We start from the raw sequence: 60967 nt of genomic DNA on the forward strand, positions 1-60967 counted from the left end.
TCCAATTAATTAAATGAGCCAAATCCTGTGGACTCTGCCCCAGCTTCCAATTAAATATTGAACAGAATGCAAACACACCTTTTTATATAGCACAGCAGGGCCTATTCTAGGCATATACATCAAAGGATATGAAGCCCTCTTGCACAAGCCTTTATGTGCTCTGAGATCCCATATAATGAATTCATTTCCCATTTCAAGATGAAGATGAACACTAATGCTGAACTTTTCAACACGGCAAACCCTTTTTTGTAAAACAATCTTAACAGTTCTCCATGCAACCTTTTCACACATTTCTTCAGTGTATTGTGCAACATCTGTGGCCACAGTTTGTAAATGTTCTATTAAGACATTTGAGACATCTTGGATTTGCTGAGCTGAAATGGAACCAGTAGCTTCCATAGCATACTGACACAAAACAAACTCCCCCATTGATTCCTGTGGAGTTAGTCATGTGACACAACACCCGTCAGCGGTTACGTGAAATAATGATGATTCGTGAATGAATTACTGCGAACCTTGAACTGCTGTTTGGTGGGAAGCAGTGTGAGTGATTTACAGACGGTGGCAGAATCCTGCTGTTTTTTATTGTGGGCATAATTAGAGACCACTTCACACATCTATGCCCAGTGAATGTAATTAATTGGCAGAACTCTGTTCCACGGTAGACGTCCGTGTTGTCAATTTGGAGAAGAGCTGTGTTGCTGTCATTTGCAAGCATAGTTGAGCTGTTTCCGCATAGAAATAGGTTAGAATAACACTGTTTTTCTCCTAAATCACCTCACTCTGCGTACTGGAATATCGGCCGGATTGAATAAGCTTCAGTTATATATTAACTGGAACACTGTGAGCAACATGAAGGCGGAGTCCCGGGTTTCAATCGGCAGCTGGACCCTTTGCTGCACTTCCTCTCCCTCTCTGTCCCTGTCTGTCACTGTCTCAGTCCACGCCACTGAGAGGCGAGTGTGATGCAAAAAGACATCCATCATTGAAAGAAAAACAACTTGAAATGCTAGAGATGTCAGCAGCAACATGATTAAAGCATCTGTGCAGCGGTTTGCTTTGAGGCACGAGTACATGGTGAGACCTTCCCCCTCCCCCGCGGCCCCCCGCAAGCTCATTCTCCCAACATGTGTCACTTGTGTCTCATGCCAAAACAGAGTGAGATAATATCTCTGCCTAAAGCTACCACAGGCACAGAGAGGGCAGACAGTTAATGCAGGCAATCTACATTGAAATGCACGGTGGACATTTACATGTCGTCATGCTGCATGTCACCATAACTGTTGCGTGGTGATTTTTGAGCACTGTGCGCATTTTTGGACATTATTAGTGCATTTTCTACATATTTGGATGACTGTGCAGCTGAGTTTAATATAATAAGACATCTTCAATTTACTTATACAGTATTTTTAAACCAGTCTAGTAAAGAAAAGCTAATCACACACATTCTATATTATGATAAACAACAGTGGGAGTAAAAACAGCAAGGTACATTTTTAAATGAAATCTGTTACTTTTCCATCTGAATTCTCCACAGATGCAATTTGGCAACAAAGTGGGTCCGGAGGATCTGCCAGTGCTTCTGTTGAAGTGGCATCCTCTTGAATGTCCCATTATAAAAATAGTCAATAATGGGCTGCGTTGTGTGCGCCTCTCTGCTTTGAGCTACTTATTAGTATTTTTCACAGTGGCGTTCATCTGAAAACCCGGTCCATTGATATCTCGGATGAAACATTTAGCAAAGCGGAGAGACGTCTCTTCTCTGACGGGCCTGGTCCAAACTTGTGAGCCTCCACAGCAGCTATTATTTAGCTGCCCCTGCTGGGCCATTCAAGTAGAAAAACATTACTGAGTTTGTGACTGCAGTGGATGCCTCTTTCTTTCACGTAACTACGTTCATTCATAATAAGCCTCCATGACGCTGAGCTAATCCAACTGTTTAGAATCTTGACAGACACATAAGGCATAAAACCGTCGAGACTATTTTTCTAAATAACAATAGCAGAGCAAAGTATCGCATAGAGATATGAGATTTTTGCCCATCTTGTAAGTTAACGGTTCCATCATTGAACTACCTAAGCAGACTTTCTTAATTACAAAGTTAATGAACCAGAACATGTTTTATCATGCGTCATTGTAGAGTTTTTTTCTAAAAAATAAAAAATTCAAAAAAAATTCAAAATTCATATACGAATTCAATTTATTATTTACGCAATTATACATTTTGCCCTATACCTTTTATCAATGGTGCATGGGCCTTTTTAGCATTAGGTCAAGGCTTATACCAATTAACCATACTCCTGAAAATAAACAGTGCAAATCTATAATTATATCTGTTATCTGCAGCTCCATTACAGTCCGCTTGTGCAAACACGTGACACGCGGATACATTTTGACGTCAATTACTTCGTATATGACTAAAAGGCCTCAACTGTCCACCGTATACCCTTCATTATGTTTCATCAGTCTATTGACTGCTGCGAGTCATTTACACAGCATTCCCATCAATCTAGTATCAAATGGCTTAGCAGTAGCACGGCCTACACCCCCATTATTCCATCAACAAACTGTCACTGCAGCGGAGAGGGAAAAAAAACTGAGGCAGCGAGACATTGTGAAGGAAAAGCACAAGCAGGTCCAAATGAACACAGTGATGTTTTTCCCCTGAGCTCCTGCATGCCCCCGGAGAACGGGACAGCATTTAGATCTTAAATAGGGGAGGGAAAGGAAATTTGGGGTTGTCAACGGCACTGCTTCCAGGAAAACATACTTCAAACGTAAGCGTGTGACTGCGTGACAATGTACCTCCCGAAGGGGGAATTGTGGGACTTTTAAGAAATAACACCCCCCCCCCCCCCCCCTCCCCCTGTTTGAAACGGTGTGAAGAATGTTCTTGATCATGTTCAAGGTTGAAATTTGGATGGATTATTTATTGAGCAAAAATAATTATTTTTTCCTCTCTGTATATCAGCTGCGGTGTTTCCTCCGTCACAGAAATGTCTTCCCGCTCTCCGGGTGGATGAAAAGAATCACATCTAGCCGTCTGCCTTTGACAAGAATTTGAATTCAGTTTGTTGAAGCCTCCTCTGAATTAATGGCCTAGATACACGCCGCGTTTTCATGGTAGTTGAGTTCGCAATCTACATGGGTCTGCACACAGCGGCCAAGAGCACAGACATACAAAAAGTACTCACTGTCCCTGTGCACAATTTCACTCTCAAATCAACCGCCTGTGCCATGCCGAGCCCCTTTGGGGCATTTGTCAGATTATGACGGGCAGATTATTTGAAGGAGCCGTTTTCCCCAGGTGCTCTGAGCATTCCAAGCTTATTTTTTCACCCCCCCCCACCCCCACGGCGCTCCACTATGGAGATCAGGCTCAGAGTACAAGCTTTTCCTTCAATGCAAGAAAGGGGGGAATAGAAGACCAAACAGGCACAAACACACTAAGCAAGTGTAGCCAATCAGCTTTGGGCTTTGCCTGAGCATGCCGGGCCTGTGGGCACCTTGATCCAGGCAAATGAAAGTCCTCTTTTTTTTCTTTCCGGCGAGACCCTGTAATACCTGTGTGACGCCAAATGCAACAGCGCCCCCCTTCCTCTATGCACCCCCCACAGAGGAGACACGAGTCGGAGAGCAGCCGGTGCAGAACACACTGAAGCTCTTTGCAGCCACCTGCTGTGCTCGATAGATTACAGCATTTTGGCAAAGATGGAAACGCTGTGTTACACGAATGTACCATCAACCTCTCTGTGAGATGTGTAATGTCATTGAATTAGTTTATTTTACCAGTTTGCTTTTTCTTACAAATATCCAGTACATTTTCCTGAAAATGTTATGAGGCGTTTATAAGAAATTTACTAATTCCATCATTTAAATCTTCAACACAAATAAGTATGCGTTCCATTATTGATTCATAATTTAACACGTAAATGTCAAATTAAAAACGTACCCACCATCTCTCTCTCTCGGTTCTATAGCGATTCATTGTAAACTGTTTATCGGAAGACCACCGGTCAAACCAATGACTCGTACGAAATATTCACAGTGAATTACAGATCCATAACTGGGAGATTATGAGAATCTGGGACTGGTACAACCGTGTGTTTGAAAATCTAAAAATGTGGTCCAGAGAAACGTTACTTATCGGACCAAATCTTCCAGGCTGGCTCATTGCATCGTGCTGGGAAAAACAAGACCAAAGCTCGGCTGTCAAAGGTCATAAATTGCTTGTGAAGAGGGTTCATAGTGCGGTCTGCACTTACGTATGCATGACAGGTCAAATGTCTTCCTACACAGTAAATCTGATTTTATACTTTAGTTTTTGCAGTGACTTAATGAGGTATACAAAGGTCAGAGGTGAGGACATTGCAGTTTGAACACAGACTTCTACGCTGCCTTGGCAGTGATGTTTAAATTATAGCCGCTTCGTTAATGGATGAGTGCTTGTCATGGATGATTTGCATTCTGCATATCAAATGTCCCGGAGAAAACAGCATCACGGTGGTTCAGCAGACGATCAGGGATCCAATGTTCGTGGTTCCCCATTAATAGTGGGACGGTTGTCTTTTGTGATTATTACGTAATGCACACAACAATTAACAGCGTGGTCTCCCTCCTGTTTAATTATTACAAAATGCTGTCCACATACGGCACCAGATGACTCCACCGCAGAGGCACACTTTGCAATTAATCTTTGAATAAGTCCAAGATAATGTGCAAATGAAAGTCTGTCAAGCATGAAATGCATTCTACTTTCTGTTGCTATGGGGATTCTGTCCTTTATTTTGACATTCAAACACGCAACTGTTTTTTTCTGACGTTTTAGAGATCTATGATAGTTGTGCCCCATTTACACTGTCTGAGTTTGCTTTGTGTACATTTATTTGTTTCAGACAGTAATTGGCAGTCGATATATTCCTAGTTAATCAGCTTTCTTAGTTTCCACTTTACCTTGTACTGAACTCATGTTCTGTATCTTGACCTTTGACCTCGGTGCCTTCATGTTTTTGGTTTAGGACTGATTCCTTTTTGCAAGGCTTTTCATAGCTAGTAGTTTTTTTAACAGCACATAATCTCCCGCATCACTTTTTACTAATTAGGATTCATCAGTGCTAATTCATTATGGTAGTTTTGTCATTGAACGCAGTGAATGGATTAGTGTGTTGACAACCTGTCCCTTTAGCATAGGCACAGCAGCAGGAGTCTTTATCATACTTAAAAAAATAAAAAGATATTCCAACCCTCTGGATCATAAAAAAAGACTAAATTAAGAATTAGAAAACACAAGAGTCAGATTTTGAGCAACATGAGGTGAATGAATGTTTGAGCCTCATCTGTATTCTGATGATACCGCTGCTTTACCTGCTGCTGACAAGTTCATGAAGGCCGCATTGATCTTTTACTTCAAGACTAATGAAGGCCGCTGGCACTTTGCTGCATACGTCATGGCAGGAACCCCAGATGGCTACATAATGTAAGCTGAGACAAAGCAGCTGTGGAACGATGTAAAATCAAAGGGGAAAAGTGAATCGTGAACTGCTAGTTGTGCAACATGGAGCGCTGCATCTTCCTCCGCATTTAAACCACAACACTGAAAACTAATGCCGGCATTATCACACCGTTGATGTGTGACAAACATCCAGAGCAATCCTTCCACTTTTTAACAATAGGTTCCCGTTTGCACCTTCTTCCCAACACTTGTAATCAGCCCTAGGCTCAATGTGGGAAACTATGAGTCATGTGTCAGACCTGCTGTGCTCCACCGCCTCGATAACAAGAAGAAAACCGCGTCAGTATGAACTCCATCTTCTCAGCACGCGAGTGATGAAAGACTATTATAATCATCTCGATTGACACGAAGACAATTTCTCCCATTGCTAAATAAATACGCTGATTTAGTCACTCTGGGAAACACAGAACATGTGTGAGGGTAGTGCTCCAAACACCACCAAATATCTGTTTAATTTAAACAAAGAACTTTAAGTGCGCAAGATCAGTTAGATTACATATTGTCTCATCAGTGTAAGTTAGTACAATTGTTAAGACATGTACAGCAGGAGTAAAATAAATAACTATATTGCAGAGTCACACAGCCAGAGTGATGGACGAGACTTGTTCAGTTCAGGGAGCCTAGAAAAAATGTATTAAGTAGTTTCTTTTAGTCTCTTTTGTTGTTCTTCATTCCCACCAGGTGTCCATTCGCCGCACACGTACTCTCTGTTTATAGTGGTATTCTTTCAGGTGCTTTTTTAAAGTATTTGGAATGGGAAGCACGTTGATGCCATCATAGGTGGTGCAGCTGCTGATGACCCCTCGGCAGATGTGCTGCAGGTTGAAGGGCTGGGAGCGGTGGATGGGGTTGGACAGCAAGGGCTCAAAGAACATGCAGGAGTTGGGGTCCTTGTAGTGCTCCAGCAGCCCCGTGACCGTGGGAGCGTGGAACACACTCGGATCATGCACGTCAAAGCTAAAATTGTGGTTCCATTGTTCAATGCGCGCGTGGAGCGAGCGGCCGTAGCGGCGGAAGCTAACCGAGAAGAGGTAGTCTTCCTGGGCTGAGTCGCGCAGGAGGAAAGTGCCTTCGGGCTTTCCCTCCAACAGTGTCTCGGCCTCGTAGCGGTCCATCACCCCCCAGTAACACGGGAGGTTGGTGATCTGCAGCAGGTCGGGAACCAAGCAGTGAATGTAGTCAATCTGAGTGTGAATGCGGTAGCCGTCGTGGGTTTTGTGCTCCTCAGTCAGAGGGAGCAAGGCTCCCGAGTGCCCGTTGGTGGCTGTAACCTCTGGGTTGACCACAGGATTGGGCATTGCATCACCTGTGTGGACAGAGGCCAAGGCCGGGGCCGATGCAGAGGCTGATGCAGAGGCCACAACTTCATCCAAAGTGTCCAAGCAGCTCTGTAGGAGGAGCTGGTGGTGCTGCTGCTGCCTCTGGAGGAGGAGCTGCTGTTGTTGTTGTTGTTGCTGCTGCTGCTGCTGTTGTTGTTGCTGTTGCTGTACCGGGGCTCTGTCAGCCCCGGCTAACTCATTCATACCATGGGCCAGCTTAGGGCCATGCTTGTAGAGAGGGTTAATTTGGGCCGTCACCTCAAAGGTGTGGATCTCTGCATTGGGTGGTGGCTCAACACCTTGTTCGATGCTGATGCGCCTGCGCTCTCGCAACTTGTCGTCTACGTCCTCCACCACGGTCGCCGTGGCTACAGCGGGGCTAACACACACCACTGCAGACTCAAGCAAGGGAGGCTGGGTAATCGGGGCTGTGTGTTGCTTAATCAGATTCCACTTCTGAGCCAGCTCTGATCCTACAGGGAAGGGGCAGTCGTCCAACATCAACTCACTGAGGTGGATCTTGCGCCTCGAGGAGGCGCAGGCAGTTGAGGAAAGAGCCTGTGGAGACGGCACTGGTGCCACCGCGCTGTTGGTCTTTATTGGGAAACACTGCCCCATTGCATCTTGGATTTTTTGCCGGAGAGTGCGGCTGCTGTTCGACCCTCTGCTCTCACCTTCACCAAGCGTCTCGGTAGACGAGCCAACTGTTCCCTGCACGGGCGCGACCCGGTCTTGTCCTAGAAACGAGGCAGCGGCTTCTGACCTCTGGCATCTCAAACTCTCCTTTAAAGGTGAGGAGGAAGATTGGTCACCGGACTCGAGGTCACTCTGCAGCTCACCATACTCGAAGCCATCGCTGACGGGCCTCTCGGCTGCCGCTTCGTGGGAAGTAAGACCTTTTTTCTTGCCCTTTACACTTTTCCGTCCACTGCCTGGATCTCGTCTCTCCTCTGACCGGCTTTGTCTCACCTTAGGCCGGGCCCCCCTCTCTCGATCTTTACCTCGGTTCCCAGACTCCTTTGGTAATGACATGATGAATTATGTGGTGAAACTGTTGTGCCACTCCAGGGAGTTGCCAATGGAATATTGCCGTTATCTTTTGGCAGGTTGTTTCCTGTGAACATCCCTTGTTTGAGACATCATTGTCCATCCATTCTGGTTACAGAGTTACAACAACCTGCAAAACAAAATTAGAGTTCTGCTTAAAACTGCAAATTTAGGCGTTTCTGTAAATCAGGAAACATTTATTACCAAAATATGCCAAACATACAAGGAATTTGTCTTGGCAAACTAATGTGATCCAACCTAAGAGCCCTGTTCAAAATGTTACCTTCTTCACGGTCATCATGTTCATACTCTTAGGTAAAACGGTTTCAGAGAAGCATACTTTTTTTTCATCTGTTAAAAATAAATCTGTAGGTTCAGAAACCGCCTGGGAGCATTTAAAACAGTGTTTACTGTTTTAACACTCCAAATAATCAGTATTTGGATGTTCTAATGAATCCACCTTTGTGGCTCATCTTGATCATCATAGTGGTTTAATGTTAGTTGAAGTGTGCGTTAGGTGGTTATAGTCTGAATACCTCCAGCGGTCTATGAGACAAAACGGGTTTAATCACATGCTTTGAATTCAAGACACATTGGAACATATTTGAGAACCCATGGAAGCAAATAACTTCTGGCCCAATTTCGAATTAATGATCACACCCATTGTAGTTTTATAGCCTTTGCATAATCTGGTTTATTTCTTAATGAATATATGTTGTAGAAAACACCAAATCAATTTCTACCAGGTAAAAATAAATAAAGTTTAAAGTTAGTAGAAAAAAATGTGCGTTCACCGAAAAGTTATGATGTTCAGCTCTTCGCGCTGTGAGAAGTTTTCTACACAATAGTCCAATTGTTTAGTCGACTCAGTATTCTGTTTTTGTCTTGAAAATGTATAATCAGCGCGTATTATCAATGATGGGGCGCTTACCGTTTTCTAAAATAACGCCAATTACGTTAGTAATAAAATAAATTGAACACTCGGTTAAAATGTCTTACTTTTCCCGCTTGACGTGGACTAACGTCGGCTGGCGTTAAATACTTTCGAGATGTCAAAATTCTTCTTCACGGTGGAAACAACCAAGCGAAAACATTAACGTTAGCTCCTAAGCTAAACACGTTAGCAAGCGGGGCTAACGTTAGCTAGCTGCGAACTCTGGTACTCTTTACTGCAGGTTGTGTTGTACGTATGGTAACTTATAGCTAGCTGTTTCAGCCGGAGCACTAACGGTGAACATACCGAGCAGTTGTTATGAAGTTTCACCACGGAATAGCTCCGGTTTCTTCTTAGATAAACCAAGGCCCTTAACAAAAATGCGGCTAGCTCAGATTAGCTTGCTAAATGATCAGCTGTGGTCGTGCAACCCGGAAGTAAAACGTGATTACCAGTCATTTTCCCCCCAGGAACATCGGAACATAAAGGGCGTTTGTAAAATGGCAAATTCGGGGTTTTTTTCAGCTGCTACAATGCAGAGAAAATAGACACGAACACAAACCACAACTGAAGTTGCCAAAGAACTGAACCTCTTTATTTGGACTGTCAATGATCCAGCGAACGCTGCTCTTCAGACCATTCACAGATGGGTGACAGTAAAAAAGTACAGTAAGCATGGAATGAAAAAGGTTCATAAAATATTAGAAAATGTCAGGGGAGTCATTAGAATTAAATATAAATCGTAGAAGACAAATATATGCAATGTAGCCTACAGCCGGCAGCATTAATTCAAGTTAAGCCTGGCCGGGACATCAACACAACAAGGGGTACACTTGGTAGACGTCTCCGTGTGACACAGGCTTTGTACCTTCTAGTGAATGCTTGGTATGTGAAAAAAACACCAGGCCGAACTTGTGAAGTGCATTTCCCTACTCGTGTCATGCCTTGCTGGAATGTAAACATGGAGTAAACATATTCCTTGGCCTGTAACTAGTGTTCCGTTTACTCGTAATCACAAGATTTGTGGCTCAGATAAGCTTTGTCATCCCCTGCTGCATCTTCCTTATGCACAGACACTGATCCGTAACTCTGTGTCTCTTTGCAGTCATATGTAAGCTGTCCAAAGCCAGAGGCTATGAAAAGGATAATCTGAGCCATCATAACACAACAGATGGGCTAGAGAGTATGGTGAATAGTTTAAAAAAAGATAGCCAAGACTTAAAGTTGTCAGCATTGTTAACTCTCTGAAGTCCCCTGCGGACAGGAGTGTGACGCTTTTAGCAAGTCAGAACTATCCAAGAGCCTGCTCTGAAGAAATCCATGACTAGAATACTACTCAAGACCATTAATTCAACATATTGAGGATGCTGGAACTGTGCATTTCAGGCACCACATGAACAGTTTATCAGGACATGACAGTTAACAGCTCAATAACAAAGGCCAGGAGAGAGAATTCTCTCGTCACCGCATTACCAGAAAAGCAGGCGTTACATGCCTCAAATCTCACCTGAAAAAACCTACAGGGACTCAGACAGAGTCCACGGATTATATAAGTGGGTAGAAGGCTTTTGTTTTCAGGCTCTACCCAGCCGGCTCATGTGCGAGAAGGCGTCAGTTCTTTAATGCGTTACATAGTGAGACAATGGAGTATTCATGACATCACGTAAAATTAATTGGGCATTATCCCGGAGAGATGTAAACAGTGACATTTAGCCGGTATAGATATACAACATTGGTTGCAAGATTTCTGCTCTCCAGCTGTTGGCGACTCTGCTCACCATCAACCACCATGTCCTTAATCTACAACAGTGCTGTATTAGTGTGGCAAAACATGCAATTATAGAAAATAAGCATAAGTTATTAATATCTAGGGAGAGTAAAAAATACAATTGGAAAAGTTATCTGTAAATAACCATCTTTACTTGACAGATCTGTGGCTCTGCGGAAATAAACTGAATGGTTATCCCTGCCTCATGATGCAACCAAAAGTGATCCAAAATTTAAGACCATATTACACATACATGCACCTCCGCTCTGCCACATTCAAAGACAGAGGCCGTATAAGACAAGGTTTTTGAATTCAACACTGATACCACGTGATAATCTTAGGGTTCTGAGACTGAAACACATTGAGACACAAACAGAAGGATATGGACACCGTCAAAAGCACCTTGAAAAGAATGAATCATCAAATCATCACTATGGCTGTTTGAGGAAGAGGGCGCCGAGAGGGCGAGGCCGCTGCGCTCCGGAGCGTTTATTACAAGATCAAGCTTCATTTTCCACAGCCAATCAAAAGGGGGCCAGAGGGTTGAGATGGGTTTCATTTAGTTTCCTCACCCAGCATTAGGGTGAGTAAATTGAAAACACTCTACCCTCCTCACTTTTATCAATTCAATATCAAATCAGCCCTTGCACAGTACATATCTCACCAGGCCTTATTCACCCCCTCACCTCCCCAACCCTCCTTCTGGGGATTCCTCGGCACAAAGTGAGATTCATCATCATTCACGTGAACATAGGGCATAAAATAACAGACAAAATTGCAGCTGGCATTAATTATGCGGTCTGCTGTTCTTTTAAAAAAAACAAAAACATTATACTATACCATTCTGTTGCAGTTCACTACAACTATCCTACTCGAATAAACAATCGCACAACCCTTCTCTTTGGCTTGGTAGACGTTTAGAGGAGGACAGTCACTTCTGCTTCGACTGTGTGTTCAGGGAAAATCAGCTAAATAAACGGGGCGTGTCTACGGTATAATTAAAGCTTTTCCTCAATTTTTTTGCTCCCTCTTTCCTCCTTTTTGCCACAAAAACACCATAGCAGACAAAAAAAGAAAAAAAAAGAAAAGCTGTCCAAGTTTCAACCAACACCAGCCCTCACCAGCACTGGTTATACAACGGTCGGTGTGGCTAGGGAGTGTATGGGTCACTGTATCTTCGGGCCAATTAGAGTTTGGTGGGTGATATCAGAGAGGCTTTGATAAAAGTGCCATACTTCTGGCTGAATCTACTTTGTCTGTGTTGCAGGGGCTGTGGCTGTCAGTGTGTTTGGGAAAGAAGCCTCGCTCCAAGGCAGGAGGAAAAGAAGAGTAACTCATAGGGCAGAACTCCTTAAAAGACAGCACCAATCCACCGTTTTTCTCTCAGACCACGGCAAACTGAGCCTTTGCCCATCATGTCACAGTCCTGCAGGTGACATGGAGCAGTTTTCTTTTCCTGTCCTGCAATATAATAATCATCTGTATTCCATTTTTAATAAACTTAGTTGTATATAATAAAGTACAAAAATATTAGAGAACATATACACAGTTTTTTTGTCATTTTGTAGTGACTGCTTTGCCTGGTTTTCTTAAGCATACGTATATCTTTGTGCTGGGTGATGAGGAACTGAACAGGCCTCAACTCAAGAGTGTTTCTCCTTTCTTCTTTTCATATTGTTGATGTTCGGTCTGTTCCATCTGAGAAAAGATTGGAATAAATATGTTTCAAGACATTTTCAATTTTAAAATATAGTGCAAGCATCACATTCCCTCTATAAAGGAGTATTTTGTCCCCCATGGCCAGGAAAGGTTATTGATGCTTATTTTGTCCATGGATTTTTTTGCATGTATTGCATACACTTGTATGGCGTGTCAGTATATCGTATATTTATTAAATATGTTTCTAGATTAATAGTAGCATTATGCTGGATACACACAGTCCGATTTACTTTAGAGACAGTACGGTGTATGTTAACAAAAGGCTTTCTGTAGAATGTCTTTGTTAATAATAAATTAATAGTTAATAGTGCACACGGCAAAACTTTGCCATTAAAACATCTCATTTAGTTACATACAGTAATCTGTGATTAAATTCCATTAAGTACGTATTTAATTTTGGACATCAAGAAAGTAAGCCCAACTAGGCTAGACTAAAGGTATGCTGCTTACCTACGTCAGTAACCTTATCTGTCTCTGAGAAAGGGGGGAAATAGGATATAGTTTAATTGGCTTGAATTTGAGCAAACTCCCAAAAACAGAATCATGCAACAGTGATACACGTCAAAGAACACTTTGTTTGTGTGCTTTCCCTGTGGATGCACAAAGCCTCCGCCTTTCTCTCTCTCTCCACAAGAGGACCCCGACTGTGACTTGACTAATGATCTTGCATAATTTAGGGGTTATTAAAAATGGATACACAAATATAACTAATTCAATATGAATGATAAAAGTCAGACTTGTTCATCTACTTGCAAAGGAGAACTTGTGTGGGAACATATTAGTATGATGTCTGTTAAAGCCTCTCCCTCATGGCCTACTTAAGAAAGATGGAGAAGGTGTTGATGGCTTCGCCAGTCTGGGGCCTATTTAGTCCCAGGCTGCTGAAGACACTTACCCCCTAAGGCATGCTCCGTCATACTGAGGCACAGTGACTCCAGCGTGGGGTTGATCTCCAGGTCAGCACCCGGAACTTGGCATTCTGTGGGGGGGAAGGAAAAAAAACAAAACCTTAGTCCACAGGAAGTAGAGGCAACATGTATATTACGTTCAGAATTGCCAGAAAGTCAATGTCTTTCACTCTCTAAATTCACAAAACTCTCCTGTATTATTTTTTGTGTGTTCATAATGGTTTGACCCGATAAGAATTAAAAACTAGGTAATTGCGAATGAATAGTTATTGGTCCAGCTCTGGTATTTATCAAAATCCATGACAGTAAACTATTTAAAACTTGTATTATATAGTATTAACAAACCTTTCAAAATATAAATGAAGGAGGAGCTGTCCATTGTCATAGGCTGTCCGTTTCTATCTCACTCTATTGACTAAAGGCCAAAATACCCCAAAAATACCTACACGAGGACAATGCAAGTCTTGTGGGTGCTGAGCATGTCAGCTTTAGCAACCCAAGCAAGGGAAAAGGGGAAAGTGTAACAAACAAAAAAATTATCCCATCAGAAGCAGGCATGTGGTTTTTCATATTTAAAAAGAAATCACAGCGCAAAGTATCCCTAACCCCGGGCTGAAGAAAGATAAGTGTTTCAGCTCTAAAATGCTTTGCTCCGTTAGGTTTGTTGACTGAAAAATAACAGCATAGACAAATCTACAAAGCTCATGTGTGGCACCTGGCGCAGCAGGCACAGCGATCCAAATTGATGTATATTGTACGAGGTGACAGGTTGTTTACGGCAACAGGCCGCCAAGCTGTCTTGTCAATTTGTTTCTTGGCACAGAGGCAAAGCGGCTCTCGGGTTCGGTGTTATTATTAATATTCCCCAGAAGAGTAAAATCTCGTGGTTAAGAAAGTGAAAATGTATTTTACGATTAACAAAAGGAAATGAGTTGAGTAGGTAAGCAACATGTTGGTAACACAAAAGGTAAAACACTGCATTCACATTAAACCGAGCGTTACTGCGATAAGCGCGGCGTTATGAGGCTGCGTCATTTTGTGGCTCATTAGCACCGAGCGATTGCGCAGCGTTTAACGGTGTTTGTTCCCTCGTGTCATGGTTATAAAGCTTAGGATTGCCGGTGACATGATCGGTATCAAAAGCCTGACATCTGTTCTTTTTTTTTTTAAGCTTTACACTTTTCATCTATGGCCACAGTGTTTTTCTAATTCTTCCTGTGGCGGTACGTTACTGGTAAATGGTACTAGGCACATCCTAATGGGAGCAAGGGAGACGCAACGTCCAATTAGGTGTGAATGCAGTCTAAAGGGCCCTTCCCAGGTCTCATTTATTCACGCCCCCAAATCCAATTAAATCCAATTTAAATGCATAGAAGCACGGTCAAAAGCAAGAGCAACTCCATCGAGGTGCACAATCACTCCAAAGTGCCTGTTTTTACAGCTGCGCCCAAAGATGTAAACAGCACATCTTTGCTGTGGTTCTCATCGCCCAACATGAGACGAGGAAAGAAAAAAAAACAATAGAAGCTGTCAGTTACTATTTCTTTCTTCTTAAAAATCTAAGTCTAATCTAAATAGATGGAGGAAAAGTCACAACATCGAAGTGAAAGGTCCCTTAAACTGACGCAGACAAGTATGCCCCGAGCATTAAAATGGCACGGCTGGCCTTTTCCTTCCAACGCGTGGACGATCTCTTGAGTGGGACTGGAATGAGACCGTGGGTAAGTGTGTACACCGCCTTAAAGTAGGATGACAGAGGCTTGACCTCACACAATACCTTGCTGCTGGAACATGAGCATGGTTTGCGGGGAAGTGTGAACGGGGAGCGAGTGGGTCCGCTGCACGGAGCTGCGGCTCTGACTTGGCATGCTGTTGCTGCCCCCGGGGTTGGCAAACCACAGGTTCTGTAGAGGAAAACACAAACCCTCATTTTGAAAACGTCACTCATCCTGGAGCGTTGAACTGGTTTGCTTATCTTTCAAGTCTTCAAACAAAGGTCCTTCAAGCTATGATAATGAATCAAAACGGGATTCCTAACCCTGTACTGTTGCTTGTGTGTGCGTACTAATTGACAAAGTCTGACTTATTTTTGTATCCTTTTCAGAACTAATGTGTATGACGACCTTTTGTGACTCCTTAGACATGCCATCAATCATCAAATACCTTCAGACATGGTGAATAGACATATTGAAGAAAAACTCAGAAGCACAACTGCATTGAATTGAGACCGTTTCATAACCAGTTGAAGTTCCCAACACTAACCGTAAAGATCAAACTAGTGTTGAAATGTCTGCCCATTGACTCACCTGTCTTCCCTGGCCGGCCAGCGCAGGATTAGTGAGTGTGTGGCGAGGAGATGCAGACCCAATCCCACCGGGACTCAGAAGGCCAATGCGTCCGGCGGGGAGTCCACGAGGAGTCATCTGGAACTGCCTTTGCCCCCGCCGCCCTACAACTCCACTCACAGAGCCTGCTGTGGGGAGGGAGTTGGACCCGTAGGTCCAGCTGGAGTAAAAAAATATGCATATTTTTTTAGAATTAAATGCGCTACTGAGCCGAAGGTTTAATTGTTGACACTACTAGATAGTAGAGTGAACGAGAAGGGAAGTCAAAGTGAGACAGAAGGGACGAGTGCAGGGAGAATGTAACATTTAAGTGGTGCGACTTCTCCCTGGCTGAAGAAAAGGATCAGAGGGGTCTCACCCTTTCTGTCGGTACACAGGCATGTCCAGCATAGCTTTCCGAGGGAACAGGCGGAGCAGTTTATGGACCTGCTGCTTCCAGGAGAGCAGCCTTTTCTTCTGAGTTTCTGTGAAGGCCTGATGTGGACAAGGAGGGCAGAATAAAACAGGTATTCAATATAAATTATTACAAAATGTTAGAAAGATTCTCACTTGACATTGGAGTAAAATCATGAAAAAAGGATATTCAATGTTTGCAAAGAGGAGCGACTTGTTCTTTAACCTGAGGCATACATCTCATCAGGAGACACCGAGTGGCCTTCGGGACACCGGACATACACGTCACGCAGATTTCATATCCTGAGCGGTCATCTTATCTCGGTCTACATGTCATACACACAATCTTGTGTTTGTCTAAACCCCCTTCTGATGACATATTATTGCAGTTTTTCCAACACAAAACATTTAAATTCATGTAAATTGTTTTTTTTGTTAACAGTGTTGTCAGTATTTTATATACATTTTTTAAAGGTATTATCTATTGCACAGTGAGAATGCCCTTATGTGCATGAACAGGGATCCACAAATGGACACATACAAATGACTTAAAATGTATTAAACAAATGAAGACTTTATCATCAGGCTCGCACCTCATGCGTGAGACACTTCTCAATCAGCTGAAGGTAACAGCTGATATTCTCTTCATCTGGTCTTGACACCAGCAACTGGGTGCACACTGTAACAAAAAGAAGCCAGGGTTGATACGTCAAGATCAACAGAGCAAATATGGATCTAAGAGATACGTACATAGATATCAGTCTAGATATGGACAATTCATCTACTGTCCATAATGACAAGGGCAGAATTAATAGCATTATAGTAGTCGATCAACATCCGACCCACGTCGTACTCTCACCTTTACCCATAACACGGGTGAACTGTCCAGCAATGTCGCCGTCTGAGATGGGTGTGGCCGTGGAGTCCCCATCGCAGGTGGGCGGGTTGTGGGACTGGAAGCCCTCCGAGGCCGGGTCTTTGTTCGCCGCGCTTTTTGTGACGTCTGACGGGGAGATGGCTGCATCCGGGAGGATCTGTGCTGCGCCGGGAAGGCTTTGGGCCTTAATGGGTGTGATGATGATCTGTTGGAGCTCTTGGAGGGCGTTACGCAGGTTGCCCCCTTCCAAGATATCCTGCCGCGAGTCGAAAGCATTAGTGTCAAGATATTCAGAGGTTGCTTCGGGTTTAAAGGATGGTGATGGTGTTGTGAGCGGACGGCAGTAGATCTGCATTTCAGCCTGATGGATCCCAAACATATTCTATGCCAACGACCAGAAAGGGAATTTTTCCATGCAACTCCCACTCCCCTCACGATCCTCCCGGAGTATAGACTCAAGTACTTTTTTGATCAGTACAAAACCATGTTTCCTACTTTTGAAGCATTAAAAGAACAAAATCAGCACACTGAAGTACCTTTTCTAAAGACTTGAGCACACTTTGCCTCTCTCGCAGTTTCTGGATACTCAAGGCGATCTTATGCCGCGCTCCTTTTGTCACGTTCTGAAAAAGAGAAAGAAACAAGATGCCATGAAAAGTAGACGAGTCAGTTCCTGTTAGAACATTGTACAGTTCCTAAATAAGAAACCCAATCACCATTTGTTTCATTAAAGCCGAGGGGCAAAGGCAAGATCACACTATTTGTATGTGTGACTCACTCAATAGAACTGTAGGGTGCGTCGCTTAGAATTCAAGCCTCATTGAGATTTGACGTATCGTCGGGTTCGAGGACAGTAATGTTCACAAATGATAAGGACGGGTGGAGTAATCACAGCCAAGACACAGTGTGCAGTACATTAAACCTGCTTAAAAACCTGCGACTCCAGGTGGTGCTCGGTGAGAATCATCATCTCCTCATAGGTCATCTGGGAAAACAGGGACGCGTATTTATGAAGGCGGAGACTCTTCAACCAGCCGGGGACATCTAGAACAATTAGACACCACGGGACACAAATACGGTAATATTACGGTTTGGCTTCTACCTCCACAGTTGCTGGCCACACTCAGTTCGTTCCACAGCAAAATACCATGAGCGCCCTTGGCTTCATTAGGTAATGAACTCTGACCTTTCATGCCACTGCCATCCTCCTGGAAGGTGTTGCGACTGGAGCCTTGTTCTTCTGTCTGCTCGCTGCCCGAGGAGGCTACGCTGCTCTGGGGTGAAAGGGGCGCGTGGTCTGTTAGAATGAAGCTCTGCCGGCCCCCAATGTCATCCTGGGTAACCCACTCGGAGAGGCAGGCTTGGGAACCGGGAGGAATAACGGACATGGACTTCTTCAGAGGACTGGGCTGCATCTGTCCGCAAAGACCTGGCCAGAGAACAATGAATATATGAGAAGTGTGACCTTTAGCCATAAGCACACTGGTTGCACATAAAGGGAGATGTCTACATATCGTTTCCCCTAACAAACTATTTCTTCTCGAAAGATGGAGACGGGCAACCGTTACCTGTGTTATTGCTGTTGATGGGAGAGGACATCCCACCCGGGAAAGGCATGTGCCCGTTCTGGCCTGCTGGAGACGTGCCGGATGACGGGGACTGGTCGTGCCAGCCATGGCCAGGGTCCAGCGCCTCGGCAGAGCTGGGCCACTCGTCTGAGCCCTGGCGCGGGTGGTAGGGGCTCGACGGGGGCCGGGGCGCGTAGCCACTGGAGAGGTGCTCCTCCAGGTGGTTCAGCCACATGGCCAGAGAGGTGCGGTCGTCCAGCGTTGTGGCCGGGTGGATGAGCGCGTAGGACAGCAGCTGCCGACTTTCTTCCACAAACAGACTACTCTCGATGGTGTGACTCAACACCTTCTGCAGCAGCTTCATGTACTCACATTTGGCCTCACTGTTGCGGGGCTGCAGCAGAGGCAGGTGGGACAGCAGCAAGGACACAACTTTCTCCTTTGGCTCCTGATGCCACTGGCTGACGATTGCTGATGACAAAGGGCGAACAGAGAATTTCCCCAGCAATTACTAGGTTTCAGTTTTGGGAAAGTATAGAAGTAGTCAGGGAAAATGAATAATATCAAATAAAATACACACCTGCATTGTTGGCCTCAGCTTCTAGGATGTGGATTTCTGTGCAGTCTGCCAGCCAGTGTTCAAGGCAGATGTGTAAGAAGCGCGCCTGGGTGCGGGACACCCTCTTCAGGAGGGACAACAGTGCCACCGTCTGTTCACACTCATTCCAGCCCTTGAACCAATCTGTGAGGATACCCACCTGGTCTCGGAACATCATGGCGTGTCTCCTCTGTGAGGAGAACAGGGATGCGTGGGTGGGGAGGGGGGGTACTGGAGAGACTGCTCTCTCAGACACAGACCGGCTCAGTCTCACCCCGCACAGCGGGGTCGTATTTGTAACAGTCCCGGGATCCCCTCAGACTGGACCGAGGGGCCCTCACATGATTCAGGTGCAGAAGGAGCTGCAGACGGGGAGGCCGCGTAGATTATTGGGAAGATGCCCGATGAAGCGAGTCTGTGTGTGTGTGTGTGTCAATTGTAGTTGGCGATGACAAACAGGAAGCGCTTCGTTTTTCACTGTGGCACGTTCAGGATCACATCCTCCGTGCCCTATCAAAATCAACAAAGAGAAACATATTAAATGACAATTCACCCAATGTCTACTTATACTAAATATAAACACAAAATGGACTTTGCACAGATTATAAATAAACACACACTATAAATTGGTTTATCTCACAGCACACATTAATATATGATGGACGCACTGCTTATACCCTTTATGAAATGCAGAATAATGGCAGGGAGATGACAAAATTGCTGATTTAGACATTTTCCAGCAAAATCAGATATGAAAAAATGAATCAAGATTTTTAAATAACTGTGACTCAAGGTTTCCTTTCATTACATTACATGTAATTTAGCTGACGCTTTTATCCAAAGCAACTTACATTGCATTTTAACCCATGGTTTTTACATTTTTCCCGGGGAGCATTTAGGTGTTGTTCAGGGACACTTCGACATGGAGCAGCCGGGGTTTGAACCACCAACCCTCTCTACTCCGCGCGCCTCACCTTTAAGGTGAGCATTACTCATAAATGTAAATTATAAACGACATTACTTCAAAAAGTCTCCTGTCAATCACGCCCACGCTGCTTTACGAGTCACTAAGTCATCACAAAAGCATCACGAAATTATTATAGCTAAGAGCAATGCTTAACATACATTCACAGAAATAGGCTGCCATCCAAAGCACAGGGACTATTATACAATAAGTCACTGTTTATCCGCTACAGACGGAAAATGGAACACTAACAACATCACTTACAATATAAGTATTCCCGCGAACTGTTGCGCCAGTAACATGATGACATATTGAGTTGTGAGGTTTCACGAGATGGAAATAGATTAACATAAGAACCCGGGAGCTAAGTATTAGACAGCAAATAGCCAGAGGTGCTTTGGCCCAGTTAAGTTCTCCTCGAAGCAGACCAAACAAACACGATATTGACTTTTCATGTCAAGACGATCACAGCAAGATGTTGCGGTACTTCGCTTTTCAGGACGCCGAAAATCACGTGACCACCTCAAACGAGGCCTCGTGAAGTGAGGTGTCGCTCGTTTCGGCTGCGGAATATTCTTTGTCAATCCGCCTCAGTATTTCGCTCTAGACATTTTGGTAAAACACGTCGTAGTTGAGAGAACGGAGAACAATAAATCTGTAGCTAACGGACGTCAGCTAGCGTTAACTAACTAACGGTTTCCCCATAGTCTCTGGTTTAATCCATCCCTACGTATGCAATACAGCGGGCTTAACCAGCAGGTGTCACCATTCCTGATTGTATCAAATACTTCGAAACAGTGAAAGATGTTTTAAACACACAATTGTTTCAACGATGCGGTGCTTTAGAACGCTTCGTTTCCCCCCCCGCGCCACTAACTCGACCGACAAAACAAAGTGATGCGGGCTCCGCGGTTTGTTTGCGCCTTTCGTTCGCGCTGTTGCTCTCCCCTTTCTACGTTTCGTAACGTTAGTTCAATCTTTGCGCCGCAGAAATGGACGTTAAAACGCGACAGGGTTTTTTAGCTAGCTAGTTAACTAGGTAAAGTTATGTTAGTTGTGGTTAACAATAAACAGACTCGAAAGGTTGGTTGTTTACCTGTGTCAGTTGTCACTGGTTAGCGAGCTAGGCTTAAGTGCTACTGCATAGCTGGCTCGACGGTGGGGTAGGGATCGCTAAGCGCTAGCGCTAGCTTCTTAGCTAGCAAGTTTAGCTAACAGATGCAATAACGTTAGCTTAGCTGAAAGAAGCGTAGACTTGGATCCCATACGCGGTGTTCCTACGGGTATTCCTTTACAGCAGCAAGCAGCCGTGGTTTTGTACAGGCCATATTAAAGGATGTATGTACAAAATGTTTATTGCAATGCAGAAAATATAGAGTGTACGCCTGGAGAAATCTACTTCGATTTTGAGTTGACGCAAGACGTAAAGTGATACGTCACACGTTTGGACTGTACGTAAAGTTTTGTTCCACCCACAGTCTGGCAAATGAACCGGGAGACCTCAAAAAAGGGCTCACGTTGAATTGTCCCAAAGCCCATGGGGGTGGGGGGGTGCCCTACTCAAGTGGAAAAGTTGAAGAAGTAAGCATAACCCTAATATGAAATCCTCCAAATCAATGATAGACAACAGAGTAAAATAGTTAATACTTCAAGCTGCTCGGATCCTCTTCAACGCAATCTAATTTGTGCAACTGAGATCAGTCAAACTAAGATTCGTCGGTTTGTGATGCATATATTATTAAAATATAATTTTTTTTAAATGCGTTACACGCATACAAAGACTGGGCAGTGTTGTGAAAACAGGAAGCAGCGGAGCGCTGCGTGCCGTGGGCGAGGCCCCCCCCGCGGCATCAGGAGGAGCCTGAGTCCGCCTGTCAGTTCGTCTTGCCTGTTTCCACAAGCCCCGCTTGCCTTAAAGACCGGAGAGGAAAGAGAGCCGAGAGGAATCCGTCGAGAATGGTAGGTGAATCCGATGCGATTGCTCGAGAGAGCTGTCTTCTCTTTTCACAAATCTGTCATTCATACGTGTTTGTGTGCGCGTGGGTGTTTTTTTTTTTTACGTGAACCGTCGCGATCACGCGCGCCGCACTCCTTCAAACAGGAAACCGCATTCTTGCATGTCGAAGCAAAAAAAACTACATTTCCTGCCCCCAATATGTCAGAAGAGCCGTGTGAATGTTTGATGCGCAGAGACCTCCGCATCGAAGCAGATGGAGCCGCTGCCTCGCGCCCCCCTTTTCCTTTTGTTTCTATTTCTGGGCCGTAGGACCAAGCCGCCGAAGCAGCATCATCTTTAAATATTGAGACTGAGTCTTTTGTGATTGTGTTTGTACACCTTTTTTTGCAGTCAAACGCGCTGGTTGTGTGTGAAGTGGATGAAAGTCTGAAAGCTAAACTGAAAAAGTTTAGATTTCGAAAAGAAACCACCAATGCTGCCATAATAAGTAAGTATCACGTGCTATTGGTGCATTTCAACTCTTTTCTGAATCAAATTCAATGAATTCTGTGCACCAACAAATATGAAACAAAACCAAAAATGTGAATAATATTTGTTTGTATTATTTAGTGAAAATAGACATGGAGAAACAGCTTGTTATCGTCGAAGAGGAATATGAGGCAAGTGAAATTAGTGTTTTGGGGGAATTGGGGTGGGGGGTTTTCTGAATTTAAAGTCAAATCGTCTTTGTCTTTTAGGACATCTCAATGGATGAACTGAGAGAAGAACTCCCAGAGCGGCAACCCAGATATCCTTCTCACCTTGTTCAGAAAATAGCAAAACCCTTAAACACACCCGTACATCAGTGTTCTTACACTCCTTGACCGTATTGCACATTCATTGTCTACAGCTACAAATATGTCCATTCCGATGGAAGGGTGTCTTACCCTCTTTGTTTCATATTCTCTAGTCCAATGGGTAAGTAATAATACGTTTCTCCTTTGGTCAAGATTCTTCTGATAAGTAGAACAAATGAACAGGTGTCTCCTTTTCTCTGGAGTCCACTTTATTCAACATTATTGTTTTGATGAAGTTGGACCTTATTGGATTTGGTGACTGGTGAAATTACACAATCCCATGTAATAATGTTCATTTCATTTAAACAGGATGTAAGCCAGAGCAACAGATGATGTATGCAGGGAGCAAGACTGGACTGGTGCACGCTGCGGACCTCACAAAGGTAACAACCTCTATATTATGATCTGTAGGGTGTCGTTACTCCAGCGGCATGCTGGTTACGTCAAAACAGGATAAAATATTGAATTTCAACTAAACCATAATTATGCGGATGTTGATTGGCAAAAGCTTTTGCAGGCTATTCATACTTTTTAGAGGTTTTCATACTTGATTCGTAACTACCTTGAGTATTGTTGAGTTAATCTCATCTTCATGTTTCTTTTTTGTTTGGCATTCCTATTGTGAATTCTTTTCTTTACCTTAAAGGTCTTTGAAACAAGAAATACGGACGACTTGACAGAAGAATGGCTGAGGAACCAGTTGGGATTTTTTGGCTGAATATACAGTACTATCAGTCTGTCTTATGGTGAAACATGGCCGTTGACAGTAAATATCAATCGCTGTGCGTGTAATTAAATTACTTACTGTATCAAAGATTTGATTTGTCAATTTCCCATTAAAATAATCATAGAAATGAACAGTCCCTTTTATATTCCTTGGAAAGTGTGAAGCAATTACACAAATCAGATTTAAATGTTTTACTTCAATAAATGTAGCATACAACTTATTGAATTACTTCAGGTTTGCTAAATATGTTGAGGGGAAACAAAAACAACCTGTGACAACTATTTCTTACAAAAGTCACCTGTATTTTATTATCAGTTTTTAAGCCAACACGCGTAACGAGTCAGAAGCAGATAAAACTGACATTTCTTTACATGATCCTGCAGGCAATATCAGACAGAAAAAACTATAGGAATGGTGGACAAACAACCAGTTGTGCGGAAGCGTGATCTACAGTTAAAAGTGTATTGAAGTCCCAAGTCCAAAACCAATTAACATCCACCAGATAAATTTGAATTTTATATTTGAAATCATTAGAAACTGCATCCTCATGCCGTGCTAATTTCAAGGTCAGTGAGAGAGTAACACTGTCGTATTTAAACATCAAAGTAAGAAAGGTGTCCGTGCCACAGGTCCTATTCACTGTCACTGGCCTCACTGGATTCTGAGGCTCTCTCACTGCCGCTGCCGCTCTGGGCTCGGGTCTCCGAGTGCTCGCTGCTGCGGTCGCTGTGTGCCGGGGAGGCGCTTCGGCTTCTGCTGGCCTCTCGGTTCCCTCTCTCGTCCTCGCTACCGCTGCCCTCCTCCCCGCTGCTTCTGGCTGAGTTCTTGTTGTTGTTGTTGCCGACTTCTTCGTCATCGTCGTCGTCATCATCATCGTCGTCGTCATCTGCACTCTCGTCGTCACTTCCGAAGATCTCCTCCTCGTCTCGCATTTCTCTGGTCCTGTCCTCGCCGCTCTCACTTCCGCTGCCGCTCGTCTTCCTCTTGCGCTTCTCTCGGCTCTCTTGGTCTTCCTCCTCTGGCCTTTGTTCCCGGTCTTCTTCCTCCCTCTCAGATTCACTGCCGGAGTTCTCCGCCTCGCTGCCGCTGCCCTTCTCTTTGTCATCACCTGGAGAAAACAATTTGAATATCACAAACAGAAGCAGAAATTGATTTAAAAAGCGGTCATGGTGAAGCAAACCTGGTCTCACTACAGTGCAACAGGTTGCAGAATGAGTACAGTGTAAAAGGGTTTAGACATGTAGGGAATATAAGAAATCTGACCAGAATCCTGCATGTCCTTATCCAAGTCTTCCTCTTCATCCTCAGGCTCATGGTTCTCCAGCTGAGCTTTACGAGCATCCTAAGAATCACAGTGACAGAGACTCAGCCGTGAGTACACTACGACTGTTTAATAAACTTTGAGACAATACTCCCAACGGTTCCACTTAGTTGTGTAAGGTTGAAAAGATTTGTTATAAACAGACAAAGGCTCCACGTCAATAATCTAAATATTATTGTGGTATTAATAAATCGCCTCGCAACTACTTTGTGTGGATAATGTCAAAAAAACCAATTCATGTAATATTACATTTGTTTTATACATTTCTAGTTCCTCCTTTGTGGAGTGTACAAAGTGTAGACTTTGACTAAACACAGATGATAATAATTCAAGTCGCTACCTCTTACTGTAAAGATTTCCTTTCAACATTAAAGCACAGTCAAAATAAGTCAACACTAAAAAAGGTCAGATCAAGAAAAATCAGGAAAGAAAGAAATAACGTTACCTGCGCTTCCAGTTCCTTCTCGTTCATGTCTCTGTGCTTACACACCAGCACTGCGTTGGTGGTGGACTGAGCTCCAGCCTTGGCTCTCCTCTTGCTCAGGCGCACCCTGTAGGACAGAAGAAAGGCTGTGAGAGGACGACGCCTAACAGCTTCTCACCAAACCCCCATAAATCATAGGCGGGGTTTTGTTTTGTATCAATTTACAGCCAACTCTCTCAAACCTCAGCATTTGTGCTTGAGCCAAACACGCCGGCTGCATGTACCGCTTTGTTCATGTTGGTGTGCACCAACAAACGCGTCTCCCCTCTGATCAATGACTTACCGGGTCTCAAGTTCATTGTAGTAGACACCGTCTCCGTCTCGGAAGATGAAGAAGTAGTTCTCTTCGTAACCCTTGCTGGCTTTGTTCTTCACATTCCAGTTGTACTCCCTGGCTATCTTGTAATCATACCTGCAAAAAAATAAACATCAATACCTCAAGGTAACAAAGTCATTGTCAAATGTATGATTCTCTGAATATAATATTTTCACATACAAGTCCTCAGGCATATAATCCATCCCTTCATCGCAGTCTCTCTTCCTTTTGCGAATTGTTTCTTCATTGGGCAGGAAGTAAGCCACAAACTGATTTCCTTCCTCATCCATCATACCTCTGTATTAAAGAAACATGACACATCAGTTTTTATGCAAAATTTTTACAGTTTTAAGAGATATCCAGGCAAAAGATATTTTGTAAATACCGGATCATGGCCTGAGACATCATTTCCACTCCTGCTGGAGCGGAAAGGTCTTTAGGTGCAGGATCAGAGTCAAAGATGACCTGAGCACATGGGTTGATCCACATCTGGAGAAAGAGGACCAAAGTGTACAAAAATGTCACTATATAAATCTGCAGAGTGCCAATGTGTCAGTATCTTTGTAAGTATCTTCAACTGTCAAAAAAGCAACAACTACAACTCAAGCCACAACAAATTGTTTACAAAAATAAAAAAAAAAGGTGCAGGTACATTCATTTTCCCTCCCTGCACTTCTCCGGATAAAGTATTTGAGATCATACACGAGTGAAATCATAGCTCACCTTGAAATCAGGGAACACAGGTAGCACCTCCACAGGAGTAACTCTTGGTTTACTGTAGTGCTGTGCAATCTAGAGAGAAACAACGTGTTTACAAACCAAAAGTACGACTGCATTGGGCTTGATGTGCTGATTTGCATCTGACAGCTGGACATCGCAAACAGAGCTCACTCACTGATTTCTGTGCATCCTCAAATGTTTTCTCAATGGCAGAAATCTGGCTGTCTCTATCCTTGTATATTTCTTCTTCTGTAAACTGCTGCTTGACAGACACACCAATTCTAAACACAAAACATACTTGGATTATACACAAACACACACACAGAGAAAATACATCTACAATTAAATAATTTCAACATGAATACATTTCGCCCACTTACTTGACTTCCACTTTCTCATTGCAAACGCCGTATCTGTTGAACTCTGTCGAAATATATTCGGTCTTCCTCATCCACGGGACAACCTTGGCATGCTGCTGTGACCTTGTAGGTAAGATGAACATTTTTCACAAACCATCTCATCTATGAGACCATAAAGTTGCCCATTAAGCAGCCTTACCTTTTCGAACTGGAAGGAGCCTGGATGTCCTCTTCCAACAGTTTTTCATCAGCAGGATCCAGAAGTACTGAGAATATAAAAGAATGTCAAATGTCTGCATTGACTGAACCCAAACACTAAAATCTTCAAAAATATATCTGAAAATAATCTTGTATGCAAGAACAACTAGAGACTTACTATTTGGGTCTATGCGGTAGGTGTCTGGGTTGATGAGATCAATGGTGACCCCGAGGTCTGGCTCAGTCAGGAGCTCATGTTTGTGTTGCTTCTCTAAAGAAGTGGCTTTGTATTGTACAAACCTGCAGCAATAGGAAAACAAGTGTCACGCTAAGCCCAGGTTTATCGGTGTATGCTCCAGCCATGGATGGAGAGGCTTAATGTTTACCTGTGCTGATCAAATGGATATGTGATGAATTTGGGGTCAAAGGGGATGTCGGGTAGGCTGTTGCAGTACTTCACTCGACAGACCACCCCTGACCTTTGATGGGCACAAAAGTACAGGATTTAAGACAGTTTGGGTTACTCTGACACTTTTAGCACACTTAAGTGCCAATAAAAAAAAAAAAAACACTTTACACAACAGTAAGCAGTAAATACTTATCAGGGCAACATCCGCTTACCTCTCTGGAACAGTCCTATGAGAGGACGGCCTGCTGGAAGAGAAAACAGAAACTTGTCAGACTGTCACTCTGAAAATAATGCTGGAGTAGGGCATTGCAATGTTTCGGTAAAGTGAAGTAAATATTTGATTTGTTTCCTGATTTTCTTTAATAATGTTTTCATCTATTGTGGGTAGATGAATGTTTAACGTTACAATTTTGTTTTATTTCATGCCTATACGGTGTAGACCACTAAAGAGCAGGGCCATCATCTTTGATTCCCACATGCAAATGCCTTCCAGTAAGTTTCTAGCTGAATCGGATGTTAGATTACAATTGAATGGAGCGTTAGCATAGTTAATGCATCATGTTGAGCTTGCAGTCACTAACTTTGCGTTACTGTTAGCATTGGAACTGGCTAACTTTAACGGGCAGCCTCCAATAACACAACGTTGGCCTTTTGATTGTCACGGTATTAAGGTTTCACTGGTTGGAAAGATTAAATTCACCCAACGCCGACTTGATTATTTAACTAATAAGTAATAATAGGGTTAGCGCGCTAAATGACCCTAGCATGCATAGCCTTGTTAACTTGACGCAAAGCTTCCTGCTTACATTAACGTTAGCGGCTAGCTAACTAGCATCGTTAGCTAATGATGGACATACTAACAAATACATCCCCTGATGAGCTAATATCGATTGAGTCAACAACATTGGCATTATTATCAGATATAAACCACCATGTAGCTTAATAACCTAGTAAAATTGTTTTGTTTTGTTTTTACCTGTGCCCGTCTTCTCTTTGAGACTGTGTCTGAATCGTTGGAGCCATGTTTATGACAAACTGCTCGCAACTGAAAACAGTTGACGCTATTTGTTTGCGCAAATAACCGACAGCGATACGTTAGATGACTAACAAAATCCGTAATGCACTTAAATTTACAAACTAATTTTTAAATCCGACTTTTGATAAAAACGTATAGTGCATTTTAACTTTGACCCGGAAGAATAGGCTGGTGACCTGGTGGCGCGCGGGCTTTAGATGTGAGCGACCCCTGCCGACCAGGCGCGCGCGCTGCTGAATAACGTGGCACTCGGGAAAATAATTGCACTCAAAAATAAATTTATTCAGCATTTTTTTACAAAACAATATTGACAATGTTTGTCTACCGGTTGTTAACACTACTTATTGGCTGATTTTGTACGGGCTTGAAAAGAGTTGTGTATTTAAACTAAAATATCACTTTTATTTCATTTGCTAGATATAGCACTGACATATTGCACAAAGATTGGATTCCTAAAATGGAACATACTCTAACCCACTATTATGATTGTCTTCGGAGACATAGGCCTAATGTAACATCAGGATTGTGCTCCAAATCACACTTTTCTTTTTACTTTAAGTAAATGCTGCAGCTGCCCTTACAAACTATACATTCAAGTGGCACAGACTCCATCATAACAATGAACCCGGACCCTCTTCCTTTTACTTGCTCAATATGCTGGTTTGCATATTGTGAAATGTGACCTAAAGCAGTCAAACATCTGGATATTTTTGGCATACTGCATTTGAAATAATATGTATACAGAACATGTTGCTCATTTCAGGGTAAAAATTGTAACACAATATCTAATTTTAGGGCTTTCAATTAGCTTTTGTAGTTGCTAGTGAGGTGGCTGAGTTACGTGTCCTCCCTATGGAATTTCATTCACGTAATAAGCAGTGTTATATCAGAATAGAGACATATGAACTGAGCAAAATCCATCTGCAGATAAAGGCCACAACTTAAAGCATACAGTAACAACTGTAGTTGCATAGAACGGTAGTATTAACGAAACACTATTTTCTAAAAATGGAGTGGAAAACCCACAACAAACGAACTAAACACTTTCTGCTACATTCATTCTGCTTTTACATAATCTTGAAGTGAAAATAGAAATGTCAACCACTGAGGACCTCACATTACATTCACTCATGCTGCAGCTCTACACCACTTGTTATTAAAAGGGGTGCTACATGTAATGATGTTGACTGTGCATCACAGCGTGCAAGGAAGTCACTCCAAAGAAAAAACAGCTACTGCTCTCCATAATTGTTTTTGTCAGTCAATGCCAAAGCCTCTCTTGTGTCCCTTAAGTGGAGTTCTTCATCTTGTTCCAGCTCAGGTCTGCATCTCTGTCTGTATGTGGTTATCAACTCTGTGGAGAGGGACACGTGATTATACCGTTCACACAAGTCATATTTCACATTGGTATACACTCAATTATTCAGGATGAAAAAAAAATGGAGTTCTTACCTGTTCAACATGTATATCATCTCTCTAGGGTCACCTGCAAAAATCCTTTAACATAAAACAAAAGGTTCTGTTAAAACGTAGTTTTAATTTCCCAATGAAGCCTGTACTCACACCACTGTCCATTATGCTTTAAGTGTTTCATCATCCATCCGTTCATGAAGACTGCTATCAAGGAATTGGAGACAATTTCAACTTTCAATTCATGTCACTTACTTTTCTTCTCTCGCTCTACTTCAAAGTTGAAGTTATGTGTTTGCAGGGGGAAAAAAGTGAGAGATCTACATAAAAATCTTTTTGGTTGTGTGGCTTGATAGAAAGGCCTGTATCATCTTTAGTATAGAGAGTGAGCATTTGTTTTAAACCAACTATGAATATATAAACGTACACCAAATAGTCTTACCCATCTCCCCAGTGGTAAAATGCCCGGTCCTGGTAGAACATTGACAAAAAGAGCCAAACGCTTATTGTCTCTACCCAGAAGATAACGAACAGGAGCCATACCGACGACAGCACGACTTCACACAACATCCTGGAGCTCTGCGAGGACACCACACAGTGAGAATGAGTCACACTTGCGGCTATTCAACGCCTAGTGCTTATACAGTATTTATTACAGTATTTATACAGTGTTTATTACAGTATTTATACAGTGCCCGAAAGAACGCCCGCTCCAACCAACAGGGTCACGTTAGCGGCGATAGTCAACGTCACTACAATGTCAAATGTTACTAACGTTACAATGCAATATCCTCGATGCAGGCAATAAAATGAATGTTTCTTTAGCTGTGGAGCGAATGTCAGACCCAACTCCGGTGATGTCTGACATTAGCTCCACAGCTAAAGTCGTGTTAACATTAAGCTGACGAAGCTCAACGGTTGTCACGAGCAAGCGAGGTAAAGTTAACGTCGATAGCTTCAAAGCTTCGTTAGCTTGCTAGTTCAGCCAACGAAACATGACATTTGACTTGAACGATTTAAGCTAAAGAGTAATACTAACATGTACAAGTTGAATGCAATCAATGCAAGGATTTCAAATGTGACGTCGAACACGACGAAGTTAAAAGGAACAAACTGCAGTTTCCAGCTGACGTGACGTTAGTCACGTATCCATTAACGTAACGGTCAACCGACCGGACAAAAGACCGGTTAACGTTGATTGATTATTGACTACTTACTCACTCAAATAAGCAACTCTTGTGCCGGCATTCCTTTAACAGGCCAGCAAAACATTCGAGTGTGTTTACAATAGTCGTCACATATCACGTTGCGCGTATTTCCCGCCTCCAGGACAAGGCTTCCGAATGAAGAGCCTTTTACCGGCGCTTTTCCGACCGGTGCATCGATGTCGAAGTGTTATTGCGTACAGGCGACAGGAGAAGAGCAAGCTGTTCGGCTCTGGACTCTTTTTTTATACTGCGCATGCGCTGAACATCGCCTGTGTTTTGTGCTCCTTGCTGTGGGACCAAGGACGTCTGTCATTGGTTGATTTTTTTCTTCTTTCTTAACCTGTGGTCCTGCTCTCCTGCCCAGCGCGGTGCCATGCACAACCAAAAGTTGCACATTTGAGGTACAAAAGGACATTAAAAACACGAGGCTAGTTGTACTAAAATTACTTTATTACAGCTGATTTCTGTTCAATATCCCTCTGCCAACACAATGCTAAATATAATACAAATAGTAAATTTTGACCCTATTTTTATTTTGTTTTATGAATCTTTTTATACAATTTCACTCCACTTTTAGTACTTTACCATCTCTTATGTAGTATCCTTATATCTCCGACATTCAATAACAACTTCCACTGTCTATACATTGTGATACAAGTTATGAGTTGTAGTGGTAATGTGCCAAAGAAGAATACTGACATCTTCAAAAAAATGAAATCTCTCTTCATAATTTGCCTGTCATCCACTTGATCTTTTCAAGCTTTTCAACTTTGGCTACCAGGCCAGAACCAAGATGTTTTTATGTATCATATATTTATATACTTCACGCCATCAGCCCACTGATAGGTTAAAAACGTGGCAACATGACGAAATAGTGGTATCTGGGCTTGGCAACTAGGGTATGGCACAGTGTTTGACCATAGAAAGGATCGCCATTTTTGTTGCCGATTCTCATTCTAATTCCCATAAGCTTTCAGTCAGGACGACAAAATTTGAGTTTAAAAAAAAATTTAAAAAAATAAAAATAAAAAACAAATAAAATCCAGGGTTGTTGAGACAATGATTGACAGCCACATCCACACTCAGGACACTAACATTAAAGTGAACTAAAGTTGACCACACAAACTTATGGTTGGCATGTATGTGACGTTTGATTGGCCTGACATTAAAACTCTTGGCCTTGGCTCTTGACTTTAAGTAGATCAAGATAAATACATTCTCCTTTTACTTTACCACGTATCAATGAATAGAAGAAATCATGACCACAACTTGCTGTGTTACAGTAGCTGGAACTTGTCGCTCTGCCTTTGCAAAATTGTGTTTTAGGACCAAGCCATGAGAAGCCTAACATAATGCATACCTTCAAGGATAGAATATGTACGCATGTATTTGAGAAAGAAAACCCCAGCATTTGTCTCTTCAAACCTGATATTATCCTAGTATGACATTCTAGGAGAGCCAGCATGTGAACAGGTGGCTGTGAATCAGAGTGGAATGGGGCCAGATTGTGCTCATCGGAGCACAATCGCTCATCGGTGATAACGCTTAGAGAGGTCTGCTTGACTGAAGAAGTGGCATTTAAAAAAATAAAATAAAAATGAGCTCAAACCCACCGTGAGAGCGAAAGGGTTTGCTAACATCAGTGTGGTCTGTCAGTTAAATAAAGTTAGTTTTTAGAAATTAAATTTCTTAAAATGCAAGTTTAGTCTTTAAATGTTTTCTTTAATAAAATATACACAATATAAACATTTACCCCAGCGTTGTGATTCGAGGGACAATATATATCCTTCTCATCTCTGGATTATTATCTTTAATGGCCTTTTCAACAAAAAGGTGTTATACTCTGTATGGAAAGCCTAACCCTTTAAAAGGTTTAAAGGGCACCGACTTCTCTAATGAGTTCCAACCCAAACCAGACGGAGGCAGATATTTAACAGCTGGAGCGATCAAAAGGAATACTTAAATGCTTTTTGCCTAAATGTATTTTGTATTTGGCTGTTTTTCCAGAGGGTGCATTGACTAATTTTTACATTTGTGTGATACAATGTCATTGCGCAAGCGTGTGCTTGTCTCAGTGCCCCCTTGTCCTTGGGTTTTTGACAAAATGGTGTCACATTTCTAACTTAGCACCTCCTACATTGGTAATGTCACTCAACTGGGCCCCGACATTTCGAACAGTGTTGTAGTTTTTCTCAGCAAGCCTGCTGTCATGGTCATGACGATTATCTAAAGCCTTCTGCCCGCACGGGATGAACTCTCCTCCTCAGCTATTCACAACTGTAGGCCCAGAAATCCGCAGCATCCTCACAACCGCTCTATTGAATCAAAAAGTCATCAACGCATCAACACACAGTGGAGATTACCGACACAGCTATGCTTTCAAATCACAAGTTAAAGCTGTGTGAGGGGTGGGGGGGGAGCGGGAGGGGGGGGCTTTCATCATTCACACCGTGTATGGCCGTACATTAGGTCTGGCCTGTACTTGGGGGAGTTGGTCGTACAAGGCCCAGCACAGGCTCGCTCCACTTCTCCACTCGATGCCACACGTACCGACGACACGCTCACCTGCCAGGTGTTCAGCGAGAAGTCGGCAAACTTTACACATTCCGCTGTTTAAAGTGCTTTGAAAAAGGCAGCAGTTCGAAAAAGGCACTAAGAAAAAATAAATCAATACTAGGATTGTTTTTGAAGGCAAAGTAGTCTTTCTTTTTAAACTCTGTACAATTCCTTCTGTAGGTGTGTAGGACGACATTCTATGGAACGCTTCGACCCCTAGAGTACCGCCACTCTGAAAGACCAAGAATATATAGTTACCAATTTCTCACCATTTATAAGACTTTACTGCATACACAGTACGTATAATAATATAGATATGTAGTTAAAAAATAAACTAAACATATACACTGGCACTGATTATAAACTGATGATGAAATTTAAAATATCGAACTATAGACATCTGAGTTTGGGGTTTTATAATCAATGCTTATAAAGGCACTGTAGTAGAGTTGGAACGTAAGCTTCAAACGGTTACGGTTTGTTTATTTGGCTCTGAAATTTTATGTCTATTTTGGGCTGCTAAAAGGGAAATCGGCTGACATTAAAGTACTGAATAAACGGAGGCATCTAATTTATCACGATGACCATTACAGCAGGCTGGTACTACAGCAGCAAAGCAACTTTAGTTCAGTTTGCCACACTTTAACCACCGTCAGAAAATGGACCAGTGCATAACAGAATGAGAATCTGAAGGGAGTCCTAAATAGAACGAGTTGTCTTTGATTGTTCAATGCCACATTTCTAAAAAGGACACCGTTAACATGTGTCAAAAGCTTTTTAACAGTGTTTCATGTGCAAAATGAGAGCAAAGGCTGTGAAAAGCACATAACACAGAGAAAAAATAAAATCCGAAGGAGAGTAAATTAAAACCAGTTGGAGCATTGCGTGTTGACACTCAAATATCTTATGTAACATAAATTTAAGGATCTGTGCGTGTGCCGATAAACTGCCGTGAGGACGGGCTGCGTCTCTTCCAGCCCTTTTGACCTGAGCAACATTTATTTTCATCGCAGATCCACATCTGTACACGGGGGGGTGGGGAGGGGGGAACGCAGCGAGCGAGACGGAGCGGCGGAGCTCTGCCAATATTCCTATAGTCCTGCTTCGTTAGTTGGATTCTACATTTCCACGCTCAGATTCAGGGGGATTGGGGGGGGTTATTTATGTGTAGGAGAGGTGTGACCCGTTAGATATCTGCGAGGTGACACTGGTGCTCCTGCTCATGTTCTGCTCACTGCGTCCTCCTGAGGGTGTCCTCCCCATTGCTTGGGGGCTGTTCTGTGCACCTCCACTGCTGCGGGACACCAGGCCAGCAGCTGACTGTTGGCCCCACGGCGACGGCAGGCTGCCTCTCTGCATGCCCTGCCCCCAGCCTTGCTGCATAGGCACCCCTCCCGGGCTGGAGTGGTAGTGGTGGTGGCTCGACCCGATACTCGAGGCGCCGCTGCTCCACTGCGACCCCAGAGAGCCTGGGGACGGGTGCTGTTGCTCAGGGTGACTCCAACTCGCCGGAGCCCCAGGAAAGCTGTTGTTGAGGGCGTCCGGGGAGATGCTGGACAGCACCATATTGCTGAAGCCCAGGCGCATGCTCTCCGAGTCAAAAGCCTCAACTTCTCGGGCTTGGCGTTCCAGCAGGCTCCGGATTCGCTCCAAGCGTTCATTCTCCAAGGACACCATCTCCTCCTCAATCTGCAGAAATTACACGGTTTGCTTGCTTTTTTAATTAAAAAGGAGCTTTCCCAGTAATCATTGAGTCAGACAATACAAACTCTACATGAAAAACAAATAATGGGAACAGGGACCTTCTGTTCCAGCAGGGCCCTCCGGATCGACACCCTCTGCTCCAGGTCCTTCCTCTCCCGCTCATGCTGGGCATCGCTCTGCATCTTGATCTTGCTCTGGTAGGCGTTGAGAAGCTCCAGCTCCTGCTGCAGCTGCATTCGGAGGCCTTGGCACTGAGCCTCCTGAGTCTCATCCAGGCGAAGCTAGACGGACAAAAGAGAAGGATCCACTGAGTAAAATATACACACAGCCATAACCAATTTGAAGACACATTCTCAAAAGGTTGCAAAATGTAAAAAGTGGGTAGAATCTTTGCTGTTCCCAGACTTACCGCCTGAGTAGAAAGCATCTCATTGATGGAGTGGTCATACTGCTCGGCCAAGATGGCAAGTTTGCGGTGCTGCTCGTGCTTCAGGCGTTTAAGGACAGCCTTGTGTTCTGACTTTGGTGTGGTCTCCAACAGGTGGTTCCTTAGCGCTTTGTACTGCCTGGTCTGGATCTTACATGTGTCCTGGAACTGCTTTTTAATCTGGAGCTCTTTGGACTATAATAAGAAGGGGAGAAAAAACAACAACATGTGGATTATGTACCTTATTTAAAAGCAGACATTAAGACAACACAGAGCATCTCATCTTATCTCCCCATCTCATCTTCAACCGCTTATCTGGGGTGAGGTCGGGGAACAGACCATTATCACCTACATTAAAGTTGTAAAATCAAAAATATTTGGGGAGGAGGCAAATTCACAATTTCATTCAAAACAGTCTCCCAAACCAAAGAGGAAGGATCCCGGTTCCACCCCATCTTGGTTTATTCAAGATTAAAACTGGGTTAGCCCGACAAATCGTGAATTCGTGGTTAAACAGATCCACAAGTACCCAAAGCAGCGCTTCAAAAGCATCCCCCCTGAATGTCGGCGTGCCGTGCATGCTCACCTTGAGGCTCTTGGGCTGCTGGCGAACCTCCATGACGTGTTTCCGCCGGAGTTCCCGCTCCCTCCTCTTGTTGTACTCCTGCTGATTGGTGAGTTCCGTCTGGTGCTGCAGGCGGATGAGCTCGGCCCTCGTCTTTTGGATGTTGTTAAGCTGGCGGAACTCCAGCTCTTGCATGGACTCGTGGTGCCGGAGCAGCGTGGCGTGTTCCAAGTCCTTCTGGGTCTGACGCTTGTTCAGCTCCTAATTGTGTGCACATGGAGAGACAAATGGCAAGGTGATGACCCAACGGACCATGACTCAATATCAGTCTGTTGCTTATGTTCGCATTTCAGACCCAGAAGTAAAATGCAGGAGACTGAATGCTGACCTCGCGCACCAAGTCCCGTTCGATACTGTGGCGAGCGATCAAGATCCTGCGCTTGAACCGGCGGCACTCCAGGTCCAGATACTGCCTCTGTCTGCGCGCCAAGTTGGCCTCTTCCTCCGCTTGGAAGTGTTGGAAGTTCTCCTTCTGCTTGGACAACCACTCCTGCTTTTCTTTCTTGGGCGTTGACTGGTTTTCATTCAACTCCTAAACCGAAGAAAGAATGCGGTCAGAGGTAGAAGAGACTTCCTACGGCCGATTGACGTCTATTTGACGATAGCATGTAAACTAAAGGCCGGCGCATGCTTCTGCGTTCGCGTCGTTGCGTCAACGCAGTCGTTTCAATTCATGGTTCTGCGTGTGTTGCAGAGCAATTCATCTCCAGAACAACAGGCGGAGTGACGTGTTTTGTTGAAGACGACCTAGAGAGTCACGTCTATTTATTTATTTGTTTTTTTATCATAGACTTTATTGCCCCGTGCATCGCCACTGCTTTTCATCGCGGACACATTTGTCCCGTATTTTCCTCCACAACTTTGTGCACCTCTCGACCGGCAAACCGGCATTTGCGGCGATCTCCCTCCGTGAATCCAACCCGCCAATGACGGCTTGTATAAGCGCTCATATTTGCGCATTTCTTCCGACTAAAGTTCTTAAATCTGCTCTCGTATACATTCTTTGTTTTAATAATGGCGGTATCGGGCTATGAAAGCGGCAACGTGAGACTCCGTAAAGGATGTAGTTAGCGGACCAATCGCAGGCTGGTGCGTTGCGGGAAGCTTGCGTTGCTTCCGACGCAAGCCTAGAAAAATGGCGACGCAAGGGACACGCAAGGTGTGTCGCTCTGAAAACGCAGAAGCATAAATCAGGCTTGATAGTTTGATGAGACTATTGTAAGGGGCAAGACGATAACTCCCCTACCTCTTTAAGTTGTTCCTTGCGAAGCTTGTACTCCCGTTTCTGGGATTCGAGAAAGCTGTTTAGCTCTTTCTTCTGCTGACTCTGAATATGCTGTTGGAACTTCTTCTCATCATTGTTAAATGTTTTTGCCTAATGGGAAAAACACAACCCAATCAGTCGGCTTATGCAAAAAAAAACAAAAAAACAACAACAACAACATTATTTTCTTGAAATCTTAAGGGAACACAGATGAGCTTTGAGCCTACATCTTTCTCCATGGACACCTGGTGCTTCTTGATCAGTTTCTCCATCTCCTGGGCAAAGCTGTTCCTCTGGTTCTCCAGCTCCTTGTCCAGGCGGAGCCTGTGCTCATCCATCTCAGCTTTCAACTTGTTCTCCAGAGCCATCAGCTGCTTCTGGTGCTGCCGCCTCATGCGCTTGTAGCCCAATATCTGCTCCCTTAACTCGGAATCCTGCTCGTGCTCCTTCATCTGCCGAGTGAGCTGGAAAAGATAAAAGGCAACGGCATCTCTTCATATTGTTGCAGGCGCAAATGCAAGAATCATGCAAAAGTAAGCCGTTTAAGAAAATACACGTAACACGACAACTGTGTGCAATAGGTTTCAAAGCTGGAGCAGGACACTGCTTTTGATTAACAAAATTTTTTGTTAACATTTTTGCCTTTTAGGGGACAAATTCATGACCAGGGGGGCAACAAGTCAAACAATCCCCTTGAAGAACACATTGATGTGGACATCTAGCAGTTACGAAGGTAATTTGTTCTGAAAATTCAATTACCACTGAGGCTGTCCGTATCGTGGCAAAGTGTTCGCGGTTGCGTTTTGGCCGCGGAGTTTGTGCGGGCGGGGTTTGTGGATCGGTAGGCCGGGTGTTAGGCTCTGACTCCTCGTTGTAAGTCTCCTCCTGAAAAGCCAGCAAAAACATGAAGGAAAGGATGTAAACGGCAAAACAAAATACTGCTGTGTACATGTTGTTTTTCAAATGAACAAATTATTTGATAATGATGCATCCTGCTCATCAATTTTAAACCGTGAACACACTACGACACAACTTCTCACCGGTTTGAGGTGTATCACAGAGCTGTTGGACATGACCGTGTGATCTCCCTCGATGTCCACCTCACTCTTGTCATCGCCCGCATCGGTGAGACTGTTGACAGAGCTGCTCTGGGAACTGGCACTGATTGACATGCTGGGTATGGACTGGTTGCTCCCCACGCTGTTGACTGTACCCGTCCTACCCACGCCATGCTCCGGATCCTTCAAAATAAAACAACGTGCGCTTATGACATCACACTGCGAAACGGAACAGACAGAAAGAAATGGCTGATAAAGAGTCCTGTGACCGACCTCGTCCTCGTCTTGTGCCTCCGTTGTGGGGCCATTGTGCGCTTCCTGAAACAAGATCTTCTTCATCTTACGATACTGCAGATTGTCGAGCTCTCGCACCGCGTCCTTGGTCCGACTGATCAGATCAATGAGAACGGATTCTGGCCGCTCACGCTGAACAAACGCGTGCTGCACGGAGAAAAACACAGAGAACTTCTTAGGGCGACAGGGATTAAACATGGAACATAAGCCGCCGTGGCCATTTGGAGATCATTACCTTCAACAGCTCCTCAGAGTTCGGCCGGTCCTGGGGAAATTTCTGAAGGCAGGAATCTACAAAATTTCGAAAATAGTCTGTCCTAAAATGGAGAGACAAAATGAAGAGAAATTATAGAATTGTAGTTATTTCATGGCATCGGTTTATTTTAGGAAGCAACAGAGCGGCTTACATTCATTTCTTTCTAAACTCACCATTCACTGGACTGCAGCATGGGGCTCTCATTCTGTGCTATGTGGTATAAGGCACTCATCGCATTCATGTTGAACAGTGGAGGCTTCCTCTCAGCTGCAGGCCAAGTAGCAGGTTACAAAAACATAATTCAGATGTTGCAAAGGAACAAGAAATAATGAGGGGAATAAAAGAGCAACATTATTCAGTTATTGACTGACATAAGAGAGCAAAATGAATGCTGGTGATGAGACACTTGCAAAAATGATTGAGGTGGATGCAAACAAATGTAACCCATATCTCATGAGTAAATTACATTCATAACAATGGCCTCACCTAATTCAATGCAGGTTATTCCCAAGGACCAAATGTCGATCTTTCCATCATACTGGCCTTCATCCATAGCTAAAATGACTTCTGGGGCCATCCTGAAAAAATAAATCAAGCACATGTGTAAATAACCATTTTACTGGATAATTTCTCAAGTTTTTAATTAATTAATTAATAGTTTTGTAGCGTACCAATATGGAGTCCCAACAAAGGAGTTGGCAGGACAGGCAATGGAAGCAGAACCAAAATCTGCCAGTTTTACTTGCCCTGGCTCCGTCAATAAGACATTACCTGCCTTGATATCTCTGTTGAACACACAAGAGGAAATGATTACGGCTCCACGCGGAAGAAATAGCACCTGAGAGAAGACACGTTGTCCAGTATTCGCCCAAACACTTCAAACACTCACCGGTGAATCATGTTGTGGGAGTGAAGATAAGCCAACCCTTGAAGAGCGCCATGGGTAATTGCAGCTATTTCAACTTCTTGCAGGGGTTTCTTGTGAACTGGAAAGGGATAAATTCACCGTCAGCAATGTAAATGCACAAAAAGAGAAACTAGAGTCTGCGTTTGCAGTCATGCGGCGTAGTGAGATCACCAGGAGTACAAAAAGGTCCTCAACTCACCTTCCAACAAATCTGAAGCAGAGCCTAAACAATACTCCATTACCAACTGCAATGAAATACAGAGTATTTTAAGTTAATGCGTGACTTTAAAAGTCAGTGGTTCATACCATTTTGGTCATTGCCATTGATTCATGTGTTGGGTCTTACCCAGGCTGTATGCTCTCGCAGGTAACATCCTTTGTACTCGATGCTGTTTGGGTGCTGTATTCTCTGCAGGAATTTCACCTCCTTGATTATGTCTTGCCATTTCTGTGGGAAAAATGAGAGGATTATGACAACAAACAAGAAAAACTACTCCCGAGTCGATGCGATTAACGGCTGCCTGTTGAGATGATGATTGATTGATGAGTGATTAGTGAAAATCTTTTATACCTCTGTGGACTGCTTTCCACTGTAAGACATCTTCTTGATGGCCACCACCTCATTCGTCCGCACATCCCGTGCCTGAATAAGAAGCACATTACATTTAGCATGTCTGATGTTGGCACTTCATTACATAACCAATGATTCAGGGATAGAGGCTCTGTGGGCTCCAGGATATTGAGCTCGGAAAATGTGAACTTACTGTAAAGCCTGCTAAATTATTTGCTGGAGATCAAGGTTTACACGCTAAGACGGTGTCGCCAAGACAGCATTGCGTCATTTTAAGAATGATTCTGAAACTTTCTGACATTTTTAACAGGATCTTAAAGTCTTTATCGTTGATCCAACAAAGATTTACAGTTACTGAACATTTAAACAAAACCATTTATCAATGCAAAGCCTGAATCCTCAAGCAGGCAGAACTTTCAGCTTGGACCAGAACCGTGTATTGTGAAATACTCACAAAATATACAGCACCAAAGCTGCCATGTCCGATCTCTCGCAGATCTGAGTAGAGCTTTTCTGGGTCCTCCTTGAAAAAGAGCTCAGCAACATCGGGGTCCTTCAGGCTCCCCGCCCGACTGCTGTTGGGCATGATGGGAAGTTGGGGGCACAGCCGCTGTCGCCAGGAACTATCTGGGTCTGCGACAGCGCCTTGAAAGCCCCCACCGATTGCTCATCTGCAGGACAGTGGTCTCATATGTCTTCAGAGCTAAAAGAAGAAGAGGGAGGTTGGAAAAAAGTCAACAGCAAAACTTGAATATTAAAAATCAACAGTAGGTAAGTACAAAATTCTACACATTTTCTCTTTTACAGACATGTTCCTTCGTTGTAACAGTGTGAAGCAACAGGTAAGTAACATCACACAGCTTCCTGGCTGTCCATGTGCGCCAGAGCGGAGCCAATTAACCAGAGCGAGAGGGCGCTACACAGAACACGGACCATGATGTCAGGTGCAAATGTGGAGACCGGCCAGTCGGAAATCCAGAGGGAGCATGAGATAGGTCTTCCGTTTCCATGGAAACAGCAACCACAGAACGGAAATCGAGCAGCTGTTGACTAACAAACTCCTCTCACACCTCCAGGGGCTGGTATGTAGACGGACAGATGCGAGGAGGATACAAAAGAACCGTCTCGCAGCCAATAATTTCCCGCGCCAATAGAGAAACCGAGTTAACGGCACGCTGCTTCACTCACTGCTCGCTGGATGCCTGAACTGAAACAAAGCATTCCAGTGATGGGAATACTTGTTAGACCTGTAGCTACTCGGTAAACACACGTTCTCAAACATACCAAACATTTTCCACATAACCTCTGTGCAAGAGATTGAAGCAGCAGATTACCTCAAATAAAACACCTATTCTAAATGAGCTGTAGTGGTTTCTAGGCAGGTTTCTGGTTATATTTCCCCTAAATTTTAGGTATCCACAGTTGCAACACACCCATACAAATCATATTGATTGATTGTAGTGATGGCAGAGTTGGATGACAGATAACTGACAGATAAGAAAATGGTGTGCCTTTCCAAAAAAGTTCCTGGGTAAGCCAATCTTTTTTTCTGAATGTGTAAAACACTCAAAATATTAAAAGTGGCGGGTTGATTTACCCGATGTTTGTTTGCCTTTAATTAATAAACATCGAGCATTAGGTCTACACCACCACTATCCGGATTAAACTGTCCAGCAAATTGTTTGTTCTCCGGCTTCACTGCTGTAATACAGACGTACTGTAAAAGAAAAACTGAGGAAAGTTAACTGTGTCCATGCAGCTCAGATGATGCTGACGCCAGAGTCACAGGACTTCTTTCCGAGCCTGGGAGAAACAGCCCTCAGTTCAAGTAGACATCTTTTGTCTCACAACAACACTGAACAACGCACTATTCCACACGGGCGCACCCACGGCCCTGAAATAAAGCCTCATTACTATGCAGGACTGTGGCTGTTTATTGCCATTGTTCTTCTTTACTACAGTGATGCTCATGAATGAGCTTTGTTGTCGTTGTGTTGTTGACGTGTCGCGCGATGGCATTTTTCCAACCACGGACATGTGAGCACAAAAGTAAGGGACGATGACACATGATACATAAAAAAAAAAAAAAATCACCCGGACGAGCACAGCGCGCACACACATACACACAAGAATGCAGCAGGACAGGACAACAAAGCTAGAGGACTGGAATTCCCAATGTATGCCCTCACTGCGCCGCATTTCCTGTTCGCACAGCTATAGGGAGGTAGGAAGAGGCCCCGGCGAACACTTTGGCTGGTGGTTATCGGTCTCAGCAGCAGCGGCGTTGCCCCCCCCAGACGCGGGTGGCGATTTTTTAAACACAATGAAACTTGCCACACAGGTCATTTATCTTTACAAAACGGAGGTTGAACTGATCAGTGTTGTCAGTCAGTTAAGCCACTTCCTTTTGCCACTGCAAACCACAGCACACAAACAAACATGAAACACATAATCACACGGTGTCAGCGTTTATCTTAACCACATATGTCATGGAACAAAAGAAAAAAGGAAGACGTGTTTTAAGTAGGTCTTCTGTACAGTCTTACGTCACAGTGAGTGGGGTGTTCATCAGAGTTTGTCTGTGGGGAGAAAGCAGACACCTGTACAGTAACGTAACGGTATCGCTCGGTGGAATTTAACTAACCATAATTAGATGACGGAAGTTTTCAGGTAAACTATCGCATCACAGGTAACGCTGTCGGGTGACACCTCGCCGCAGTTTCAACACCAGCGGAATTAGCGAGAGCACCTGGTGGCGCGTCGTGACTTTCATCCCACCGCCGCTTCCCTTGTCACAAGTGTAAAGACGCAACGACTCAAAGCTCAAGCGGGCGGATATTCAAATCCAGAGGTTTCAGGAGCCCCCGAAAGCAGCCAGCGTTGAGCGTGACGTTAGCCCCGCACACACACACACACACACATCAAACTTAACGTTAGCTGAGCTAAGCTACGTGTCATATGACCAAAGCACCGGGCTACATTCGCGACGCCTTTTACAAACGCAAGTAGCGTTAACTGCTCGAATGACATGGAATCACGCCGACGTCAAGAGTCATTTACCAGAAACGGCCAAATTTAGCAAGCGTTCCTACGTGGTGTTTGCTAACTTAGCTTAGCCTGTTAACGTTAGCTGGAACTCACCCTTCTCCTGACAGGCCGGGCTTCGGCACTGTAGAGAATGTCGTGTTATTCAAAACAGTTCGGGACTATGAAAGTGTTGTTTCGCCGTTCATCCCCGGCCCGATGCTGCCGTAGGTCAAATCCTCGCGGTTCTTGACGCTGTCAGTCGATTATAAACGGCGGGTTTGTGTATTACTGTAGGTTTAAAAAAAAATCCCCACCCTCGAAGTAACTGGGGTGCCAAAGGAGACGAATCCCCACTCCCAGGCAGCTCCAAAGATGGCCGCCGCCGCCACCTCCCTTCGTGGAAATACGTAGGAGAGAATGTGAGGGAAGTTCAAACGCCTCCACAAAAAAACAAGCACGAAACAATCCGCGTTCGCATCCGCGAGGTCGTTGGAGGGAGAAAAAGAAAATAAAAAAACCTAGTGGATTAAGCTAGCGCGCCGGCATGTTAACTACTCACTCGAGTGTTGAATCAGACTGTGCCCGAGCTGCAGTTCCGCCCTGCGCGATGTAGCTGCAGTCAACTCTCTCTGACTCAAAACCCTCCAGAGGCGGAGACATCAGGCAAAACAACACAACTACTTTTATATTTACTCCGATCTGTTTCTAACTCATATGACCACGCCATGAATAACCACGTTAAAAATCATTGATTTAACATTGATTGAGTTATGCCGTATCAACGTGTGTTGATATTGTGAGAGCTGAAGTGTGTCTGTTGAAGGTGAGTGAAGATCGTGGTGTAAAGTGTAAAACGTTGTGTTTGTCTTCTGGTTTCTAGATGCATGAACGTGGTCAGTGGGCTACTATTTCATAAAGGTTTCCTTTATATATTTTGTTTCTTTTTTGGCTATATTATGTCTTGTGTACAAGTTTGAGCCTTAATTGTGGCACAATTTGTTTATAGACATATTGCTCAAGAAAATCCAGCAAAGGACAAAAAATCCAGGGCAACAAAAATCTTTAGATAGGTGCGACTTAGCGATCAGCAGAATAAAAGTATGCTATTTTTGTCTGCGGGCAGTTCATGACAGTCGGCTATTGTGAAATGTTTCTCAGCATTTGTTGGTTTCTGCATGATGTAACTAACTGTACAGAAGAAACCCCTCTAGCCTCTTCTTTCAAGTTCAACCCCTCCCATTCCCCTTTAACCACGAGTATCTGCATGGCAACTCGGCCTGTACAATAACCTGCCTGTTCCAAAGCCAAATGGCAAAGTTCTACTCTTAGGCGGTTTTTAGGATGTGTTTTATTGTGAATGGAAATGCTGCATTCATTTAAAACATGTTCTCTTTAAGAGGATGCTAATTGAAAGGTAAACAATACTGATCAAGTTGTTGTGTGACAGTTGAAAGAAGTTAAGTGTATGTAGCAGATTCAGGCAGAAACTGTTTTCTTTTGAAAAGTGACATCTATAGTAACTAACTCTACGTTGTTTGATGAGCAAATTCAAATTATTTTTTTCACAAAACCTGTGAAAGTATTGAGGTACGAAAGTTTCAGTTGATGCTTCATATAGCAGGCTTCCCGACAACAAAAATGGGGTTAAGAAGTGTTATTGGGCATGAAGGCAACCAAAGGGGGCCATAAACTTTAGAATACTGCCATGACAAATACTCTAAAATAAAAAAAAAGGTCAGCAAGTCTAGGTAATTGTATCAGAGGCTCCTTAATTGTTTTCTAATGCCTCCATCTCTTCATCTCGTTTATTTATATGTGTTTTGATCATATTCAGAAGAAAACCTTTTGGTTTGAAAACCTTTCCTCTCACCGTAACAGTAACTTCTCTTTGAATGTAAGCTTCAACAGGTCTATACTTTCTGTAATACATTTAATGTAGCTTATACATAGACTATGTTTCGGTCTCGTTTGATTTCGTTTGGATTTGATGCTGTAAATACAGAGTATTCATTGATGTAATGTATGCAGGAAACGCATCACACAACTCTATTGATTACGTCATCATGACATGGGCTTTTGTTTTGAAAAGAAAACCTCTCCGGCGGGTCTGACGACACGCCTCTGTCGTTACGCTCGTGCTAGTCCGGAAGTGAAATGCGTGGCGTTCCCACATGGTGAAAATGGCTGCGAGTGAGGAAAAACAACAGGGGCACAGACCCGGCATATATAAACAGAAAAATAAAGGTCACAAACATGGCAAGCACCGAACGAAAGGTGAACTCGAGAGAGAAAACAAAGGTAAGCCATGTTCTGTTTTAAAGCGTAACTTCTACGGTCAGCGTAGCCACGGCTGCGCAGACACGTGTTTTCCAGTGGATTTCGGATGCCATCAGTTCAGTAGAAAAACGGTCTATAAAGCTCTATAAAGTTACGTGTCTTTGTGTATTGTCGCCTGAACGCATTAACGTTAGGTCGGCAACGAGCTGCTGGTGTAACTTTACATGAATTCACCCGTGACCATTTTGTAAAGCTCACGGGACCAACCAGGACCCTCGATATCACACGACACCGACTGTCCCACAGATAATCTGAGAGTTTTTTTTTATGCCTCACAACTCGTGCATTTTTTATTTACTCACAATTCAAATTCTTTCAGATGGCAACATTGTTACGCACGACTATTCCTACAATGCCGCCTATTGCATCACCACTTAAAACGTCTGACAATAGTTTTCATCAGTTGTAGCTCAAAAGAAAGGTTTATATTGGAGTCACACCTTTTGAAATATACCCTCTAATTTAAGTTGTTTTTGTGTCAGTACTTCTAATGATAATACAAACTATCATAAAATTACCCATCAATGTTATTATAGACTATTGTTTTTTTTACAATTCATTGAATCAATACTTTTGTACAATAACACAAACAACCCGCATAAAGACAATAGTCTTTGTAGCGCAGTATTTTAATACACCAAACCGATGTTTGGAGGTGTAACAATATTGTGCATATTGTAGAAATCAATCATGGCATCAATAGTTGACATGCAGCCATACAAATATCTTTAACACATACGGTTCTGATATTGGCTGCTGATTTACTGACTGCTTATACTTTTGTTATACTAGAAGGACATGTTTAAAACCAACCGCACTTAAAATAGTGAATTACTAAATGGCAAAACCTTTAAATTCAGCATCAGTTTGCAGGGAAACTAACTGAATGTCTGCTAAACACCAACTGTGTTTACTTGCATGCAGTAACGTGTTCCAGCAGGGTGACGCTTGATGCGCGACGATAGGAGCCAGATCGCAATATGTTGTAGCAGAAAGTATTTTCAAAGCAGAACGTTTTTAGTTTGTTTGCACTTTGTTTTTCATATGTTGCAAATGCTATGAGGTTTGCTCAATATCCATAGCAGCATTTGAAGGTGCACCTTCATTTATATTTAAGACTTCTTCTTCTGGATCTTCCTTTGACTTCTTCTGACTTTGTTTTTCCAACAAATAAATCCTTTTTTTGACTTGTCTCTCAGGGAGAGTGTCTGTGACGGCCTTTACCAAGAAGCAGCGAAAGGAGCACAAGCGGATGGACAGAAGGCACAAAGCCAACCAGCTTCGCAGGAACAAGAAAGACATCGTAATTATTTTCTTCACATAACAAAAAGTCTTTCGAATAGTCTTTTAATTCCTTTTTCTTACTGAAGATTTTTCATGCTTGTTGTCTTTTTAGGTTCTGACAGAGAAGCGACGTCTCGGCACCAGGGACGGACCCCCGCATTTGGTCGCTGTGTTGTCGCTCCATGCCGGAGTGGATGCCGCTGCTGTTACCAAACTGCTACGAGGGGACGCTGCTGGGGGTGTCGTACATCAGGAGCGGTGTGTCAGTGGCATCAGTGACAGTTTCGGGCTGCTGCTGCCTCGTTTTAAGCAACGGTTCACCTTCATAAGCCACAGCACGGGTAAGTGTTGCTCCAAAAAGAGTAAACTGAAGTTAATTTTTAAAGGATTACTGTTTTTTACCAGGTTTATTAGTATTCCAAAGGATACAATTCAACAAAATCAAAGTACTCGCACAATTTCAAAAGTATTTATAAATGCTTGTTCTCATGTTTTAGGCCTTTTACTATTTGGTCTTTGCTGTGGGCATGTCTTGTCCTATTCCTAAGCCTCTCTAATGGTTTCTTTGGACAGCGGACATACACTCCCTGCTGGATGTGGCAAAGATTGCGGATAGCCTTGTATTTGTGCTGGACTCTGCTGAAGGTTGGGACAGCTATGGAGAATACTGTCTCTCCTGCCTCTTTGCCCAGGGACTCCCCAGTCATGGTGGGTACACTGCTGGAGCTTCCATTCTCCTTTTCCCATTGGAGAAGATGGTTGTTTTAAAATCATTTCAGATTGTTATGAATTGCATTTTCTAAGCAGTTTTGTTTATTTCACCCCTTGTAGCACTGGTGTGTCAGGGTGTGTCCGATCTCCCCGTTAAGAAGAGGGTTGACTCCAGGAGAGCTCTTTCAAAGATCACAGAGATCCGCTTCCCTGATGCCCGTCTCTTCCCTTTGGATTCGGAGCAGGACGCCACTCTGCTTCTCCGACACCTAGGCAGCCAGAGACAGCGAAAGCTTGGTTTCCGCTCCAGGCGTTCCCATCTTTTGGCCCAGAATGTCACTTTTACACCCAACTGCCCCGCTGAGGGGACAGGTGATGGACCCACTGACCTCGGCACCCTCTGCGTCTCTGGCTACATCCGTGGCCGCCCTCTACAAGTTAACAGGCTGGTGCACATCAGTGGACATGGAGACTTTCAGCTCAGTCAGATTGATGGTCCACCCGATCCTCTTCCCCTCATCTTAACACCAGCCAGACCAGCAAAGCCTGTTAAAGAAGGAGATGTCGACATGCTGGTAGGGGAAGATAATTGAAACATCCCCGTGAATAAGAAGTCATATTTCTGTTGCACACATACTTACTATGCAGCACTGATGTCATTTAACATTTAAATCATTCATGATATTGCTTGCTTGAAGATATCCCAATGTCTGTTTTTTATGTTATTTAATGAATGAAAACAGTGGCAGGCTGGAACATTTAAAGAATGCAAAACACTCTGCTTCCCTTAAATTAAAAGTAATGTAAAATAAAAGGTATAAAAACGGCAAAAACACTGGTATAGTCCTTGAATGGACAAAGTTGACTTTTACAGATTGTTTAAATTTATTTTAGATATTTCCTATTTTACCTCCTTCATCTGTGTTCCACAGGACGGAGGTGAAGGCGAGGCTCCAGTCAGGGTCCTGGTGAAAGCAGACCTGTCCTGCAGGGAGAGTCTGCAGGCCGAAGCGGAGGTGGACCCCATGGATGGAGAGCAGACGTGGCCAACCGAGACAGAGCTTTTGGAAGCTGACGGTACCCAAGCCGAAATGTACACGTGATAGTATTTAATGACCATACAATTGGTAAGCTGAGGGTTGGATAGTGTACAGGGTAGACAGAATTTACTGCAGTTGGCACTAACGTGTTGCACTGGAATCAACATCAAATGGAAACTGAGCGACATCACCCTAGGAGCCTTCATTTTGTACACCTGATTTTGGTGTACCACATTTTATCACAGTTTTTTTTCTCTAATTGATCCAACATATTGGAGTCTGTTTGATAGATCAAATTAGACTTGAGTTAGAGATTAAAACTCTTGTCTGTCATGTCAGTTAGCTGCAGTTAAAGTGCAACTTTACGTTGGATGTTTTTTTTGCTGATAATTGCTGACAACAAGAAAATATTTGTTTTATTAAAATGAGTTTCTTGCGGTTACACAAAAGTCTCTGAATGTCTTTTTGATGTTTCTCTCTGCTCTTTAGAGGCCATTAAGAACAAACGTGTGATGAAGGTCCCTAAAGGAACATCAGATTACCAGGCCGCATGGATTCTTGATGAAGAGGAGGAGAATAACGGAGACCTGGACGAAGAAAGCAGTGAAGAGGATGACGATGATGATGACATGTTGGACGAGGCGATGGACGGAGAGGATGAGGACAATAACTCTCAGGTACTTATTTGCTTTTTGATTTCTGAGCATTTTAGGCCTTTATCACACACGGTGGAGAGTTGACCGGCAACAAAGGAGAGAGAGACGCAAGTAAAGTCTCCGAAGGTCAGACTCGAGTTGGGATGGGAGTTTTTTTTGGCAGTGCTTAAATAGATTGGAACAAATTGAGGTGAGAAAGTCTTCAGTTTGGGTGGGCAACTACCTTCAAATGAATCAGTCAATTGTATTTTTCCAAAAGCAAAACTATCATTTCCGTCTGGATTTGTATGGCCTTGCCAGCCACCAATGTTCCAGTCCATGTCAGTCCAAATGTCATTTTGTCCTTTTTAGAATGTACGTCTTTTCTTTTTTTAGCACAAGAGTTTTATTTTCTCCAGCGGCTTGTTGTTATAGCAACAGCATCAGACACAGTGTAGACAGTAAGACCGCATTCTTTGTGGAGGAGCTATGAAGTCTTGAGTGTCCCCGGTTCCGTGGCTGAAGTGGTGCATACGTGACCACGATCAGTGCACCTCCCAACTGAGAGGCACTGTTTGTTTTCTCAGTGTCTGTCTCTGGCCTGTAGTGCCAGCCACAACAATAGTGTTTGGAATCCCGAGAGAAGCCTCCTGTCTTCCTGTCCTGTGAACAGAACTTCCTGTCTGGACGAAGGGAGGGGTCGGCCTCTAATTCATTTCCAGCTCTGCTAGAAAAGGGGTCGGGGAAACGTTCCTTATGCATAGGTTTTGTCAAGATTTGTGATTTATTATTAGCATCTGTCTGATGTCACAGTCCAAAGTATTTAGGAGAGCGTAACAATAGGGGAAAGGGTACTTCAAATAATGATTATTATTATTGCAGTTGGAAAGGTTGTGAATCAGCCCCGTGCTGAGTGCTTTCCCCTGATGTGTCTGGCTTTGCCTTTTAATTTGCCGGTTGAGGGAGCACTTAAAAGCATATCCTCTTTGATGACTCATTTCCTTATATAAATATATTGCCAACGGAAGTCGATTTTTCGAGACATTTAAAGACTTGATGTCTGGAAACACTTGAGACTGTTGTTTTGTAGACACACTGGGAAGGCACAACATTTAAATATATGCAAACCAGGCCGTTCCCGTAGTTTGAATTCTGGCAACACCTTATCACATTCACACATACCGCCTCAAATCACTGCTCTTATTGTAGCTGGGTGAGCCTTGTTTATATTTGGCTAAGATACAATGTCTATACTTAGAATCTCTTTGACTGCACTTGTTCCCAACATGTGCATCTGGTCATTGTTTGGAAAATATTTACTGCAGTTTAGAAACTGGGAAGGCAAAAAGTTGCTTCCAGTTACGTAAGAATGTCAATATGTCGTTAACAGAGGAGTGTAACCAAAATAAAACAATATTACTGATACGGAATAGACAAGAAATGGTATTTTCAAAAAGATAGACTGATTAAGTATTCAAGGTGAGGGCTCATAGTTTTAACCAAGCAACTATCTATCGGTCAACGTCTAAATGGAGGGGACAAAGAAGCTATTTACGAATTTAAGCAATTTGTATCTTTGTTCTTTGCCCAGGAACCAGACTCAGACATTGATTCAGAAGAAGAGGAAGAGGAGGAAGAAGAAGAAGGGGAGGAGGTGTGCTCCACAGAGCGCACTGGAGCAGATCAACGCTACGATGAGGACATTGATAAGGCTGCAGAAGAAGAAGGCCTGCAGCGCTACCGCGAGGCCCGAGCCAATGTGATGTTTCCAGACGAGGTGGACACTCCCCTCGACATGCCGGCTAAAATTAGGTCAGTTCTGATCAATCGTTTTGATGAAAAGTGTGCGGCTGAAAAGAGTTTCCTCCGCGTGTTGGCTGTGCTCGGCCTCAGAGGGCAAAGAGCTCGGACATCTGGAGGGAAGTTGGAGTTGAGGCGATACTCCTTTTGTGTCGATTGGAGTCAGCTGAAAATGGATGGATGCATGTCAGTTTAGGTTAAAAGGAAAACGTCCAGAATCTTTTCAATGCAGTTTGATCATTGCCACACTTTATTCCTTCCTCTGTCTAGGTTCCAGCGCTACAGAGGCCTAAAGAGTTTCCGCTCCTCGCCCTGGGATCCCATGGAGAACTTGCCCGCCAACTACTCGCGCATCTTCCAGTTCCAGAGCTTTGAACGCACTCGCCGCCGGATACTGGCCGAGGCTGAAGCAGAGGACGAGGGGGCCATGGTAAAAAAAAAAAAGCCCCATGAATGTGTTAATTTGTAATCGCTCTTCAGCAGACGTCATACTGGCGTGTGACTTCACTGACTCTGCTGCCACTTCTGTTTCAGGTCGGCTGGTATGTTACGCTGCACATCATCGACGTGCCTTTTTCTGTGATGGAGAGCGTCCACTCAGGCAGACCTCTGGTTTTGGTGTCTCTCTTGCCGCATGAACAGAAGGTCTGATCCCCAGTTTTGACTCTTGTTTTCAATAGACAGTTATGAGATTTGAATTCCTGACCTCATCATACCCCCCCCCCCCCCCCTCCCTTCTGTGCACAGATGTCAGTGATGCACCTCTTGGTGAGGAGACACCCCAGCAATACAGAGCCGATCAAATCTAAAGAGGAGCTGGTGTTCCACTGTGGATTTCGGCGGTTCAGGGCATCTCCTATCTTCTCTCAGCACACTTCTGGTAGAAAACCTGTTAGTTTTGCTAACATGCCTTTAGGCATATTTGTATTCAATTAAACAATACAGGTTTACATTGCATTAGTCGAACCAAGAGTTGTGAAATAATCCATCTATGCAAAGTGAATAAAAGGAATTACTGTAAGACAAGTTCTCATCTCGGTACTAACAAAATTACGTTAAACCAATTTTGCAAAAACACCGATAAATTGTGCTGTTGAATATTGATTATTTCCACTTGCTAGAACACTTAACTCTCAAGAAGCTAAGGCTGATTTTGTGTAGTATACAGTCACAATGAAGACATTTGCTCGATTCCCTTTCTGGTCTGTAAAGTAAATTATTTTTCATCTGCTAAAATATATCATTTTTAGCAAAATAATTGGAGAAGCTGGTGGTCTGAAACATACTCATTTGCTAGATCTTCAGTAATTAATTGATAAATCGCTGTGCTCTTCTCTAGCTGACAAGCACAAGATGGAGCGCTTCCTAAAGCCAGATGCCCCCACCGTGGTGTCTGTGTACGCTCCAATCACCTTCCCCCCTACAGGAGTCCTGCTCTTTAAACAAAAGAATGATGGTACGGTGAACTGCTCTGTGTTTAGTTTTAGCTGTCTTTTTTTAAACTTTTGCTGTTATGTTCTTATGTTTATTAGATCTACTTGAGCTAATTCTGTACTGGTATTGTGTTGTCATTGCTTCCCTTAAGGCATCCAGGACTTGGTGGCCACTGGCAGCCTGCTCAGCTGTGACCCTCGTCGTGTCACGCTGAAGAGAATAGTGCTGAGCGGACACCCGCTCAAAATCAATCAGCGCTCTGCGGTTGTCCGTTACATGTTCTTCAACCGGGGTGAGAGAATGTTCACAAACTTTCTTTTTAAACTATTTCACCAGAATGTTGCAAAACGTTTGACTTCTGTGTGGCTTTGAGCGTCATGGTTTACCCTCCTTTTTGTTTCTTTCTATGACAGATGATATCTTGTGGTTCAAGCCAGTGGAGCTGCGCACAAAGTGGGGTCGAAGAGGCCACATTAAGGAGTCATTGGGTGAGGAAATTTAACAAAATGCACCGTCTTTCAGCAAGTTGTGTTATCCGTTTGTTTCTGACTGCCCTGTTCTATCCTCCCATAGGAACACATGGTCACATGAAGTGCGTATTTGACAACCAGCTGCCCTCACAGGACACTGTCCTCATGAATTTGTTCAAAAGAGTGTATCCTCGCTGGACATATGACCCCTATGTGCCCATGTCTTTACCCTGGGTCAAGCGAGAGGTTACTGTGGAGATGGACGACTTGGACATGGAGTAGCGGAGGGTTTGGATGACCATACAAGAAAGACAAAGGACATGTATTAACGCAGATACTGAACGTCATTGTGATCACATGAGCTATTCAAAAAGTGTAATGTGTATTAAACGTAACTGTTGTTATCCAAAATATCTCCTTGATTGTCGTTTGAGCCGTCTCTTTGCCTCGAAGGCCGTCGCTTGCTGCTAAGACGGCCACTAGATGGCAGTGACGAATAAGTACTCGTGGAGCTACTCCACTTTGTTGAGCAGCTCTCATCTTTAACACTGGTCCAATATGAGTAACAGACCCTAAGAAAAAAGTACTTTATGATTAAATTAGATACTAGAGCAACTGGGCCAATAATAGTTTTTACTGTTGGTCATGAATCAAGCGCTTTAAAACTCTTTTTGAAGTCATGAAGATGTGGCTTAAGCCTGCAGTCACACTAAAACACACTCATTGTATCGTTTATAAAGACAATGTCAACTGATGGAAACTACGCCCATTTAAAAAATTGATACTTGTTATTGTCGAAGTCAGCCCAAAAATATTTGAAAAAACAAACCACTAAATGTGAGTTTTAAACATCAAATTTGACACGAATGTTTTTTATAAATGACAATTAAATGGTCAATGACCTCACATTTTTGATACTTTGTCTATTAGAGAGAAGTTCATCACAGATATTCATTGACCGTTCCTATGACATGGAAATAACACGTTGGAATACTTAATTGATTCTTGTGTGTTTTTTTTTTCCCCCTGTCACTGTGGAAAAAGAACTCCCAAGTTGCACTTTAAAGCAAAATCCCCACTTCATGATACCCTTATGAATGACTTATGGCCTTTTTTAATATTATGACAAATAGCAGCTGGCTCGTACATTTATTTATATAATCTTTAACCACAAACATGCCTCAGTGGACATAATAAAAAAAATTTAAAAATGAATTGCCGGTCACGCCATTGAAAGAATACTTGACATCTTAACTCCTTTTTAAGCAACATGGCCCTACCAGAATTGCATCAGTTTGAGCGTAAGAGAGCTGCTGGAACAATTATTCTCAACACACATGATAAACTCTGCTAGAATCACACACAGCCTGTGACCTCTGTTGCTTTTCAAACTGAAGCTGAAACACTGTGTGTCCTTTCCTGCCCCATGCGTCTTTGTGTAGGAAAACACTGATTTATGAATTGCAGTATTTATCACCAGACTGAGTGCTTGCATGCTTGCAGCAACATGATTCATCCTTGGGCCGTGTTGGGACTGCACCACGGAGGCAGGCCAATATGTCTGGGAAAGCTGAAGGTGAAGACTTCGGGATGGAGAGGAGAACATGATCCAAGAAACGGAGGGGAGCAAAAGTTCACAGCAAAAATTGAAGAAAAAAAAGACAATACAATCGAGAAAGACTAATGTCTCTATTGCCCATGGGGGGGCGGGGTGGGGCAAGCTGAGAGCTCTGGACAGTTTTGTGGAAGCACTCCATTCATTTTCTACCTTTTTTAACATGTATTAAGGGCACAGTTAGAGTGATGTGTCGACCACGTCTTGTTAAGGCTGAGGGGGGGGGGGGGGGGGGGTGTTCTTCTGGCCAGCAGTTCATGGCAAGGGGAGGGGGAATTCAATACCCCCTTGATGGAGAATGCTCTTAAAGTAAAACACGTTGAACAGAGTTTGGATGCTCTTACTGCATTTCTCCCCCCCGACACTATCAATTTGAAACAGATAAACATTCAGCTGTTTGGGGACCAACTGCGACGTGGTAAGGATGAATCCAGCCCATAAGTGAGTGTGTTTGGAACAGACACGGATGCCGGTGACCGAGCGCCTTTTGGATCAGGAATGTGTGGTGGTTCCCAGTCCACTGCCACCACACTTCGTTGGCTCTCACTGAAGATATAATGGGTGAGAGATTTTTTTCCGTTGCGGATGCGGATAAAGAAATGGAATGAGAGAAAATGGGGCAGCGGGGGAGAGAGAGAGAGAGAGAGAGAGAGAGAGATAAGGGAAGAGCCAGTTGATGTTCTGCCTGAATAATACCAGAAGTGGTGAGAGGAAGTCAAAGGAATGCAAAAAGGGGGACGCATAGAACTTGGAAATTAAACAAAAAAGTTAGTGGGTGAGAGAGAGAGAGAGAGAGAGAGAGAGAGAGTGAAATGGAGGCGTGTGAGAGTCGAAGGCTGTGTGGGTGAGGGAATAGGAGAGCGAGAGTGGCTGGCGTTTATGGATTGCAGATGTGGCGCTATGGGGTTTTGGCAGGGGCCGTGCGCGCCTGAATCCTGCACCGGCTGGGTGGCACCGGGGTGAGGGGGAGGTCACTGCACCGCAGCACACAGCCCATAAAACACTGAGAGTAAGGGGGGAGAGAAGAGAGAGAATAGGCCTCAGACACACACTAACCCGGGACTGCAGGGTAGGGAGGGTGAGCAGATCACACTTTGGATTCAAGCGTGCACATCAGGCCCAAACAGCCAAATACCCAAACACCCTGCATATGTTGAACCATCATGGGTTCAATGCATACGAGTTGAGTGGAAAGCCGATGAGCTTATTTCATATTTAACGAGGATGCAGACACCTCCCCTCTGCAGACGCCTCCCCGAACCATGACAAGTCACACAATCTTCAATGGCAAAAGGACTTTTTCCACTTCTGCGCGAATAAATCCTGAATTTTTAACCAGTGCTTTGGACAAGATTTTTTTTTTTAAAAGGAGGGAAGCAAAAATGAATTGGTGGTTGTTGGAAAGCCGGCTGCTCCGTGTCCCATGTCGAAGTGTCCCAGAGCACGACATCTGACCCCAAATTGCTCCCCGGGAAAAATGTAAAAAACATGGGTTAAAACGCAATGTAAGTCGCTTTGGATAAAAGCGTCAGCTGAATGTAATGTAATTTAATCTAGCGTCTATAGTTTATTGTGAAATAAAGTTACCACAAGTGCTCTTTGTCACATTCAAAGATTCCTTCCATCCTCTGAGGAAATCCCTTTCTTTCAAATTAAGTAGCCAATTACTAGGAAAATGTTGTGATGCTCGTAGAAGAACAATTCACTGCAGCAATCTGCAGTCAACTGCTCAGTGGGTGTTTGATTGTTGACAGAGTTGAGAGTGTTGTTCACACAAAAGGAATTTGACTACCCAAACTTCTGCTTCTAATCATGTTTTTTTTCACTCGAGTTACCAATGGCGCTGGCCACCATTCACAATCTGGCATCATGCATACAATAAAAATGTCCTTGTTTGTTTAAAAGTTGTACTTAAAACAGTACTTGATTAATTCCCTGCACAAACAAAGCAGTTGAAACACTCCCTGCTTGCAGGTGGCAGGTGTGACTGTTGAAACTGCCAGTTTTTTCTCCACTAGTCTGCAGGGGGGCACTACATGTCTACTCTGCAGGTCTCAACTCTGACTTTCTTCTAGTGTGCGTGGCACCTTGGCACGTACTCATAGAGGTAACGCGTGTTTAGAATGATTTCCATGCCGAGCTTTGCACGTCAAAAGTACGACACAATTTTATTTAGGTGACTGAAACATTAACACATATGAAACACAGAAATACTACACAGAAACAGTCAAATGCTACGATTCAAAGAAATGCAGTTGCCACTTTGTTTGCGACACAAAACCAAATGACAGCAACGGTATCGTGTTGTGAAACGAACTTTAACAGCCTCAAGTGTTCCTGGAAATAGGATTTCTTGGTACTGTTTTACCCGTAAAAACGATGGAGGAACATCCCATGCACTCTCCTGTTTATGTAGGTGCTGCGTGACAGTTCCTTCGTATTAGGTCAGCTCTGTTTTTCCTCTTTTCTTTTGTGATATCCTTCCTTCCCTCCCTCTCTTGTTCCCCCCTCACTCCCCCCGTAGCCTGGTCCTGACTCCCTGGTTCCTGGGGCCTGGCCAAGGCGTGTGTCCCTGGAGGAGCCAGAGAGGAGATGGAGAGAGGGGGCAGCAAGGGGGTGCAGAGACCGGCTCCAAAACCACAGCTGCAGCCGCCTCTCCTCTCCCTTACTCTTCTCTCTCCTACTCTCCTCTAATGCCTTCCCTCTTTCGCCTGGCACCCTCCCCAGCTCTGCCATTAATCAGAGGGGATGGGTATTTTGGTGCGTGAGATGTTGACTGTGTGAGTGTTTGTGTGTATCTCTGCCCGTGCTGATAGAGAGCTGGATGGGTCCGTGGTGATGGTATGGGACCAGGATCTCATAGCAAGCTGCAGAGTTCACTCAGAGAACAAAAGCCGGAGGGAGGGAGGCTGACAGACGTAAAGCCTGGTCAGCAGATTGGGACGGCCAGTGACTAAAAAGGAAGAAGGAGATAGATGAGCTGAAGAAGTTCTTCAGCATCGTAGGATGAAACCAAGACATCTTAAGATGGCCAAAGGCTTATTTGCAACTTAATGAAATCCATCTGATCTGACAGAAAGTATTGCCCCGCACCTGCACACGAGTGCAGGAAAGTTCATGACTTGACGTGTTAACAAAGTACATTATGGTTTACTTCAAGCTGTGTGCTGCCTCTCTACTTGCCCACCTCCAGCCCCTGATTATCCAGGTGGGAATTACATCTAAAGAAAAAAGAAACAAATGTCCAACCTGCTCCGCTCTGCTCTCAACCCCCCCAACGGGCCTCCCAGAGTCTTTTCTGCTGACATCACTGCACATAGACCTGGCGAGCCAATCTCTCCCCTCCTCTACCATTCCCCTCTCCCTGCTTCCTGCCCTGATGATGTCACACGCCATATGGTTTTCAGCAGTATCAAGCCGGAAAAGAGATTTAGCCAGCGGAGAGGAGAAGGAGAGAAAAGAAGGAGGGCTGCAACGGGGCGGCGGGGTTCGGACACGGAGAACAAAAGCTTTTGCTCTTCCCCTTGTGTGTGCTGTGAAGGTAGAGAGGAGGGAGGCGAGGAGGGAGGGGGGGCTGCAGTGTGTGAGGCTAATGAGGAGAGACCGGGGGAGCAGAGACCGTGCATTGGACAGCCATGTGCCGAACAGACGCCCGCTGGCTTGGCCTGTACGCCTTCATACAAAGCTACATAGCCACACTTCAGCAAGAGAGAAGGGAGGACTAAGCTAACAAGGCCATGCTGGTGAACGGGGTTGACGCGTGCTAAAGAGTCATTTAGATGCCTCATTTCGTTTAATTGCAAATATTTCAACTGCGATCAGTTGCAAAATCTCTCTATATCAACAATGGATGACATATCCATAAAAGGGATCGCTGGTAGTCACACTCCGACAGAGAGTTATTCCCTGCAGCTTTACGAAGCGCTTTAGCGTCTTTCAACTCATCGTTTTGCTTTTCTGACTGCAGCTTTTTAGTTCGGTCTTGCCGCTCTCACCAGCACGGCTTATTGGACACGGCAAGTGGTTTTCAGTGAAAAAACACTTAGTACAGGCAACCGGCTCGGCACCAAACAGTACGCAGACCAAATTGATGACTGGCTTGTGAACACAGTGGAGCATTTAGTTGTTGACGAGCCAGATATTTTCCTCAGGAGGTGATGAGGATCAAACCGCAGTTAGAAGGACTATTGGACTTCCATTCGCCAGGTGCCCAGAAACAACTCAACTCAAACTCAAAAGGGGGATAATGTCAATCAGTTTTGTGTTTACAGCGTCTCATAGACCGGAGCCTGTTGGAGTCAAAGGTTCATTCATGACCTTGGAAAAGTAGAAACAACGATTTTAACACATCTTTGTAAAATCAGTTTACAGAAGAAGATTCTGTGATAAGATCAAAAGCTCCTAAATACTAAGTGGATCTTGTAAGAAAGTTTTGTCAGCCGATTGCAGTATTTTCTCTGGGTACAGAAACGCAAATAGTGAACCTGAATCACTCGGTTACGAAAGAGCCACATTCATTTTTTCACTTCTTGTGTCAAATTTGACAAATCGATTGCATTTGATATGATGAAAATGGAAGAAGTTGCACAAATTCAGTAACCTAAAAAACAGAATCTATTTTGCATAGGCCTCGGTAAATTAAACTTTTGACTCCAATCGTGACGATATAAATGTCCGTCACCGGCAGATGTGCGACTGGAATAGCGACCAAACACACACAACAAACACATGCCAAAGCTGCTCGTTGCAATGACTTACGAGAGTGTGGTATTGTGGGGTGGTCCCGGTAAGCATTTGGAGACATGTGTGGCCGTGTCCACTGGAAGGGAAGACACAAAGAAAGGAGAGACAGCTCATTGATGGCAATGAAATAAAGAAGGGAGAGCAAAAGGCCTCGTGTGAGTAGTTTCGAGTCTCTGTGCCGGCTCACAAAAAACGGAGCAATACTAAAAGGTGATCGCAATACTCGTCACTGAAAAAAACTATATTGAAACGAGGTGGTCGTGGCCTCAGAGACACGGTGACCCTGCGGCATATCTGCTCACGGACGTCTGAAAAATTTGCCCGCAGTCATTCGAAATATCCACCGCCTTATTGTGTTTCCACATCCGATCCATCACGTGTAAAAACCTGCAACACTCACACACTTGGAGAAAGGATGGGAAAGGTGTGTGATTTAGAAGGTGACAGCAGACTGTGGAGGGATTTAGCTTTTCAGCCTGCCTTATCTCAAGCTCTACTTCCTCACTGAGTGTTGGTCTTTGGGGAAGCAGACACGTCTCTGGGATGGGCTCCCCGGGCTGTGTTTGGACCCCGGCTCTCGCTGCTTTAATTGAATCATTGCTTACAACCCGCAGATTTTTTTTTCGGTTCATTAAAAGTTCAGCATTTCAGGGTTGCTGCGCTCCAGATTACGGAATGCTGACTTGTGTTTTGACAGGCTGGAGTTTAACGTCCAGTACAGGCCTCTGGAGGCTGATTGATTAGTGAGATATGGTTTGTCTAGAAAGACAGCAGTGGAAACACAGAGAAACTAATATTAGGTTTTTATAGTATCACACTTAAAAAAAACTCCTTAATCCTCTCAAATAAAGAAACTCTACTATATTAAACTGACTTTACATACCAATGGTTAACACACTTATGTGTGTGATAAGCAGTATCTTGGTTTTGCTATCAAGCCTCAAAGCCCTTCGTGTTGTTATGTATTTCTATAAGCAACATGTGGCCCAAAGGGTTGTTGTCCAATTTAACAGATTTGGGGGCTTTTATTCCATACTGAGCTGCAAATCTTTATAAAATGCCAATTTTTGAATACGCGCAATCATTGTATATCTTAAATGCAATCTTTTACATCTAATACAATAATTAGATAAATAATTGTTGCATAAAAATGCAGTAATTGACAATAATGCAGTGCCAGTCTTGTTTTCAAAGGTGTGTAAATGAAAACAAAAAAGACATCAACGTGCAGCATGATGATATTACTATGTGTTTCCTTAAGTGGAAAAAAACTATT

The 60967-nt window shown here is 43.7% G+C and overlaps 6 protein-coding genes across 16 annotated transcripts; 2 read left to right on the forward strand and 4 right to left on the reverse strand.

Annotated features, from left to right (window-relative positions):
- Positions 1-5923: 5923 nt before the first annotated feature.
- Positions 5924-9386, reverse strand: socs9 (suppressor of cytokine signaling 9). 3 transcript variants are annotated; one of them, XM_040180944.2, is made up of 2 exons: positions 9119-9386; positions 5924-8008 (listed from the first exon to the last, which is right to left on the reverse strand). In XM_040180944.2, exon 2 carries the CDS (start codon positions 7861-7863, stop codon positions 6181-6183), a length of 1683 nt encoding a protein of 560 aa, XP_040036878.1. In that variant the 5' UTR covers positions 7864-8008; positions 9119-9386; the 3' UTR covers positions 5924-6180.
- samd4b (sterile alpha motif domain containing 4B) lies at positions 9386-21431 on the reverse strand. Of its 4 annotated transcripts, none has more exons than XM_040179084.2 (14): positions 21049-21409; positions 18971-19498; positions 18391-18861; positions 18009-18251; positions 17757-17866; positions 17359-17445; positions 16805-17078; positions 16539-16624; positions 15911-16026; positions 15514-15712; positions 14985-15111; positions 13195-13278; positions 12750-12773; positions 9386-12278 (listed from the first exon to the last, which is right to left on the reverse strand). In XM_040179084.2, exons 2-14 carry the CDS (start codon positions 19164-19166, stop codon positions 12250-12252), a joined length of 2046 nt encoding a protein of 681 aa, XP_040035018.1. In that variant the 5' UTR covers positions 19167-19498; positions 21049-21409; the 3' UTR covers positions 9386-12249. The 4 variants fall into 4 exon arrangements, with proteins under 4 accessions (XP_040035018.1, XP_040035008.1, XP_040035036.1 ...); XM_040179074.2 differs by having other exon boundaries at positions 17745-17866; XM_040179102.2 differs by lacking the exon at positions 12750-12773 and having other exon boundaries at positions 21049-21431.
- gmfg (glia maturation factor, gamma) lies at positions 20730-25727 on the forward strand. 2 transcript variants are annotated; one of them, XR_005712453.2, is made up of 10 exons: positions 20835-20863; positions 21431-21533; positions 21756-21911; positions 22300-22396; positions 22519-22568; positions 22647-22696; positions 22784-22866; positions 23055-23128; positions 23392-23527; positions 24781-25727. XR_005712453.2 is itself a non-coding variant. In XM_040179135.2 (9 exons), the coding sequence occupies exons 1-9, from the start codon at positions 20850-20852 to the stop codon at positions 23461-23463; spliced, it is 699 nt and encodes a 232-aa protein (XP_040035069.2). In that variant the 5' UTR covers positions 20730-20849; the 3' UTR covers positions 23464-23605. The 2 variants fall into 2 exon arrangements, 1 of the variants encoding a protein (XP_040035069.2); XM_040179135.2 differs by lacking the exon at positions 24781-25727 and having other exon boundaries at positions 20730-20863; positions 23392-23605.
- paf1 (PAF1 homolog, Paf1/RNA polymerase II complex component) lies at positions 23754-31189 on the reverse strand. 2 transcript variants are annotated; one of them, XM_040179122.2, is made up of 17 exons: positions 30943-31189; positions 30168-30304; positions 29768-29812; positions 28256-29669; positions 27492-27521; positions 27257-27349; positions 27049-27170; positions 26872-26938; positions 26694-26795; positions 26489-26594; positions 26317-26385; positions 25979-26082; positions 25774-25890; positions 25561-25689; positions 25239-25344; positions 24736-24814; positions 23754-24580 (listed from the first exon to the last, which is right to left on the reverse strand). In XM_040179122.2, exons 4-17 carry the CDS (start codon positions 28300-28302, stop codon positions 24105-24107), a joined length of 1647 nt encoding a protein of 548 aa, XP_040035056.1. In that variant the 5' UTR covers positions 28303-29669; positions 29768-29812; positions 30168-30304; positions 30943-31189; the 3' UTR covers positions 23754-24104. The 2 variants fall into 2 exon arrangements, with proteins under 2 accessions (XP_040035056.1, XP_040035047.1); XM_040179113.2 differs by having other exon boundaries at positions 27492-27524.
- Positions 31190-31365: 176 nt separating this feature from the next.
- taok1a (TAO kinase 1a) lies at positions 31366-44315 on the reverse strand. Of its 3 annotated transcripts, none has more exons than XM_078098505.1 (20): positions 44182-44315; positions 41050-41298; positions 40596-40667; positions 40371-40472; positions 40224-40269; positions 40007-40103; positions 39789-39902; positions 39604-39695; positions 39291-39384; positions 39097-39178; positions 38841-39008; positions 38550-38750; positions 38269-38394; positions 37737-37973; positions 37492-37620; positions 36574-36777; positions 36207-36446; positions 35603-35815; positions 35292-35474; positions 31366-35178 (listed from the first exon to the last, which is right to left on the reverse strand). In XM_078098505.1, the coding sequence occupies exons 2-20, from the start codon at positions 41179-41181 to the stop codon at positions 34651-34653; spliced, it is 3060 nt and encodes a 1019-aa protein (XP_077954631.1). In that variant the 5' UTR covers positions 41182-41298; positions 44182-44315; the 3' UTR covers positions 31366-34650. The 3 variants fall into 3 exon arrangements, with proteins under 3 accessions (XP_077954631.1, XP_040034977.1, XP_077954632.1); XM_040179043.2 differs by having other exon boundaries at positions 43737-44206; XM_078098506.1 differs by lacking the exon at positions 44182-44315 and adding an exon at positions 43937-44077.
- tsr1 (TSR1 ribosome maturation factor) lies at positions 43390-53745 on the forward strand. 2 transcript variants are annotated; one of them, XM_078098507.1, is made up of 15 exons: positions 43390-44445; positions 47159-47262; positions 47356-47584; positions 47817-47951; positions 48075-48529; positions 48887-49031; positions 49484-49671; positions 51221-51441; positions 51700-51859; positions 51964-52074; positions 52177-52309; positions 52769-52885; positions 53015-53155; positions 53277-53351; positions 53437-53745. In XM_078098507.1, exons 2-15 carry the CDS (start codon positions 47212-47214, stop codon positions 53613-53615), a joined length of 2340 nt encoding a protein of 779 aa, XP_077954633.1. In that variant the 5' UTR covers positions 43390-44445; positions 47159-47211; the 3' UTR covers positions 53616-53745. The 2 variants fall into 2 exon arrangements, with proteins under 2 accessions (XP_077954633.1, XP_040034991.2); XM_040179057.2 differs by lacking the exon at positions 43390-44445 and adding an exon at positions 45544-45920.
- The last annotated feature ends 7222 nt before the right edge of the window (positions 53746-60967 follow it).

The sequence above is a fragment of the Gasterosteus aculeatus genome, chromosome 1, assembly GCF_964276395.1.
Source record: "Gasterosteus aculeatus chromosome 1, fGasAcu3.hap1.1, whole genome shotgun sequence".
NCBI lineage: Eukaryota > Metazoa > Chordata > Actinopteri > Perciformes > Gasterosteidae > Gasterosteus > Gasterosteus aculeatus.

Coding starts and splice junctions, on each gene's coding strand:
- socs9 (XM_040180944.2), bottom strand. CDS start 7,863: ATGTCATTACCAAAGGAGTCTGGGAACCGAGGTAAAGATCGAGAGAGG.
- samd4b (XM_040179074.2), bottom strand. CDS start 19,166: ATGATGTTCCGAGACCAGGTGGGTATCCTCACAGATTGGTTCAAGGGC. Junction 18,862..18,970: donor AGCTGAGGCCAACAATGCAG/GTGTGTATTTTA, acceptor CTTTGTCATCAG/CAATCGTCAGCCAGTGGCAT. Junction 15,112..15,513: donor TGGCCGGCCAGGGAAGACAG/GTGAGTCAATGG, acceptor TTTCCTCTACAG/AACCTGTGGTTTGCCAACCC.
- gmfg (XM_040179135.2), top strand. Junction 21,534..21,755: donor CAAGTGGAAAAGTTGAAGAA/GTAAGCATAACC, acceptor TTGTGAAAACAG/GAAGCAGCGGAGCGCTGCGT. Junction 23,129..23,391: donor ACGCTGCGGACCTCACAAAG/GTAACAACCTCT, acceptor TTTACCTTAAAG/GTCTTTGAAACAAGAAATAC.
- paf1 (XM_040179113.2), bottom strand. CDS start 28,302: ATGGCTCCAACGATTCAGACACAGTCTCAAAGAGAAGACGGGCACAG. Junction 26,595..26,693: donor AATGAGAAAGTGGAAGTCAA/GTAAGTGGGCGA, acceptor TTTTGTGTTTAG/AATTGGTGTGTCTGTCAAGC. Junction 25,345..25,560: donor TACAATGAACTTGAGACCCG/GTAAGTCATTGA, acceptor TCTGTCCTACAG/GGTGCGCCTGAGCAAGAGGA.
- taok1a (XM_078098505.1), bottom strand. CDS start 41,181: ATGCCCAACAGCAGTCGGGCGGGGAGCCTGAAGGACCCCGATGTTGCT. Junction 40,668..41,049: donor GCTTTGGTGCTGTATATTTT/GTGAGTATTTCA, acceptor CTTCTTATTCAG/GCACGGGATGTGCGGACGAA. Junction 39,385..39,603: donor AATAACCTGCATTGAATTAG/GTGAGGCCATTG, acceptor CTTGGCCTGCAG/CTGAGAGGAAGCCTCCACTG.
- tsr1 (XM_040179057.2), top strand. CDS start 45,794: ATGGTGAAAATGGCTGCGAGTGAGGAAAAACAACAGGGGCACAGACCC. Junction 47,585..47,816: donor CTTCATAAGCCACAGCACGG/GTAAGTGTTGCT, acceptor TTCTTTGGACAG/CGGACATACACTCCCTGCTG. Junction 47,952..48,074: donor CCAGGGACTCCCCAGTCATG/GTGGGTACACTG, acceptor CACCCCTTGTAG/CACTGGTGTGTCAGGGTGTG.